Raw genomic sequence first — 72,089 nt, 5'->3', positions numbered from 1 at the left:
AAAAGAACTTAGACATTATATGTCAATAAATTATCAAGTAAAACTGCTTTGATCCAACAAGTAAAATTAAAATTGAAAGAATATACCAATTATTTCCTGAGATTCCAAAAATGAAAATTCCCAGAAATATTATATTCTTAATTCCAGAGCTCACAAATTAAAGTCATAAAGAAACAATTCAAGATCACACAAAAATTAGCAGTTTCTATGTTAAAGAAGCAGAAGACTTGGAATATGATGTTCTGGAAAACAAAGGAGCTAGTATTACAATAATAGCTACAACAAAAGTATACCCAGCAAAGATGAGTATAATCCTTCAGGGCAAAATTAGATATTTATTGAAGGAGAGAACTTTCCAGCATTCCTGATTCTAAGACGAAAGCTAAATAGAAAATTTAACATTCAGAAATAAGATTCAAGAGGAGCATAAAAAGGTAAACATGAAACAGTATTCATAAGCCTCTCAATAAAGTTAAATGTTTACATTCCTATATGGATAGATGATACATATAATTTCCAAAATTTATCCTTATTTTTAATGTTCAATTGTTTCAACTCTTCATAGTCCCATTTGGGATTTTCTTGGCAGAGCAGCTAAATCAGTCATACTTGATTATCACCCAATGTTTCTACTACTATGTACAATGTTCTCCTAGTTCTGTTCATTTCATCTAGTCTAAGTTAAAGGAAGTTCTTCCAGGTTTTCTTGAAATCCATATGCTCATCATTTCTTAAATTACAGTAGTATTTTACTACGTTCATACATGACAACTTTTTTAGCCATTCCAACTAATGGATATTCTCTCAATTTCCAATTATTTACCACCACAAAGAGCTTCTATAAATATTTTTGTACATATAGGTCCTTTTCCCTTTTTTATGATCTCTTTGGGATATAGATCTACTAGTAGTATTATTGGATCAAATATGTACATTGTTATTGCCCTTTGGGCACAATTCCAAATTGCTCTCCAGAATGGTTGGATTAGTTCATAATTCCATTAATAATGCATTAATGTTCCAATTTTTCCATATTTTCTCCAACATTTATCGTTTTCTTTTTCTGTCATAGTTTATTAATTGTTCTTTAAATGTTTAGTACAATTCATTTGTAAATCTATCAGGACCTGGAGACTGTTTTCTTAGGGAGTTCAATGATGACTTCTTCAATTTCTCTTTCTAAAATAGAATTATCTAAATATTTTATTTCCTTTTATGTTAATGAGTCATTTACATTTTTGTAAATGTTCATCCATGTCATTTAGATTGTCAGTTAGGCACAATAGTTCCTAATTTTGGCTCTAATTTCCTCTTCATTGGTGGTGAATTGACCATTTTAATTTTTGATAATGCTAATTTAGTTTTCTTCTTTCTTTTTTAATCAAATCAACCAAAGATTTATCCATTTTATTTTTTAATAAAATAAGCTCTTAGCTTTATTTATTAGTTGAATAGTTTTCTTTCTTTCAGTTTTATTAATCTTTCCTTTGATTTTCAAGATTTCTAATTTGATATTTAAATGGGCATTTTTATTTTGTTCTTTTTCTAGCTTTTTAAATTGCACTACCCTTTCTCTATTTTATTCATGTGAGCATTTGTAAAATAAAATTTCCCCTAAGTACTTACTTGACATCCATCAATTTTGATATGTTATCGTTCTCTTTGAGGAAATTATTGATTAGTTCTATGATTTGTTATTTCATCCACTTATTCTTTAATATTAGATTATGTAGTTCCTAATTAATTTTAATATTTCTGTCCATGGCTCTTTATTACATGTAATTTTTATATCATCATGATCTGAAAAAGATTAATTCAATATTTCTTACTTTCTGCATTTGACTGTGAGGTTTTTATACCCTACTACATGGTCAATTTTTTGCAGGTGCTATATTCCATTGAGAAAAGGCATATTCCTTTATATCATCATTCAATTTGCTCCAGAGATCTAATATATCTAACTTTTCTAAAATTCATAACCCCCTTCTTGTATTTTGTAATTAGATTCATATAGTTCTTAGAGAGGGATGTTGAGGTCTCTCATTAGTATAGTTTTACTGTCTGTTTCTTCCTTTAACACACTTTAGAATTTATGTTATAACACTAAGCATATATATGCTTATGGATATATATATATATATATGTATATATATATATATATATATATACATATGTATATATATATATATATATATATATATATACATATATATATATATATATATATACTTAGTAAATTACTTCATTATTTACACTATATTTTAGTAAGATGTAATTTCCTGTGCTGAGTCTCATCTCTGGAACATGCACAAAAGCAATGGGGCAGAAATGCTGCTACCTAAGAGCACTTGCAGAGGGGTGGAGCATTTGTTTTGGGGTTCCAAATCAGAGAGCAGAGTTGAAGTGAAGTTAAAGGCTTCCTCCCCCATTCAAGGATTAGAGATTCCTTACATGAAGAGTTATCATTCTTTAAAAATGAATAGGCAGAAAAGAAAGAATCCAATCATAAAAAATTTACTGTGGGAATAGGGAAGACTAGGGCTCATCTTCAGAGGAGAACACTAAAGTAAAAAAAACCTTTTCTACTCCAAAGAATAACATTAAATATCTACCTGCTCCAAAAAAAATTATGTAACTCAAAAAAGACTTTTAAAATCAAATGACAGAAATTCTAAGAAAAACTTTCAAAAAATGAAAACCATCCAAGAAAAACAAAATTATAAAAAAGGTAACCAACTAGAAAAAGAGATACAGAGTCTTAAAGAAGAAAATTATTCTTTGAAAATTAGAAATGCACAAGGTGAAGCCAGTGAAGCTATGAGACAAAGAAATAACCAAATGAAATATAAATAATGAAAAAACAGAATAGAATGTAAAACATTGTATAAGAAAAACAACAAATCTAGAAAACAGATCAAGAAAAAAATGTATAACAATAACTGGACTACATGAAAGCTGTAACCAAAAAAAAAAAAAAAAAAAAAAAAAGAACCTTTACACACTGATACAAGAAATAATCCAAAAACTGTCCTGGAGTGATAGAACATGAGGAAAAAGTATAAATAGAAAAAAAATCTACCAGTCACTATCTCAAAATGATTCTATATGGAAAATACATAGAAATATCATTAGCAAATTTTAAAAACCCCAGATTAGAGAGAAAATTTTGCAAGAAAAATAAATTCTAATGTGCTGGAGCCACAATTAGAATTGTGTAGGATTTATCTGCAGCTACAATAAAAGACCACAAATCCTGGAATAATATATATTGGCAATCAAAAAAATTGGGCCTATGACCAAAATGTCATATCAAACAAAATTGTTCTTAATATTGAACCAAAAGAAATGATCCATTAACTAACTTTCAAATTTTCAGGAATTTGTCTCAACCAAATGCAAATTTAATAGAAAATTTAATATATAAGAGCCAACATCAAAGATTAATTTCAAGGGATTCAACATATGCAAATTGTTTGTGTTTTTAAATGTAAATGTATGCCATATGTTTAAGATTGCCATCAGTAATTGGGTAGCTCAGAAGAAACATTGGGGAAAAGTTCAATATGATCTGGCCCTAAATAGCAAAACTTTCTAAGAAAAGGAAAAAATAATAATTATGTTATATGAATGAGGTACAGAGGAAGGACCAATATAGAGGCATTGGAAGGAGGAAGAGTGATAGTAGTTCTAAAAACCTATTTACATTGGGATCTTCTAGAGTCATTAGCTTCCACTTGCCCAATCCAAATCTTTCTTCAGTTAACTTTTTTTTTTTGTACCTCCTTTCCCATTTGACCAATTCTATTTTGAAATAAGTTGTTTTTTTTCAGTAGCTTTCCTTTTTACCAAATTGACTAATTCTATTTTTAAGGAGTTATTTTTTTCATCAAGCTTTTGAACTTTCTTTTCCAAGTTGTTGATTCTTTTTTTCATAGTTCTCTTGAATAACACTTATTTCTTTCTTCAATTTTTCTTCTACCTCTCCTACTTAATATTTAAAAACCTTTTTAGAGCACTTTTTGGCTTTGAGACTCATTTATATTCCCCTTTGAGACCACTCATGTAGAATTTTTGATACTGTTGTTCTCTTCTGAGTTTGTGTTTTGAATAGGGAACTATCTCCATACTAGTTTACTATGGCCAAAGGTCTTTTCTTGTTTTGTTTGTTTTTTGCTCATTTTTAAAAATTGAGCTCTGCTCCTATGGTAAAGGGGACAATGTCCTAAGCTTCTTGCATTTCAAGTCAGGGGCCTAGTCACTGGCTTTCTGTGCCAAACTTTCTGGGGCTAGTGCAAGCCTACTGCACTAGGGTGGCCCAGCTTAGTCACTCCTGTTCTCTCCCAAGTTCTAAAACTGCCAGTTTGCCTGCTGAGCCAGAATTGGAGGCTTCACAGCTAGCCTGCAGTGCCACTGGCCTGTTGAGTGGGACTGTGGGGCCTCAATTACTGATCTGTGCTATGGCTAAGGGCCTGCCACCATTGACTTGCCTATATTTCTTCTGTGCTGGGCTAAGTTACCCTTTTACCCAAATTAAATAGACCTTTCCTAAAGTCTTTCTAAGTTTTCTTGGACTGGAAAATTGTTTCATTCTGTCATTTTATGGATTCTGTCATTCCAAAATTCTTTTACAGACTTTTAGATACTTGAAGGAAACTGGGAAGAGCTTAGGCAACTTGCTGGTTTCTGCCGTCTTAGCTGTCCGCACTCTGTAAAATTAAAATTCCTCTATTTTTATTTTTAAATAGCATTATTCATTTTAATAGTACTATTATGTAATAATTGAGTATTAAATAGATATATTCTTTTCAAAATCCAAGAAAAGCTCATACTGCCATCTAGCTATTGTGCCATATTACTGCTCATATAAGTAAGTATATCCTTATTATTATCCAAAAGGAAAAGGCTGGAATAAAGATTTTTACAAAGAAAATCCTGTGTCTTGTCAGCTATAAGACCAGGGCCACAATCAACTAAGAATAGAGACATCAGGTGAATATCAATATAAATTCAATTGAATATAAAGTGCATTTAGCTAATAAGCATAATTAAAGTTTTGGAAGATATGACTTTTGTATCCAATTTCATTCCAATGGCAGATGAATTTTGGAAAGGTTATCTAATAATCTGTTCTCAGAATAAGTGAGGGAAATGTTTAATTTTAGCTAGAGGTTAGGGAAAATAAAGAAACATTTTTCCCATTTATGTTTACACAGTCCCTGAAATCTACCCATGGACCTCAAGAAGTCCATGAATCCAAGTTTAAAAACCCTTGACTAGCAGGAATAGGAGACATATTTCTTGGTATGCAACAATTCCCAGCCTGATGGGACCAAAGACATATAACCACAGGCGGGGAAAGTCTACTTAATAGGATCTGAAGAAAAAAAGAAAATATATATTCCTGAGCAGAGCCTGAAGGATGCTAAGTATTCAGGGACGGTGAGATAAGAAAGCTTTCCCTAACCCCTCTCAATTCTAGTGTCTTGCCTGTTTTATTTCCTATTTATCTTGTACATAGTTTGCCTTGTATATTTATCTTTTTGTTGTCTCCACTGTTATATTATAAGGTCCTTGAAAACAGGCTATCTTCTGCCTCTTTTTGTATTTCTCCTCAGTCCTTAGCATAGTGGCTGGAACATGATAAGCATTAATAAATGTTTATTTAATTGAATTGAAGAGTGTATATTCCAAGCATGGGAAACAGACTATGTGCTAAGAGAGATAGAACACTGAATTTGGGGAAGAGGAAGTCTGCTTAGATATAACATAGAGTGCATCAAAAAGAGTAATTAATGTAAAATAAGCTTATAAAAGGAGCAGTTAGGCGATGCAGTAGATAAAGCACTTGGCTTAGAATCAGGAAGAACTCATCTTCATGACTTCAAATCTGGCCACAAACTGTGTACAAGTCATTTCATCCTGTTTGCTTCAGTTCCTCATCTATAAAATGAGATGGAAAAAGAAATGGCAAATGACTCCAGTATCTTTGCCAAAACAAAACAAAACAAAACAAAAACAAAGAGTAGGACATGACTGAAATGTCAACAAAAAGTCTATAAAGATATAAAAAATGCACACCTAACAACATATTAAGAATATGTGAGTTGTAACATAAGAAAAATATAAATCATTTAAAAAGGAAGGTTATAATTGGCAGTGTGATTCAGTCTAATTAAATTTATTTCAACAAAGACATGGAGTTTATTTTAAAGAAATGCCTTACTAAAAATAACAGAACAATCTTTCTTTGATTTTAACGGGCTTCCTCCCAAAGTGGAGAAAGCAGAGGAATACAGTGCAGGGTATTCCAAAAGGGTAGAAACCATAGAGGTCTGCCTGAAGGAAACAAAATCATGGGAGAACTTGGGGAAGAGATAAGCTTTTCTACCTTTTCCATACAATCTCTCAAGACTAGAAACAAAGAAAGGGGGGGGGGGAAGTAATAATGTAAGAACTACTAAATAGATGATAAGCTGGAAAGGTATAAGAAAACTAGAATTTTAAGTAGTTTTTTTTTTTAATTATATCATTTGTTCATTTTTCCCCTTTTCTCTTCCTGAGTTGTGATAGAGATAGAATATTGGGAAAGATTTTTAGAGATCTTTGCTTAACTGTTCTTGGGACAAAGCCCAAGTGTGAACAAGTGCCCTTCTAGCTCTGAAATTCTTTTATTATAATTTAATGTAGAAATTTTTTTGACTTAATATAGATTTTATCAAGTTCTGCATAGAATTTCTCAATCTCTTCATCTGCTGAAACTTATTTTGAGATGTAAGTTTTCAAAAATAAATAAATAAGTGTTGTACAGTATGAAGAGTAGTGGGCTTAAGAGTCTAGAAGCCCTGGGTTAAAATCATGCTTCAGACATTTACTCTATCACACTGGTAAATCACTTAACCTCATTGTACCAGACTGTCTTCATCTATAAAATTTGGAAATCTACTTAGTAGCCCTATGTTCCCTCTGATTCCATGATGATTTTTTTATATAAATGATCTTTTTACAAATTTTTATCAAAGGGGCAAATAGATAGAGCACTGTTCCTAGAGTCAGGAAGACCTCAGTTCAAATGTGGCCTCAGATACTTAACACTGTGATCCTGGGCAAATAACTTAAAACCACAATTGCCTCACCAAAACACACACACACACACACACACACACACACACACACACACACACACACACACACAATCAGAAGCCCTACAGTACAAGATGACCAAATATTCCATGAAATTGCATTCCACTATAAAATTTCTTTATTTGCCTCTGAGATCAAATAATCTCAAGTTTGGGGGAAAGAGAGATACTGCTCACTAAAAACAATAGAGATTTTAATAGTAACAATTAGGAAGAACTCTGAACCTTGATGTGGATCATGGATACCAGCCCCGCTCCCTTGTGTGCTATGCTTCCCACTTCAACTATGAAGGACCCACATTGAGACCATCCCTGCTGGCATCTGTCCTCCTTCTCTTTTGAGTAGAAATAAAATTGTTTAAAGCTTTTTCTTTGTGGTGCTATTGCCCTTCATTTGAACTCCTCAGCACTGCATACATAATTCATTAAATTGTACAAATCCACAGGAGATAGATGAGAAAGATAGAGACAGAGAGAGAGGTACACATACACAATGGCATATAAACTTCATTACATTCAGGGATATTAATTATTATGTTATTATATTATCATATTAATTATGTATATAAATAAGAAATGTGTATTATATATACATATATAAAGAGAGACAACAGAATATAGAAACTAATATTTGTAGAGCAAGGCATGTACACATGTAAGATTTGGAAAATATGTGTGACCTGAAAGATATATGAGGAAGAACAAATAGGCTATCTGTCACTCCAAAAATATAACAATTCATTGATCACTTCCTAAGCAAGCATGGACACCAAGAAATCTATGCAGGGCCTAGTGCAAGACTTAGTTCTTCTCCCCAACTCCCTGTTCTAATAATCTTCTAATTTTAAACTATGTCACACAGACCACTATAGATGGCCTTGCCAAGGAAAGCCTTCTGGTTTTCCTTCTAATGAAACTGCCTTTAGTTTTATGGCTTTATTTATAGTAAATGTCAACATATATATGATTCAGTTACTTTATGACTAGGTTCCCTTAATGACCACTGGACAAGGATCTCACTTTTTTTTTTCCTGAGGCAATTGGGGTTAAGTGACTTGCCCAGGGTCACACAGCCAGGAAGTGTTAAGTGTCTGAGGTCAAATTAGAACTCAGGTCCTCCTGAATTCAGGGCTGGTGCTCTATCCACTGTGCCACCTAGCTGCCCCAAGGCTCTCAAATTTCAAAGAACCAATATTTAGAGATAGTCTAAAACCAACAACTTGACACCTTTCTCACTTTTCCCACTCCTCCATTGTTACAATAAAAGTGAATGGGAATGATTGGATGAAGTATTTCTCAGTATTGAGAGACATGATCCTTATTTTCAGAACTGGGACCTTGGTAGGTCTTTTGATCTCTGGAGGGATGAACTTTGAACCTGGAGATATAGGAAATGGCAGGAAGTGATATGAGCTGTGGGAGGCAGCCAGCATTGGTGATCATTGGTCAAGGATGGTTACATCCTTTTAGTCTATCCAACAAGAAGGCTCAAGTCTTTTGCTTTTAAACCCTGGACAAGCTGGAAGCTTCCAGGTTCCAGGAGCACATGGTGAAGTTGAGATACCTCATAGGTGTGTGTCTGGGCCTCTCCCTTCAGGGATTAAATAAATGCTTTCTCTCTGTACCTGATGATGTCTCTGATTAGTTAATTGGATTGGGAATGGGGTCTTGCACCCGACCCATCCCACACAATTTTGGGGGGCTCATCCAGGATCTGGCTTCCCAGGGAGATGACTGGTGGGCCTAGACCTGTCCCACACACTTTATGGGGGCTCACCCAGAATCTGTCTTCCCAAGGAGATGGCTGGTGAGCCCCTGATTCAAGGTAGGCACCAGGTTGCATTCTCCAACTGATCTTGAGATCAGACTCTCAGCCTCCTTTTCTGTAAAGAATGGGCCTAGGAAAGACACTCAGATACAAATAGAAGGCATACAAGTCTTCAAAGAAGAAGCCTGGGTGAGATAAAGCCAGGTAACTTATGCATGAGTAATCCTAGAGACACTGTTGTTAATGTGCCCTTGAACTATTCTTGTGGGCCCTGGGATCATCAAACCTTGGTTGATCCAGATTAAAGTATGAGGGACAGATTAAGGAGTTCTGTTAACGGCACAGGATAGGGGTGTTCTATGGTTGGCTATGAAGATAGGCAACTCCTTCTGACCCTGGTCTGAGGGAGTAAGATTGAATGCTCTGAGAGAGGGCAATCCAAGTCAAATCTTTGGAACAAAAGGGGAAAAGAAAGTGGACTTTGGTATTTCTGTTGTATGTGGGAAAAGTGGAAAAGAGATAGTCTCTTCCATGTGATTTTTGTCTGTGTGTGTCTTTGTGCAGAATGTCTTTGTCATGTTTGTTCTATGAGCTAGAATTTGTTAGAAAAAAAAGGGAGTTTCCTGTAGGCTGCAACTCTGGCCAAAGTTGGAGCTTTAGGAAAGTCCATTGGAAATAATGGTTAGGGAATTTGGCAAGTGGTCATTTCAAAATTCCAAAGAAATTCAATTAAATGGGGAGGATTGTGAAGAAAGAGTGAAGATAGTAGTTTCTTTCTTTTCCTTCCCTCGTTTCCTTATTTTAGCAGGGGTCACATGGGGCCAGAGCTAGAGAAAGAAATGATGCTGTTTAGTGAAGTTCATTATTTGAAATATGATAGCAAAAGTGATTTTATATTATTGGGAATTTAAAGCTGTATTTGATTGGGGTTTAAGTTAAAATATAGGTTATTAAAACAAAATACAAGTAGCTTACCTTGGGAGGTCATGTTTGTATCTCCCTACTTAGATGCTTTCTAGAAGTATTGGGTAATTTGTAAACTATGAGTTATGCCTTAAAAATTTGTCAGCTCTGTTGGGTATATGTATAAATTTTATGAAATTTGGTTCAAAATTATTTTTGAATCTTAAAGTTTAAAGGTTTTTTTTTAAAAGTGATTTAAAGACAAGGGATGAGATATTGATTTGCAAAAGCAATTAATAGTTTAAATGGAACATCAAGTCAGAAGGCTTATTGGTTTGGAGTATTTAAAATATGTTAGAGAAGGTTTGAGCAAGTAGGCATTGGGAGGAGAAAGAAAGAGATAGGACAGGAAAAGATGGTGTAAGAGAAAGAGGAAGAGAGAGGAAAATGGTTTTTCCAAAAATAGGGAGGAAGATACAAACCTCTAGTGAATTTGCCATTTGCCATGGGAAAAGAGATACCCTTTAAGGTTGGGACCTGTCTTTAACTGACAGATTGAATCCAGTGGGAAATGGCACCTTAAAAAAAGGTTAGCTGTGAGAAGTTGGGGTCAGGAAACATGGTGGAATGGGGTAAGGCAACCATGTGGAAAGGGACAGTCTAATTCACTTCCCCCTATTAAGTATGATAGCTTTTTTTTTTCTTACAGACTGCAGCTCCTTGCTATTCCAAACATTAATTGCTTCTACTGTTTAAATGAATAGTCTACATTTATATGGTGTTAATAACTGAATGTTTTATTTTTATTTTTCAAGTCTTGCTGCTCTAAGAAGTTTGTTGGAACTGTAAGTTTTCTGAAAGCAATTTATTTCTAGTAAAATAGCCTATCTGTCTTCAGCAAGTTTTTTAATGTTTATTTAAGTGCATAATAATCTCATTGTTTAAGGAATATGCTAAAAAAAAAAAAAAAAAACCAGAGCAGTTTTAATCTGATCTGATAATTTGATAGGTTTATTTCCAAAAGTTTAATTTTTTTTTTTAGAATGAAGAGAATATTAATGTTAAATCTGAAACTTTCTTTTATGTGGAAACAGGATGGACAATATGCAAGTTAGAATTTTTCTCTGTATTGGGTATTTTAAAAGCAAAATGATCTGTGTAATGTTGAACCTAGAACCATCAACTTAGATATGAAGGATAAGCTGTATAAGCTGTGAACTTGATGGGGGTTGAGGTCCCTATAAGATTCCTTTCTAATTGCCCAACCCCAATGGCTGACCTTGATTCACAAATCCTGGTCAAAAGCACCCTTTTGAATATCCGGGTCCAGCCCCACTATCTGTTCAGCTTCCCCCAGAGCTCACCTGATCTGAGCTAACTGAAAAGCCCGCCAAGAACTTGGGGGTACCGCCCATCATCTTTTAGGTATAAAAGAGCCAAGTGGAGCTCTCTCTTTACAGGAGCCCTCCCCGCCAATACACGGTATTTTTCCGACCATGTAAGGGTTCCTGCCTCAGGGTGCACTTACCTGCTCTCTAAAGCCTAGACCGAGAATTTAAACTGCTCAAGCCTTTTTCTATCTCAGCTCCTAGTGCACTCTATTTCACTCAATTGGGATTCTTTGTCCTCTGCCAATAATTAAAAATTTCTTTTCTGAAGTGTAGCTTTGGCCACACTGTCATTTCAGAAAGTAGATCTTTGTAATTTTGGCTGGGGAACAAAATTCCAAATCCAGGCAAATTAATTGTTAAGAGAGTAAGAATAGTTTCTTTTATCTCTTCCTCATCCCGACTGCAGCAGGAGGAGAATTAAAAAATTGAAACTATTTTTTTAAAAACACTCCTTAACTATTTTTAATTTGGCACCTCTCTAGAATCTTTTTCTGTTCTGGTGTGCAACAGTGCCAGGGATATAGAATAAGAATAGATTCTCCCTCAAGCTGCCTTTAGAGAATGGCTAAATTAACACCTGAATTCTATGTAGAATTCCAATCTCTCTCTATTCACCCAACCCCCAACTTTCTTTTCAGGAGTCGCATATCTCCATTTAGGGTCTGACTTTTCTAAAATCTCCAAACACCCCACACCCTACTCACTAAAGGGATGGGTGGGGTAGGACTTGAACCTCTATTCTCTGCATTAAATGCTAGCTGCCTTCCCCTCTCCTGCCTCTTCTAACAGAATAGGGAGGGGCAGGACTTGAATCACTATTCTCTGCATTAAATGCTAGCTGCCTTCCCCTTTCCTGCCTCTTCTAACAGAGTAGGGAGGGGTCATGTGAGATTTCTCTACACCCAACTTCCACAGAGAAGATTCTGAGTGAGATAAGCCTGCTTTCAAATTAATTGATTTTTTTTTAAAGACTCATAAAAACTGGGGGACTTGCTAAAACTGTTTGACTATTGCTCTGTATGAGAAAACTTTAATTATTGCTAAAACTGTTTGCCTATTGCTGTTTCAGGAAATTTATTAGTCTGTTATGCATGATCTGATAATTTCTGTAAACAGGGGAGGAAACTGAGATTTCAGCTGGTCAGGAAATTGGAAAAAACTGATATATTATTTCATTAAGTTCACGCTAAATTAGAAACTATTTTACTCTTTGCTTAAAATTTACTAGACTATGATTTGCTGAGTTATGTTTTAACTATGAAATCCCTTATTCAGTCTTTGGGATTATTCTTTAGAAACAACCAAAAATCAGACACCTGTCCTGGGACTGGCAGCCTCTTCAATCTGTTTCTCCCCTCCTGTTATCCTAGTTCCTTAATTATTATTTCAGCATTTTCATAGGACTCTAATGTTTTGGGATGGCCTGTCTTGGTCTAATTGAGAGAGGACAGATGGAGCTACTCCAGGTCCCATTTTTCTTCTTGGGGTGCCTTCTTAGAACAGCAGGACTGTCTCTCTGAATAAGGAGTGCTGTTCGAGGCTAATAATTCTGGGGTTATCGGAGAGAAACTGGTACTTGCCACAAGTCCTTGCATTTTCTAGTTTTAGGCTGGTTTATTATTGTCCTGACTCAGTTTCCCTAATTATCCTGACTCAATCCTGCCTCAGTTTCCCTGCCTCTTAGTTCTGCAAAACTTCCCCCTGCCTCTTTATCAGAATACTTGATAAGATCTTATGTTTCAGAATAGCAGAGCGCCTCTCCCTTCCCAAGCTATCAGAATCTCTTATCAAGATGCTGTCTCCACTGATTATGTCATCTCTCTAGAGACCTACTCCAATATTGCTTTTGCCTCTATTTCAGTTTTCCTGATTTACTGTTCATGAGGTAACAAACCCCCACACTCTATCAGTGAGGTGGGATAGCTCAATTTCCTGGGACTTGATTGACGCTGTCTGGAGCTCTACATTCAAGCCAAGCATTGCTCATTGAGATGTTATGGCACAGCTCTGGTGAAATTAAAAGTTTTTGTCGTATTTCTCTCTCTTAGGGATGCCTAAAGGGGATGAAAGCTATAGTGTTGGGGTCCGGTTACTGCCTTTCAATAAACTCCACTGAACAGATTAACTAATCTATCTCCACTCACCTTGACAGGGCTTTCCTGCTGTTAGGACACGCCCAGCAAAGCTAGCCCCTTTGAAGCAAAAAGGTTGGGAAAGAGCAATAATTATGTCATCCATATTTTGGTAAGATTTATTTCTAAAAGTTCAACTGCTAACTTCCTGAATTCTCTTATGTGGAATTAAACATTCTGTATATGATTGTATTTGCATTGGGTATTTTAAAAGCAAACTGATTTGTATGAATAATGTTCACTTATGAAACATCTACTTGGATATGAACTCATTGGGACAAATTCTTTACTGTTATCAATATAAGGTTATGATAAATATTTGTTTAGAATTTATGTTCTTGCATTTTTTCCTCATGTGACTGATTTTAAGATCAGAACAATTGTCAATAGAAATTGTTAATGAAATTCAATTATGTCATATTTTGCTGTTTCCAGCCTGATTATATGTAACCATTGTGTCCTAAATGCTTGGGCAAATAAGTATTTAGCCTGGTCATCTGTCTGCTACTGGACAACTAATAGAGATCTGTAAGACCAAAAACTAATAGATAACACCTGTTCGTTTCCCTTTATCTCATTAACCTGAGACTCTCAGTTCTCTTCTCAGGGCAACTCCTGCCTCCAGACACTCAGAAAGAAGCAGAGATGCCCTTTTAATTCAAATCTCTTCTAGACTTAAGCCTTAGAAGACCCCAGTCTCTGCCCTAAATTCGAGCAGGAAGAACTGCCTTCTCACCACCACAGCAAACACCACAAGTTGACCTGGCTCCCCCAGCGTCCTGCTCCCTGGTAGGAATTTGAGGTCTGGCCCTGTTTCCCTTTTATCTCAGGACAGCCCGAACATCTCAGGGGCTGGTAAACTGGGTAGGCTATGCTGATACTTTTCACCCCTCCTCCGTAAAGAGTGGGGAAACTAAGAAAGAAAAGATTCAGGGTCTTTGTTTATTGAATAACCAACTCTCTTCAAGAAAAACAGCACAGTTTTTCCAACATTTCAAGACCTTAAACTGCATTCTTATCTTGATCTGCAGCCCTGACAACTTGGGGATATACCCATCCATAGACCCTGCCTTACAAAAGAGCAGTGGTTCATTAAATCTACTAGATACCAAGGCCTCTTGACTCCCCTGACTTCTGAAACCACACCCTTTAATCCCAACCCCAGGAGAAATTAGCTTTCCTGCAAATTAAGGGTGAAAGAACTAGGCTACAAATAATCTTTTCTCAGCATTTTCTCCTATTTCTCTTTGATAATTAGATGGGCCATCAGACAAGCAGCCCACAGAAGGGACCTGATGCATTTCTTGCTAAAGGCCCTATTCTCCTGAATGTCACCATTTCCACCCTGGATGACACCCCACTTTTAATCTGCTCCTGAGATCTGTTTTCTCTAGGCTTCATACTTTGGATTCTCAGCTGGTCTTTCAGCATGCAAAACATTGACTGAGAACAACTGACTGGGGACAACTGACCAGGACACCCCATGGATGCCCTGCTGCCATCCCCCACACCTCACGCCTCACCTCCTGGCATGAAACCTCAAATCTCTACGACCCTTGTCAGCTCGAAGCGGTTAAGAGGAGATTGACACCCCTTTTTCCACATGCATCTGGAGGTGATGGTTTGAGGGGGAAACAAGACGAGGGGACCCCGCTACTCTGAAGATCTTTGGAGAAAATCTTCAGCCTTGCCTTAAATGAAGGACACTGCCACAAATTTTCTTTTTTTCTTAAATGAATTTAAGTCTCAACTGTTTAAGAGGGGAAATGATTGGGGTTGAGGTCCCTTTAAGATTCCTTTCTAATAGCCCAACCTCCATGGCTGACCTTGATTCACAAATCCTGGTCAAAAGCACCCTTTTAATATCTGCTCAGCTTCCCCCAGACCTCACCTGATCTGAGCTAACTGAAAAGCCCGCCAAGAACTTGGGGGTACCATCCATCATCTTTTAGGTATAAAAGAGCCAAGTGGAGCTCTCTCTTTGCAGGAGCCCTCCCCGCCAACACAGGGTATCCTTCCGACCATGTAAGAGTTTCTGCCCACCCAGCAGCCACCTTAGGCCCTGGCATCTTTCTAACTGAACTTTACTTTCAAATTTCTACAATAAACCTTTTATTTATGAATCTAGGTTTTCGGGCCTGTAAATTCATTTACAGGGGACACTGTGCCTCATGGGATTATCTTACTATCTATGCACCGACAAATGGGGTTCCCCCTTTCCTTTCCCTCATTAAACTTTCTAGGATGAATCTCTTATTGTGATCCTTGAGAACTAGATTCATCTGAAGCTTTGATTAATGATAATTGCTGTAGGAGATAAAGTCTTTTAGGACTGCAGCTAACATTTATTTGAAGTTTTGAATTCAGAATTGAATTTGGAGAATTTGAACTGAATTGGAAAATTTGAATTTTGAATATGACTGTCTAGATAGACACCAGCTTGAGCTGGTGCTCCACCATCTGAAAGGAATATGCCACAAGCTACTCAGAGGAGACTATTACATGTTGGAAGGTAACAGAGATTATATGGCTCAATACTGAGAAATACTTCATCCAATCAGTCCCATTCAGTCCTCCTTTTTCATCAGTTTGAAGATTTCTCACCCCAATATATACATCCCACCTCAAGCAGTCCAGACCCAGACCCATTTGGGATGAAGGAATGAAGATCTTTATCTTCTAGAGCTGCTTCAGGCTGACTAGGGGCATAGAGCCCATCTCCCACCCAGCCTTCTTCTGGGTGGGTTTCCTGGTTACTGTCCTTAGTAACCTCTTTATTAACTCTCCTCTCCCCTTTTCAGTCCAGATCCCACTGGGTAGTCAGCTAGAGGAATAGAGACAGAAAGAAAGGAAGAAGAAAAGAAGAGAGATGGAAAAGGAGGGATGGAGAAAGGAAAGGAGGAAAAGGAGAGTAAAAGAGGAAGGGAGGGAGGAAAGTAGAGAGAAGGAAAAAGAGGGAGGGACTGAGAGGACAGTGGGAGACAAAAACAAAGGCAGAGTTAAAGTGGAAAATCAACATTATTTACAACTCCTTAAACCTTTTTCAAAACAGAATTCTGTATTAATAGCCTAGTGAAAGCATTAAAGAATTATACTATATTTGAAAAATAAAATTACATAGCAAGATTTAGAGTAAACAGACACATATACAATAAAAAAATAAATAATATAAGTAGAATTAAACACCATTCTGATACATAACTGTGCCTAACCAGTAGTTAAGCTGATTTATTTTATCTAGGATTGAGTAAAACAATTCCTTCATGTAGCTTTAGATATTTATCTAAGTAACATTCCCATCCAAAGACAGCTGTGAGAGTTCTGGCTAACATCTACGAGAGGGTGTAGGGAAAGAAAGAAAAAATCTGAAACAAAAGACTATGGAAGGGTTAATGTCAAATTAATCGTGTATATGTTTTGAAAATAAAAAAAAACTTTTTAAAAATTAAAAATAAAAAATAAAAAAAACGAAAATTCTGGCTAAGCTGAATAATATGAATCAGTAAAAACTGGTTTGAGGTTTATGGCCCCAATGCCTCCAGGACACACTTATGCAACATTATATAAAGCCAGTGCCCAGGCCCTTGCCCTTTATTCCTTATTTCTTATTAGGTCATTCAGAAAAATTCCCTCATTTCACTGGACCACATTATTGGCTTTGTTCCCACAAATGTTGGGGCAATTGTTTATTAGGGCCATTTTGGCTTTTTGTCCAAAACTCTAAATTTGGGACCTGAAGTGCTTTGGAATTACCAGAAAGAGAATACACAGCAAAATTATCCCCACTGTGTGCTGCCCTCTCATTAAGGTCAATGCATCCACATACTGAGGCTGTTTCCCACTGATACCTGTTCTCATTCTTCCCTTGTGAGTTGTAATAATGTCCTGTTAACTGTGTTGTTCCCTCTCCAGTTGCACTGTAAGTAATTAACCATAGTACCCTCGAGCAATTTAAACTCAACTTTCCAGCAGTCTCAGCTACTTGTAGAATGACACATAAACAAAAAAGTATAAAGTGAATTTTGCTAACTATTCTCTTCAACTTAAGTAGGAGGTGGTTGTTGTTCAATCATGTGTAATTCTTCATGATCCCATTTGTGTTTTTTGGTTTTTTAGGTAGAGTGAGTATGTATGCATATATGTACATATGTGTACATATGTACATATGTATCTTTTGGCAAAGATACAAAAGTAGTTTGTCCTTTCCTTCTCTAACCCATTTTATAAATAAGGAAACTGAGACTGAAGTGACTTGTCCAGGATCACATCGCAAATAAGTGTCTGAGGCCAGATTTGAACTCTGGAAGATGCCTTCCTGACGTCAGGCCCAGCACTTATCCGTGATATTACCTACTGTCTAAGTGGCAGAACTACAAATTCTGATACTACAAATATGATCTAGAAACAATCACATAACTTCATTTTTTAAATAATTATAACGTTTTATTGACAGTACATATGCATGGGTAATTTTTTACAACATTATCCTTTGCACTCACTTCTCTTTTGATTTTTCCCTTCCCTCCCTGCACTCCCTCCCCTAGATAGCAGGCAGTCTTATACATTTTAAATATGTTATAATATATCCTAGATAAAATATATGTGTGCAGAACCGAACAGTTCTCTTGTTGCACAGGAAGAATTGGATTCAGAAGGTTATTTTTACCTTAAGAAAAACAAAAATGCACTCATTTCCCAGTGTTCCTTCTCTGGGTATAGCTGATTCTGTCCATCATTGATCAATTGGAACTCAATTAAATCTTCTCTATGTCGAAGATACCCACTTCCATCAGAATACATCCTCATACAGTATCATTGTTGAAGTGTATAATGATCTCCTGGTTCTGCTCATTTCACTCAGCATCAGTTCATATAAGTCTCTCCAAGCCTCTCTGTATTCATCCTGCTGGTCATTTCTTACAGAACAATAATATTCCATAACATTCATATATCACAATTTACCCAACCATTTCCAATTGAAGGGCATCCATTCATTTTCCAGTTTCTAGCCACAAACTCAGGCTGCCACAAACATTTTGGCACATACAGGTCCCTTTCCTTTCTTTAGTATTTCCTTGGGATATAAGCCCAGGAGTAGCACTGCTGGATCAAAGAGTATGCACAGTTTGATAATTTTTAAGGCATAATTCTAGATTACTCTCCAGAATGGTTGGATTCGTTCACAACTTCACCAATAATGCATCAATGTCCCAATTTTCCCCCTCCCCTCAACATTTATCATTATTTGTTCCTGTCATCTTAGCCAATATGACAGGTGTGTAGTGGTATCTCAGAAATGTCTTAATTTACATTTCTCTGATCAATAGTAATTTGGAACACTCTTTCATATGAGTGGAAATAGTTTCAATTTTATCATCTGAAAATTGTCTGTTCATATCCTTTGACCATTTATCAATTGGAGAATGGCTTGATTTCTTATAAATTAGAGTCAATTCTCTATAAATTTTGGAAATGAGGCCTTTATCAGAACCTTTAACTGTAAAAATGTTTTCCCAGTTTGTTGCTTTCCTTCTAATCTTGGTTGCATTAGTTTTGTTTGTACAGAAGGATTTTTAATTTGATGTAATCAAAATTTTCTATTTTATGATCAGTAATAATCTCTAGTTCTTCTTTGGTCACAAATTTGTTCCATCTCCACAGGTCTGAGAGGTAATCCTATGTTCTTTTAATTTATTTATGATCTCGTTTTTTTATGCTTAATTATGGACCTATTTTGATCTTATCTTGGAATGTGGTGTTAAGTGTGGGTCCATGCCTAATTTCTGCCATACTAATTTCCAGTTTTCCCAGCAGTTCTTGTCAAATAATGAATTCTTAACCCAAAGTTGGGATCTTTGGGTTTGTCAAACACTAGATTGCTATAGTTATTGACTATTTTGTCTTGTGAACCTAACCTATTCCACTGATCAACTAATCTATTTCTTAGCTAATACCAAATGATTTTGGTGACTGCTGCTTTATAATATAGTTCTAGATCATATACAGCTAGGTCACCTTCATTTGATTTTTTTTTCATTAATTCCCTTGAAATTCTCAACCTTTTGTTCTTCCATATGAATTTTGTTGTCATTTTTTCTAGGCCATTGAAATAGTTTCTTGGGAGTTTGGTTGGTATAGCACTAAATAAATAGATTAGTTTGGGGAGTATTGTCATCTTTATTATATTCTCCCTCTCCCCCACATGGCAGGCATTCCCCTACATATTAAATATGTTATAGTATATCCTAGGTACAATATATATATATATATATATGTATATATATATATATATATATATATATATATACATATATATATATATATACACATATATGTGCAGAACCGAATTTTGTTGTTGTTGTTGTTGTTGTTGCTGCAAAGGAAGAATTGGATTTGGAAGGTAAAAATAACCTGGGGAGAAAAACAAAAAATGCTAACAGTTTATACTCATTTCCCAGTGTTTCTTCTCTGGGTGTAGCTGATTCTGTCCATCATTGATCAATTGGAACTCAATTAGATCTTCTCATGGCCGAAGATATCCACTTCCATTAGAATATATCCTCATATAGTATTGTTGTTGAAGTGTACAATGATCTTCTAGTTCTGCTCATTTCACTCAGCATCAGTTGATGTAAGTCTCTCGAAGCCTCTCTGTATTCATCCTGTTGGTCGTTTCTTACAGAACTATAATATTCCATAACATTCATATACCATAATTTACCTAACCATTCTCCAGTTGATGAGCATCCATTCATTTTCCAGTTTCTAACCACTACAAAAAGGACTGCCACAAACATTTTGGCACATACAGGTCCCTTTCCCTTCTTTAGTATTTCCTTGGGATATAAGCCCAGTAGTAGCACTGCTGGAGCAAAGGGTATGCACAGTTTGATAACTTTTGGGGCATAATTCCAGATTGCTCTCCAGAATGGTTGGATTCTTTTACAACTCCAGCAACAATGCATCAGTGTCCCAGTTTTCCCACATCCCCTCCAACATTCATCATTATTTTTTCCTGTCATCTTAGCCAATCTGACAGGTATGTAGTGGTATCTCAAAGTTGTCTTAATTTGCATTTCTCTGATCAATAGTGATTTGGAACACTCTTTCATATGAGTGGAAATAGTTTCAATTTCATCATCTGAAAATTGTCTGTTTATATCCTTTGACTATTTATCAGTTGGAGAATGGCTTGATTTCTTATAAATTAGAGTCAATTCTCTGTATATTTTGGAGATGAGGCCTTTATCAGAAACTTAAACTGTAAAAATGTTTTCTGCAAGCTATATTTTTGAAGGTATTCTTCCATTTCATTTAAGTTTTCGAATTTATTGGCATAAAGTTGGGCAAAGTACCGCCTAAGTATTGCTATATTTTCCTCTTCATTAGTGGTAAGTTCTCCCTTTTCATTTTTAAGACTAACAATTTGATTTTCTTCTTTCCTTTTTTCAATCAGATTTACTAAGGGTTTGTCTATTTTGTTGTTTTTTTTTTTTCATAAAACCAACTCTTAGTTTTATTAATTCAATAGTTTTTTTTTACTTTCAATTTTATTAATCTCTCCTTTTATTTTTAAAATTTCAAATTTAGTGTTTGACTAAGGGTTTTTAATTTGTTCGTTTTCTAGTATTTTTAGTTGCAAGCCCGATTCATTGATCTTTTCTTTCTCTATTTTATGCAAGTAGTCCTCTAGAAATAAGAAATTTCCCCTTATTACCACTTTGGTTGCGTCCCACACATTTTTGGTATCATGTCTTATTATTATCATAATCTTGGGTGAAGTTATTAATTATGTCAATGATTTGCTGTTTCATCCAATCATTCTTTAGTATGAGATTATTTAGTTTCCAAGTATTTTTTGGTATTTTCCCCTGGCTTTTTATTGAATGTAATTTTCATTGCATCATGGTCTGAAAAGGATGCATTTACGATTTCTGCCTTACTACATTTGATTTGAGGTTTTTATGTCCTAATATATGGTCAGTTTTTGCATAGGTTCCATGAACTGCTGAGAAGAAAGTGCACCCCTTTCTGTCTCCAGTTAGTTTTCTCCATAGATGTATTATATCTAACTTTTCTAGTATTCTATTTACCTCTTTAACTTCTTTGTTATTTCTTTTGTGATTTGATTTATCTAATTCTGAAAGTGCAAGGTTGATATCCCCCACTATTATAGCTTTGCTATGTATTTCTTCTTGCAACTCGCTTAACTTCTCTTTTAAGAATTTAGATGCTACACCACTTGGTGCATATATGTTTAATATTGATATTGTTTCATTATCTATGATACCCTCTAACAAGATATAGTGCCCTTTCTTATCTCTTTTAATTGGATCAATTTTTGCTTTTGCTTGATATGAGATGAGGATGGCTACCTCTGCTCTTTATTTCACCTGAAGCATAGTAGATTGTTCTTCAACCTTTTACCTTTATTCTTTATGTATCGCCCTGCTTCAGGTGTGTTTCCTGTAAACAACATATTGTAGGATTCTGGCTTTTAATCCAATGTGCTAACCACTTCCTCTTTATAGAGGAGTTTACCCCATTCACATTTATGGTTAAAATTACTAATTCTGTATTACTTGCCATTTTGTTAACCCCTGCTTGTGCTTTTCTCCTTTCCTTCCCCCTTGCCCTCCTCCCCAGTATTAAACTTGTGAGCAACACTTGCTTCTCACAGCCCTCCCTTTTTAGTGCCCCTCCCTCCAGCTTAGAGTTCCTCCCCCTATCTTACCCTTTTTCCTCACAATTTCTGTATTCCCTTCTGCTTAGCTTACTCCTTCTCTTTTCACTTTTCCCCTCCCACTTTTCAATGAGATGGAAGAAGTTTCACCATAAATCAAATATGTCTAATATCTTTCTCTTTAAGCCAATTCTGATGAGAGTATGATGCACACTATGTTCATCATCCTCCATTATTTCCCTCAGATATAATAGGTTTCCTTTGCCTCTTTGTGGAATGTAGTACCCCCCCAATTTTTTCTGGTACAATTTCCTTTCCACCTCTAGTTTCTAGAACAAATTATACATGTGTTCTTTATTTATCTTTATAGCAAAAATATAGTTCCCAAGATTTATTTTTACCTTTTTAGGGATCTCTTAAGTTCTATATTTAGAGATCCAACTTTTTATTTAGTTCCTATTTTTTCATCAGAAATACATGAAATTCACTTATTTCATTGAATGTCCATCTTCTTCCTTGGAAAAAAAATGCTCATTTTGGCTGGATAAGTTATTTTTGGCTGCATACCAAGTTCTTTAGCTTTTTGGAATATCAGATTTCAGGCCCTGTGATCTTTTAATGTCGATGTGGCTAGGTCCTAGGTAATCCTTATTGTGGCTCCTCTATATTTGAATTGATTTTTTTCTAGCAGCTTATAATATTTTTTTCTTTGGTTTGATAGTTCTGGAATTTATCTACTATATTTCTTGGAGTTTTGGTTTTAGGGTCCCTTTCAGTAAGTGATCAATGAATTCTTTCAATGTCTATTTTGGCTTCTGTTTCTATAACTTCTGGGCAGTTCTCTTTGATAAGTTCCTGGAAAATAATGTCCAGGCTCTTTTTTTCATCATATTTTTCAGTGAGTCCAATAATTCTCAGATTATCTCTTCTAGATCTATTTTCCAGGTCTGTTATTTTCCCAAGAAGATATTTGACATTTTTCCCATTGTTTCATTTTTTTGGTTTTGCTTGACTGATTCTTGATGTCGCCTCGAGTCATTCATTTACATTTGTTCAATTCTGATTTTCAATGAATTATTTTCTTCACTCACTTTTTTTATAACTTTTTTCTAATTGTCCAATTGAGTTTTTAAGTGAGTTGTTTTCTTCTGTGGAATTTTTTTTCCATTTCACCAATTTATTATTAAAAGAGATATTTTCTTTTTCCAATTCACTAATTCTGTTTTTCAAGGATTTGATTTCTTTATCCACTCTATCTTTAAATGAGTGGGATGACTTATGCAGATTCTCTTGCCAAGCTTCCTTTTCCTTTTCCCATTTTTCTTCTAGCTCTCTTGTGAGAGCCTTTTTAATTTCTTCTATGAGAGTCTTGTGTGTTGAGGATCAGATCATATCCCCTTTTGGGGATTCATCTGGCGAGAGTCTGCTTTTAGTCTCCTCAGGGTTTAAAATCTGCTCCCTATCCATATGGAAGCTATCAATAGTTAGAGTCCGTTTTAATTTTTTGCTCATTTTATCAGAGAACAATCAAAGAAGACAAACTAGCTAAAAAAAAATGTTCTGCTTTTTTTTTTTTTTGGGGGGGGGAGGAGGTTGGATGATGTTACTGGGTTTCCTCTACAGACTGTGGGGGGAAGCAGCGAGACACTAGCAGGACAGCAATGGATGTTCTGCATCTGTGCTCTGAGACTCTGAGAGCATGCTGAGACACTCCAGGTGAGTGTGGCCAGATCCCAAAAGACCCTAGCTTTTCAGGTTTATAGTCTTTACCTCCTGTGTTTACAGCTTCTCTGCTGGTCTACTGGCTTGCTGCCAGGTAAGACTATCCACACTATGGTAAAGTTCTTTCTGCAGAAACAGCTGAGATCACACCCCACCCCCCTCCAGTCTGCTCAGTGTGAGCTGCCTGCCATACTCTCACTGCTTATCCTCAGCCTGCTCCCAATCTGACCGTCCCCGCTCTTGAGCAAAAACAGACTTTTTCTGGCAAATTTCAAGGATGTCTTCTGTTGGTAATTATTGTGTTTTTGTTTTTTTGGTTTTTTTCCAGTCAAGCACTAGTTCCCAGGCTTGTCATGAAATAAATTCTGAGAACAAAGACAGAGATTAAGTAGATGTGTGTGTCCTCTCTGCATCTTGGCTGGAAGTCCATAACTTCCTTTTTTAAAAATAAATTATTAATACCTTTTGGTTTTGCATCACTTAAATTCTTCCTAGTATTATCTCTCCTCCTAGAAAACATTCCATGTAATATTTTTTTTCTTTCAGGTAACAAATATAATATAAGGGGCAAATTCAAAATAAAACTAAAAATTTCCTCAATATATATCTATATAGACTAGAAAATTATATTGCCACATTAACCATGTCTGAAAATATGTTTTCTTTCTGCATCTTAAATTCATCACATCCATCAGAATTTAAATAGCTTGTTTCACCTTTATTATTTTGGACTTGTGGTTTATCACTGAATTGCTCAGATTTCTAATGTCTTTCAAAGTTGTTTTTCTTTTTATTTTGTTATTTAATTTTATTTATTCTTCTTGTTATATTTTAAGTTCCAAATTGTATCCCTCTCTCCTTTCCCAACCCACACTAGAGAAGGCCATAGATATATATAAAATTATACTATGCATATTTGTACTTATCAGTTCTTTTCTCTGGAGGTAGATAGCATCTTCCTTCAAAGGTCCTTTGTAATTGATTTGAGTATTTATAATACTCAAAAATAACTTAATCATTCAGTTATTTTTTAATAATATTGCTGTTATTTAATTTTGCTGTCTATTCTCTTTAACTTAAGTGGGAATATTTATATCTAACTAGTAGGAACTTGAGTAGAACGATATTGTTATTATTGAATGTTATCTTGGTTCTGCTCCTTTCCCTCATAATTTTTTCAGGCAAGTCTTTCCATGTTTCCTAAAATCAACTCATCGTTTCTTATATCACAGTAACATTTCATCACAATCATATATCACAACTTGTTTAGCTATTCCCCTATTGATGGGCATCCTTCAATTTCCAGTTCTTTGCTACCACAAAGAGAGCTGCTATAAATATTTTAGAATATTCTTGACTTTGTTTTTCTAATTGATTTTGTTATTATGTTTTCTCACCCAATAATTTTTTTTTATATTTTAATTGAGATGGCATTGAAAAAAGTAGATTATAGAGATTGTCATTTTTATGATATTGGCTATACCAACCCCTGAACAATTAATGCTTCTCTGATTATTTAAATCTGACTGTTTATATAAAGTGTTTTATAATAATGTTCATGTAATTCCTGGGTTTGTCTTGGCAGTTATACTACCAGGTATTTTAAGATGTCGCTGGTTATTTTAAATGAGGTATCTCTTACTATCTCTTTTTGCAGGGGTTTATGTGTGATTAAGGTATTTTCTTCTATGTTATTATCATTGTATAAATTGTTCTCCTAATTCTTTTCACTTGGTTCTGTTTCAGTTTATAGAATTTCTCTTGAAATTGTAAACTTCATCATTACTTATGGCACAATAATATTCCATTGCATTTCTACATCACAATTTGTTTAACCATTCCTCAGTAGGTGTATGTGCCCTTAATTTCAATTTTTGGTTCCTATTAAAGAGCTTCTATGAATATCATTTTTATCATTTTTTACTATTTTCCTTTTTCATTAATTTCCAGATCCAGAGTTCGGTCAAGAGGAATGTATAATTTCATTACTTTCTGGAAACAGTTCCAAATTGCTTTCCAGAATAGCTGAACTAATTCATACCTCCACCAACAGTGTACTTGTGTGTTGGTTTTCTCATAGCTCCCCCAACATTGTCGTTTTTTCTTTTATGTCTTCTTTGTCAGGCTAGTAGGTGTGAGAAAAAATTTATTGCTTTGACTTGCATGATTCTAATTATTAGTGATTTAAATATTTTTATATGATTATTGAGAGGTTGGATTTCTTCTTTGGAAAACCTCTTGTCATATCCTTTTACCACTGATATATTGGGAGTAACTTGAGTCGTATAAATTTGAATTAATTCCTAGAAAATAAGACCTATGACAGAGAAACTTGTTGCAAAGATTTTTCTTTGTTAGCTTTTTTCCTCCTAATTTTTCTATTAGATTTTTTTGTACAGTAATGTTTTCCCTTAAGTTAATCAAAACTGACCAATTTATCTTAATCTGTCACTCATTTAATCACTTATTACTCTTCATGAACTTTAATTTCTTTTCTTATTGTTTTTAAGACATGACCTTTTATATATAGACCATATATCCATTTAATAGTCTTTTCATGTTGTAGATTGTTAAGTTTATTTCTAAACATCAGATTTTTGCAAAACGGCTATCTAGTTTTCCAGCAGTTTTTGTCAGTAAGTACCTGAGTGTTGGGCTTTATTACATCAGTATCTACTGTGTTTGTTTGCTTCTGTGTATCCCACTGTTCTCTAACTCATCTCTCTCTCTCTCTCTCTCTCTCTCTCTCTCTCTCTCTCTCTCTCTCTCTCTCTCTCTCTCTCTCTTTCTCTCTCTCTCTCTCTCTCTCTCTCACACACACACACACACACACACACACACACACACACACACACACACATACACACACTCAAATGTTTTTAATGATTACATCTAAATAAAATTTGAAAAGATTTGCAGAAGGAATGATATTCACCAAAGGAGTTACAATAGAATTGCTATCTAATTTAAATTCTAGTTCTTTGACTCCCCAACTATATTTCACAGACTATCAATGTTCTAGTTAAATAATACAAACCTATTTTATCTTAATCATGTTTCATTTTATTGTGCTTCACAGATATTGCAGTTTAGAGCTTATTTTTTAAAACAAATCAAAAGTTTATGACAATCTTAGGTCAAACAAATCTACTAGCACAACTTTTTCCAATAGCATATGTCACACCATGTCTCTGTGACATATTTTGGTAATTCTCACAAAATTTCAAATTTTTCCATTATCCATTATAATAATCTGTGATTAGAGATCTTTGTATGTAACTACTGTAATTGTTTTGGGGAACCACAAACTGCACCCATATAAGTTGGTGTACTTAATTCATAAATGTGTGTATTTTGACTGTTCCACCAACCCTAAAATCTTTACCTTTCCTCAGGTCCCCCTATTCCCTGAAACAAAAAACAAAAACAAACCAAAAGAAAAATTATATATATATATATATATATATATATAGAGAGAGAGAGAGAGAGAGAGAGAGAGAGAGAGAGAGAGAGAGATATATATATATAGAGATAAGAGAGAGAGAGAGAGAAAACATTATGTAGACTAAATTTAAAAAGCAGTGATAGAGTTCGAGAGGATTAGCTCCAATTTTGAAAGAAGTTCTATTTGGGTAAAATGATATCATTCATCATCACATACTATAAAGAAATCTTTCATGAAAGAATCTATAAATGTGGCAAACTTCATTATTGTCTTATTTTAAGAAATTGCCATAGTACCCCAATCTGCAGCACCACTTTTATCAATCAACATTGAGACAAAAAGACTATACTCACTGGAGACTTTGAAGATAATTAGCATTTTTAGCAATAAAGTATTTCTTAATTAGAAAACATACATCAGTTCTTTAAACATAATACTATTGCACACTTAATAAATTACAGAATAGCATAAATATAATTTTATATGCACTAAAAAAATTTAAAAATTATGACTTACTTTGTTGCAATATTCACTTTCTTGAGGTGATCTATTACAAAAGCTACAATATCTCCAAGGTATGTATGCCTGTACTTAGGTGGAAATACTATTTTTATTCCTACCAAGTATTCATCTAGCATTCACTTAGAGATCTCTAATTCAAAGAAACTCATGACTCTTGAATTCCTCTTGAATAGTTCTAATTGTCAGCAAGTTTTCCTTGAATTGAGTTAAAATCTGTCTCTCACAATTTCTTCCACTTAGCCAACCTTCCAGTTTTAAAACAGCAATCATGTCCCTCCCTAACATGCAAAAATCTTCTCTGCACTAAAATACATGTCTTTTCTCTGGAACTCTCTTCTGATATTTCTCTTTGGGGATTCAAGCTCTTCACAAGTAAGAACCCTGTTTTCTTCATGCATATTTTTGTATGTCTATTGTAGTTACAGAAACATAAAACATGTAAAGAACATAAGAATTAAGTTCCAGTTAACATTTCCTTCCACTGCATTTGAGGAGTTCACAGAGAATGAAGTTCACAAGTCATATTTGAAGTCAAGGGTATTGAAGATACGAATATCTTAGAGAGCTCATACATTTAAAATATCAGCTTGAAGAAAAAAGCCATTAAAAAGGCAAAATATTCCAGACTATTATGACACCTGGATCAAACAGCTGAGTTTCTCTGGCTCCAATGGGAGAAAGATAGTGGGAGGAGAATGTCACAGAATGTCTTCATATGACCTGTAGGGAAAGCAGAAGTAAGGAGTCCTCTGAGTTAAGGTAAACATTTTCTTTTTGGCTTTAACTAAAAATTGTATTGGGAGAAAAGATGAAGGAGGAAAGAGATTGGGAAAAAGAAGAAGAAACAAAAGTAGAAGTAATGAGATAAGTGGAAATAAATGGACTCACCTATGTCGATTACTCCACCGAATGATTCCAAATACTAACAAAAGCACCACTACAATTCCAGTTATGATTCCCAGAACCAAGGGCCAGGAAGAGCTTTTGGCTAGACATAGAAAATATTAACATATAAGGATCCTAAAACAGCATCTTTCATCTCCCATCCTCCTGCATCTGGGATTCCCCATCCCCTTCCATCCTAAGTATGTGACCCCCATCCCTTTCCTTCTTGGGCCCAAAGTTCCTTCCTTCAGATTCCTCCAAATTCCAAGTTTCCATATTTTCCTCCCTCCAGAGTGCAGGATTCTCCATCTTCTTCCCTTTCCAGGATTGTGACCATCCCTTTTATTCCCTTTTTCTACATTCCAGCACAACTTTCTTCCCATTCCTTATTTCTTACCCCAGTATTGGATAAGGTCTTGGCCACCAAGACTACTGTGTTCCACCCTACAAGCAAGATTGCGTGTGTTTCCAGCTTTCACAGTGAGAATAACTTGAATCCACCATGTTCCATCTGAATTTGGCAGGAGATCACTTGTCTGAGCTCCTGGTTGTTCCTGTCCATTCTTTATCCATGTTACTCTCACTGACTTTGGGTAGAATCCTGAGACGTGACAAAGTAGCTTCAACTGCCCTGGAGTAGAGGTGGGACTACTTGACAACCAGACTTCGGGCCTAACTATAGGGTAATAAAAAATGAGATTCATTTATAATGAAATAAAATCACAAGATGGTAGCATTTAGAGCTAGAACTAATCTTGGGTATTATCTGATTTAGTCTCACAATTTTCATTAGACTCAGAAACTGAGGGCCAGAGAGACCTTTGGGATTTGTCAAGATCACAATAGGAATTAAGAAACAGAGAGACAAAATGTGAATTAGAATCCTTAAATTTCAAGGTCTTTCCACCATGCCAAGGTACAAAATTCCACAATAGTATTCCCCTCCAAACATCTTTCTTCAATGACCCAGATCACTCATCCTTTACTATCTTTATCTACTTTATCTTATCTTCTATTGCTTAAAAGATTGTGGATATTTGAGAAAACTGGACAGCAAGACAGCAGAAATCAGGTTTATATCACATCTTATGCCACATAACTCAATAAACTAAAAATGCATCTGATTTGAATATTTTGTAAGATGATTTTAACATATTTTGATTTTTATATTTCCTATAATTCTCCTTGTATCCCTCCCTCTACATTGTCCCAAAAGCCATTCCTTGTATTCAAAAGAGGATTAAGAGGAAAAAAAATCAGCAAAATTAATCAAGACTTTTTTAATGGATTTCATAACATTCGTTTTGATTTTTTTTTATTGTTGGGGTTTTTTTTTTCACTTTCACAGTATTATCATTATTTATGTTGGCTTCCTGACTGCTTATTTTACTCTGCATAAGTTCATATAAAATTGTCAATGCTTCTCTATAGATGAATCATGTTTGTTGTTTCTTAATGTGCAGAAATTCCTATTATATATTTGTATAACTGTTTGTTTGGATGTACCCTGAATGATGGATAGCTACTTTGTTTCCAATTTTTTGCTGCTCCCAAAAATATTGTTATAAAATATTTTGATGTATATGGAAACATTCTTTGTATCACTGACCTCCTTAAGATAGCAGTGTCATTTATTTTACTTACATAATTCCAAATCGCTTTTCAGAATGCTACATAAACAATGTATTAGTATCTTTCTACAAACCTTCCATAATTTACTTTTTTCATCATCTGTTTTTTTTTTGTCATTTGTTTACTAGGTGTAAGGTAAAACCTCTTCATTTGCATTTATTATTAATAATGTGGGGAAATATTCAATATATTCATTAATAGTTTGAAATTCTTTTGAAAACTATTAATATCCTTTCATCACTTTTGTCTCAGGGAATTGCATTTGCTCTTACACATTTCTGCGTATTTTGACTATCAAATCCTTATTAGAAATATAGAACATACAAGCAAAAATTTTTCTCAGTCAATTTGTTCCTTTTTTATCCTACATGTATTAATTTTATTTGTGCAAAATCTTTTCAATTTTGAATTTTAAGTAATCAAATGAAAAATTAAGATCATATGCATTTCACATTTCTATGAGTATTGATTTACCCTGTAAATCTAAGAATTCACCAAAGAAACTAATTGAAATGATTAATACCTTCAACAAAGTTGGAAGCTACAAAATAAATTTACATAGGATTTCTATGTTATAAAAAGATAAAGGACGTCATAATATGTTGAGAAGTTTCATTCAAAATAACTACAGGTTACATAAAACATTTAGAAATCAGTCTATGAAAGCACATTTAATACATGTATTGATTCAGTTACAAAATGCAAAGAAATTCTTGTAATAGCTGACAGAATATTCAATGCAGGGAGGAGGAGATTGGTTCTTAGGACTGACCTTGTCGTTCAATGTCTTTCTGTCCCATGTCTAGAAGACCACGAACGAACTTGGGAAGAGTGTGATTGAGTAAACTCTGTAACGTGTCCCTGGTGCCCTGGTCCTGGTTAAGAATGCTGGAGATATTCCAGGATACACTTTCAGCTCCTGGAGCAGGCTTCCATGAATCTCCTTGGAAGTTCATGAAGTCTTTTCCCTGAAATGCCATCTGAAAAAAGCTTACAGGGGATCCTTCAGAGTAGCTTGTTCTCACTTGGAGCACCACGGGATCTAAGGGTGAAAAAGTGAAGGTAGGGAAAAAAAAGAGGAAAAAACTTAGTAGGGAGATCTGGAAGAGTTTAGATGTAGAGTAAGAAGGGGATGCTGGTGATGAGTGTGGGAAATAATTATAAGTCCTCATCTTCGCTCACAGGAAATTAATGAGGAGGAGATCCTAAAAATCATATTCAAGTCCCTCCAATGAGGAAATAAGGATATATGGAAATGATTACTTGTTCCATATAATAGAGTATTCATGAGCTCACAGATCTAAAAGTAGAAAAAAACTTGTCAACTCCCCTTATTTTACAGATGAGAAAAATAAGTCCCAGAAAGGTTAAATCATTTGTCCACAATCATACATGTAATAACCACCTAGAGTAGGATTTAAACCTAATTTCCAATTGCTATATCCTATCCTTCTTAAGAGGACCTTCAGAAAGCAGATCTGACTTAAAAAGCAGTAAGTCCCTTCTTCTCTGCAAGTAAGACTGGAAAGGTGGATAAAAGAGAGTATGGAGAATGGTGGTCTCAGCCACCAAGGGAGTAAAGATTAGGTGAAAGAAGACTGTCTCCAAGGTCAGAAGGGTAGATGAAAATGAACAATGGAGGAACCTGGGAGTTTTTAGGCTTAAGGCAGAGAATCAGAGGTCTTAGTTGGAGTGGGAATAAGGATTCAGAGATGAGATAAAGGTCAGGGGAGAACTCAATTAGAATAAACTGAGTTGTAGGGCTCACAATGCCTATCCTAATTCTTTTCTCCCTGCCCAACAAATATCTGAGATAAAAATCATCGACTATGGAATTCTAGACCCCCAAGACTCACAATCCAATCTGAAGACCTTAATAAAGTCTTGCACATCCCGTGTAAAACTGATCAGAAAGACCTCTATGATACGCTGCAGCTCTTTCCATTGCTCTGCACTGAAGTGACCCCGGGACCAGGGCCACAGGAAGTGAATGGTGCTAGTCTGGAGGTCCCATCTGTGGGTCTCCAGATCCCCCAGCCAGCCTGAGCCCAGGTTCTGAACCCAGCTGTCATTGAGGAAAGAGGAGATAAGCCGGCATTGGAAGGTGAGTGGCTCCCGGGAAGCTGCGGAGAAAGAAGGTGAGAGAAAGGTAGTAAATGGAGAAGAAAGGAAAGAAACAGAAGGAGAGGGGGGAGGGGAGGGGAACATCACAGTGACTATCTGTCCCCCTCCCTACTTGCCCTCCAAAGGGGAAACTAAGTGTTAGAGAAAGTGATCAGCCCTGAAGTTTCCCACATAGCTCTGCCTCGGATCATGAGGAACCCCTCTCTGTCCTACGTGGCCCCCTCATTGCCCTCGATGATATATTTCTTACCCGTTTCTCCTCCCCATCCCTCAGAGAGCCCTGAGAACAGCAGCAGGAAGGCTAGAGACAGCATGAGACCCGGCAAACGTTCACGGCGGCTCTTCTCTGCTGGCAGCCTCTGTTTTAGCCACATCCTCCTCGCTATCTGGGCCGGAAACCCCGCTCTTAATTCTGCAACCTCTGAACAGTTTAGCTGACACCAGTCCTGGAATTGTTTTCTTTGTCCCAGAGGAAGTTGGGGGTGGAGGAGAGAGCGGAGAGAAGAGAAGGAAGTTTCTTTTACTTTTTTTTTTTTTTTTAAGTAATTTAATATTGGGGGAGGGGAGGAGAGATATCAATAAAACATCTATAAGAAAATAAAATGAAAATAAGTCAGCTCGCTCTCACTCCCAACTACATGTCCCATTTCCCTGGTATGAGAAATTCCCCGTCTCCAGATAGCGCTCTGTCCTCTATTTACTTTCCTTCAACATTTATCTCCTCTAAAATTCTCATTTTTCTACCGAAAATGATTTCTCTGGAGTAACTCACTTAATCATTTATTAGAAACATGGTGATGAAGTGAAAAGAATCCCAGGCTTGTAGCATTGTCAGAGGAGACATGATGATATGTGAATGGGACTGATTGAAGTATTTCTCAATATTGTCACATGATCCCTGTTTCCAGAACTGGGACCTTGAGGGGGTCATTGATCTCTGGAGGAATGAACTTTGAACTTGGAGATACAGGAAGTTGCAGGAAGTGACATAACCTGTGGGAAGCAGCCAGCGTTGGTGACCATTGGTCAAGGATGGTTACTGTCCTTTTAGGTCTAATCAATGAGAAGGCTCCAGTCTTTTGTTTTTAAATCCTGGACAAGCTGGAAGCTGCCCAGGTTCCAGGAGCACATGGTGGGAGCTGGGATGGCTCCCAGGTGTCCGGGCCTCTCCCTGCAGGGATTAAATAAATGCTTTCTCTTTGTATCTGATGATATCTCTGATTAGTTAATTGGGAAGGGGGTCTTACACCGGACCTCTCCCACACATATGTATGTAAGAGAGATTTTGTTGTGTGTGCTTCATTCTCAAAGGATGGCAACAAATTGTATGACAAAGTGAGGAAAATTAGGAGCTGAGAATGTCACAGGAGTTGAATCTGAGTGGGGGGATGGTGGTATCCTCAGTAGTACAATGCAGGTTCCATAGGTAAGAATTACCTGGACACCAGAATGGCTTTCTCAAAGGAAAAGGCTTTATTGTTGTATAAAGCAGCACGGGATCAAGCAGCATCAGGGGACTGGTTTGTCTAGGAGGATACTCCAGGATGAATATGTTATAGGGAAAGGTAGAGGTTGGAGAAAATATGTTTACTCCTTGCTCACTGGTTAGACCTTCTCCAAGGAGATGTTTATTTCTTAACCATTAGTCAAATTTTGAGAAGATCTAGGAATAAAATCACATAGTGGGACCCAAGCTCTTTGTACCTGCCTGTGTAGTTCACCATGACATGTCTACCACAACCCAAACTCCCTGCATCTGCCCTGGTGGGCAACAACAAGTTGTTTTTCTTTCCCTGCTCAAACTCACTCCAGTAGTAATGTGGAATACGAGAAAAATTGAACTTGGAGATAAGGAATTGTTTTGAACAGGTTCAGATTAAGCTGAATTTCCTCTACCATTTCCAATAGGCAACTGGAAATGCAAGAGGGGAGGTCAAAAGAAAGATTTGTTCTCAGGTGTTTTTGACTTATAGTGATCTCATCTGAGGTTTTCTTGGTAAAAGTACTGGAGTGGTCTGCCATTTCCCTCTGGCATTATGGAAATTTACCCAATGTGTGTATATGCACATGTGCTATGGGGAGTATTATTCCACCCTGCAAGAAAGGTATAGATATAAGGGAATCTGTGAGTGTATACTGATAAAGGATTCTTCCTAAAAAAGCATGCTCTGTGGTTTTGTACTAAATTTGAGCTTTAGACTATAAAAACTTTATCTTTTGGAAATATAAGCATTTGTCAGATTCTCCCAAAGCTGTTGCCTTTGTGGAGGGAGGGGGAGGTGCTAGGGAGAGACTGCCTAGCAAGATCAGGACCTCCCTACACACCTCTCTTCTGTCGAATAGGAAAACAAAGTTAACTGGAATGTACTAAGAATCATCTCAAACAAAATTGGGCCATAAGTAGAAAGGGAAATAAACAAAAAAGGAAAAGCTACAAGGGACAGAGAAAAAACAAATGACTTTAGTGGTGAATGGTGAGTTCCAGACATTTAAAATTATTTTAGTTTTTAGTTATCTCAGAGGCAAATTAGGAATATGAGAAAAGGGAAAAAGTAAAGAAATTTGGAAAAGGTAATATGAACCCAGAGCATAGACTGTCTCTTAAAACAAGGTCTTTAAGTAAGGGAAGTTGTACATTAGAGATACTTGGTTTTGGATCAGATCTATAATTTCATTGATGACCTCAAAACTTCATTAATTGAGCACAAGCATCAGAAAACAGTCTGAGCATATATGTTCAAAATATGCATATTTTAAAAATATTTATTTATTTAAAACTAAATACAAAATAAGAAAAAACAAAATAGAAAAGAAAAACAGAAAAAAGAAAAAACTGGCATCCATCAGGGAGGATTGAAAATACATAACAATAAATGTCCATTTCAAGAAAGCATTTATAATAGAAGACATTATTCACTACTGTCCATCTTATTCCTTTGTTCTCTGCTGTGTATTTTTTACTTTATTCTTTTTTCCTCATTCATTCCCCCCAAGTATGCACATTATTCATATACAAATTATATTTCTGCACTATCCTATTTTATGTTCATAAGAAGCATGCCTAAAATATACCTTTAAAAGCCCATCCTAAAAAACACAATTTCTAAATAATTTTTATTTTATTTGTTCATGGTAAAAAAAAATCTGATTTCAGTAAAAATATGTCAGAACAATATGATTGGATATGCTTTACCATTTTTAATTGAGAGCAATGTGACTGAATATGCTTCATTATTTTTAGAAATCTTTAAATTTTATTTCAGAAACCAAAGATGAAGCATGCTATGCACATCATGTTATAAAAGTGATCCATTTAAAATGCAAAATGAGCCATACATTTTTGGACATAGCCAGTGTTGGAATTTATTTCATTAGTGTATGTGATGAGAATTCTATTTTAATTTTTTTAATTGTTCAATGGAGGAACAGGAAAAAGAGAAAAAAAAATGTTTGTCATAATAGGAGAAAAGAAAATTTTAGTTTAACACTTTGTAATACAGAGATTTGAAAATCTCCTAAATTCAGTTTATTTAGTTGATGGCTAGCAGTTGACAGACATGTATCACAAAGATATGTAGATCAAAGAAGTGTATCGTTTCACACTTACTAAATCATGAAATTCATTTTTCAGTCCCAAGCAGCAATTATGCAGAAGAATTCCTGAACATTGAGTATAGATTTACATCTTATCTGATAATAATCAATTCTTTCAAACAAACCAAGGGTTGTATTTTTAAAAGGTGTCCTAAAAGGTTTAGTGCAGTTTTTAGCTTTAATAACTTCAACAACATAAGTGTCATGTTTGTAAATGCTAAATACACTGTACATAATTTTGCAAAAATCATTTGAAGGATTATTTATATTTAAAACATGTATATATTTCTTATTAAAATTCAATATAACTATCACATGGCACATATGTAATGTATAATGCATGTCACATAATTGTGTCAAACATCATTGTAGATTTTTTAACATTGTAAAACTTTCATTAGCTACTGCTCAGTTACTAAAAAGATTATATTTGTAATCCTAATCTTAAAATAATCCAAAAAAATGATGTTTTTATGCATATGAGACAGTTTTAATTTGACTGTAGAAGAAAAAGCCTAATGAAGATAAATCAGATGTTTAAAGTAAACAGGCAAGAGGATTTCCTCAAGCCAGACCCTTGTCTAAAAAAGCACCATCCATAAATGATTGCATACATTATGACAAGATGCTCCATCTTTTGAGAATTAAAATTAAAATTTAATTATAAAAATTAACAAAACTAAATAACTGTAAAAATAAATTTAGATAATTAAACTTGCATCACCTAGCAGCCCCACTTCTGAAGTTACGAAAGCTTAAAACTACACAAAAACTTTTTGGGACATATTGGGACATAGCTATATTTATATATAACTATAGCAACAGTGATAGAGATAAAAAGTTATATAAATAAATTATATACAGAAAAGATCATTTCAATATAGATGATAATGACAGAGAAATATACACAAAGACAAACAAGTAAAATGTAGACTTAGAAGAAAAATATAGACAGTAAAGAAGTAGATGCAAATGTACACAAAGACATGGCTATAGACTAGTCCAATGCCTAGTACATTGTAGGCACTGTGAAAATGAATACCTTGATTTGCTTGAGCCCCCCAATTATCTAGGTAATCAATAAGGGCTCTATGAGGACTTTATTAGCTAAGACACAGAATAACATGACATACCAACAATCCTTTGGGGTGACCTAAAGTATACCTAGCTAAAATGCAGAAAATCAGCAGCTCTAAGGCCAATTAAACACATACCAGCTGTGAAACAAACTCTGAGCTATTTAATGGTGTATGGATCTACAAGAATCATCCTTATCTTCAAACCACTCCTGTTTTTTTGTTTTTTTGCTTTTTTCCAGACTCTTGGACACATCCTCTTTTATAATTTTTTGGAGATATCGCCTAATGTTATCTGTGCTCAACCTTATCACTAAGAATGCCTTCTGATTTGTGTATCAAAGGGCCACAGTTCTGATACCAAGAATTCCTCATTCCCCTTGTTTCCTAGATGTCCCCTTCCCTTGAGAATGGGGCTTCCTGCCTAGGATCTGCCCAAATTTCTCCTTTTTCTCCTTCCTTTGTTAGAAAAGTATAAATGCATCACTCTTTCCAAAGAAAGATTTGAACATTTGAACAAATGAGAACACTGGCACTGTTCCACCTTTTTCTCAGGAAATAAATGCATTTATAATCTGCATAAACTATGATCAGACTTTGATTCATTCCAAGTACTGCTTTTTGGACTTGGGGTTTCTTCCATTTAGTAGTTTACAGGGATTTTTCTTTAACAACACTATATAAATACTTATATCCTTTCCCACCCTCCTCTTCTTACAATTTATTCTCCTCCCTTTCTCTATTTCCTGAATTTCCCTTTAACAATGTGTATCTGCACCTGCTCTGAAGTTGTCTGGAGGTATACAAAGATTGAGTGACTTGCCCAGACACATAGCATGTGTCAGAGGCAGGACTTCATTCAGGGTTTTCCTGATTCAGAAGTTCAGTGCCTACCCAGCATGTTATGCTACCCCTCATGAATACTTGAAAGCTTTAAAAAGGAGAGAGAGTGAAAGAGAGAAAAAGAGAGAGACAGAGAGATGGGGGGGAAGGAAAGAGGGGAGGGAGAAAAGAGGGGGGAAAGGGAGAGGAGAGAGGGAGGGGAGAAAGAGGGAGAGGGGGGGAAAGCAGGAGAGAGGGAGGGAGAAAGAGAGGGAGAGAGGAAGGGAGGGAGAGAGAAAGGGAGGAAGACAGGGGGGGATAGAGACAGAGAGGAAAGAAGAAAACTGGAGGGCAGGGGAGACAGGAAGGAAGGAGAAACATTAGGGCAAGGGGAAGAGAAGGGACAAGAGGAAAGGGAAGAGGAAAAATGTAAAAATTGCTTTGGACTTGTAAAGAGTAACATTAACTTGAACTATTTATATCTTCTAGAAATACAACCAAATAATCAGGAAACAGTCCTAGAAGGAAATAATGACTTTCCTGAGATCATGGACATAGAAGGTAGAAAAGCCAGGAACTTTGGTTACCCTAAGACTGAACTTCTCACTCTAGCTCCTCCTCCAGAACATGTTTGACATCCATCCACCATGTAGAATCTCTTGAAACATTTTATCACTTCTCCCTTCCTCTCTATCCAAACATCCCTCCCCCAAAACCTTCTATCCCTTGCTCTGGAAAGAGTAAGAAAATCAACACTATTAGTTTCTGGGAAAGTTATTTTAACTAGATTACTCAGGATTTCTATGATTCCCAGGTGACCACTTCTACTTCAAGAATGTAAGATCCTTGAAATCAAAGACTGTCTCAATTTTATCTTTATATTTCCAGTACTTAGCACAATGCCTGGCATATAGGTGCTTAATAATTTTTTTCATTTATTCATGCATTGAAAAGTAGGGGTAATTAGCATGAGTAACAATAACTGTTCAAATCATTAAAATGTATGTCAGACCAACTTCCTGTGTGATCCAGAGGAGGTTATTTAGTATCTCATAACACTTATAAAATGTAGGGGATAGACAGATGATAACAAGTCTTTTCCATATACCTGTGATTCTATAATTCTATAATCCTAATTGTTTTAACCTTTCCAATCTGGAGACTAGCAAACAATGTTGAGACACAATTATGGTCCAAGTTAAGAGAGTATCTAGCTGCTATAATGAATTCAAATTGTAAGCCAAGAAAAATCCTATAACATTAAAAAAATTTAAACACATGACCTCAGAACCTCTGCTCACAAATACAGAGGAGTGATGGAAAATAATTTCAGGAGATGAAGAGAACAAATGTTGCAATGTTCAAAAAAGAGGGAAAATATTGGATTAGAGAAATAACTGCTTAGCTTTACTTGGATATTTAACATAATTCTATAACAGATTACCAAAGAGATGTTTTATTAGCATTTAGGAAAAAATGAGATAATGACTTAGATTCGATTTTATTTAATCATAGAAAGAGTGGAGTTAGTTATTTTACTTAACCAAATCATCCCACTCCATTTAAAGTAAATAATAATATGCCCTAGTACTTTATTATAAGTATTCTCTAAGTTATCAAGCAAATTGAGAAGGGAGATTGAAGAAGTTGAAGCAAATGTGATTCCAGTAAAACCTCTGACAAAGAGGCTGGGAAAGAGAGGCTTTGTATTTAACCGTGGTTTAGTCTCTTTCAGTCTTTTTCTCCATTTTGACCAGAGGCTAAAGCTTCTTACAAACTTTGAAGGGCCAAAAGATATTGGACTCCCCATCTTCCCATCTTCCCATCAGTGCCTGGTAACATCCTTTGTTCAACTCATTTGACAATAGGGTCTGCATTGGCTAATAATAATATCAATGATTGATTACATTTATATAACACTTATTACATGCATGGTACTGTGCTAAGTACTTTACATTTATTTCATTTGATCCTCACAACAATCCTGGAAAGCAGTTGCTATTATTATTATTTTACATATGAGGAAACTGAGTAAACAGAGATTATGATTTACCCAGATTCACAGTCAGTAAATTTACCTCCAAATTTAGCATTCTATCTACTGTATCACAAATCTACTTCTGATAGAGATATAGATTCAAAGCTACACAAAGACCCTAGGGGGAAAAAAAAAACTACAATTGATAAATTCCTTGGTACCTAGGTGGACATTGACAGAGAGAGCCTGAATTACTGTATACAATCTGGAAGTCAAGGTACTCTCTGGGACAAGCACTAACAGAATTATCTCTGGCATTAAGTGGGCTTTTTGTTTGATTGACAAAGTTAATTGACATTAACTGTAGGTTATGAAGATTGACAAAATCTTCATAATCTACAGTTATTGTATCCAATCAGAAAATATGTCCTTGTGTTCCCTCTCTTCCCCATAGGACTCTCTGTGTGGAGATAATATGGCTTAAGGAAGATTCAAGTACTAGCCCGCCTCTCAGTCCACTATCCAGCTTTAGCAAGTTCCATCAAGTTGCTGCCTGGCAAAGTCCCTGTTACTCACTAGTGACTAGGGGAAACAGACAGCCTAGCCTGTCTTTGGTAAATCCACCTTCTATATTTCCATTGGGAAAAAAAATTTTTTTTGATCAAGCTTTTTGTAATCTATTAATGGGTTTGGGGAAATAGCTTGAACTGCACTTCCACAAACCTCTGCATTCTATAAGGAAATGATGGAACACACCTCCCAGGATTGTTCTGGAGGATCACATAACTATAAAGGTGGTTGGCATAAGACAAATGCTATATAAATGCTATCTTGTGGGTTGTAATTGCTTCATACTTGAAAACTTCATATGGATTTGTCTACATATAATGCCTATCTTGAGATAAATACATTTCTGTGTAAGATAATTTAGAATACCATTCAACTAAATTAAGGTCACCTGATGGGTAATTAATGAAATCCCCAAAACTTGGGCCCCAGAGGAAAATTAAAAAAAAAAAAAAAAAAAAAAAAAAAAAAAAAAAAAAAAAAAAAAAAAAAAAGTTTCTTTCTCTTTCTCCCTTACTGTCTTAGTTTTTCCAAAACAAAAAGTGAAAATAAATTCAATAGCAATAATGGAAATAGGAAAAAGGAAAACAAAACAAATAAACAAAAAAAAATACCAACAGTGTTTTGTTGCCAGTTAGGGAATTAGATGTTTCACCTTTGCTTCTAAGTTTAGAGGAAGTTACAGCTAAGACAACTTGGCTAAAATCTAAAATTGGTGATCACTGTTCATTCAAAGAAGCTTACTTAGGGTATGAGAATGTGTGTCCGAGTCAATCTACTCTCACACCCCTCATAGGGTAGAGATGGTGTCAAAGAGCAGAGCCCATAGCAGCCCTACAATCAGAAGCAGCAGGTTCAAACCTTTCTCTGGAGTCCCTCATTAATTATTTAATTTATAAACTTGCCAGGTTTTTTTAAACCATCTTGTAAACAAGGTGATCAGCCTTGAGATAGTCTAGTTTATGGAGTTCCTAAACAATCAACTCAGCTTGCTAAGGATTTTCAAGTCTGTTTATTATATAGAAGTTATTTCTAATTATTGCTCTTTAAACCAGATTAAGTTTAAACAGCTAATGTAATTGATTATATCCTTGAGAGCTAACTCATCTGAAGCCTCTGATTGGTAAGAATTGCTATTTAAGATAAAAACTCTTGGGACTATAACTGATTGCTCTGTCAGAAAACCATGCCTCAATTAAAAACTCAGATCATTAAGTTAGTAACACACCATTCAAGAGAAATGCCACAAGCTATTCAGAGGGATGTGATCCTGAACTTTTATAAGTGGAGGTTTATATCTGGGCAAAAGCTGAAAAAGAAACTTTACATTTCCCTTAAGGTGGAATACTTCTGGCTCAGTTATTACTGTATAATTGATTGTCAACTATGACTTTTACCTGAAGTCAAAGACAACTAAGCATACTTTATGCCATAATCATGTCCTTGATTTTTCTGCTTCTTTTCTAGCAAATTTTTATAATAAGAGCAAGTCGTCAGGAGAAAACATGAGCATGATGCAGTATGTAAGATCTTCCACGTTTTCAATCTGAAAATACATTGTCATTATGTCTTGAACTAAAAACCTAGTCATCTGCCTGTTATTAGATATATCTGTATAATTTGGATTAAAATCAACCTTTTACTTATGTTTCCATGCCAAGTGGAAACATCCTGAGCTTGTCATCCTCTCCATCCAATTTCCTTTTAAACATTTTTGTATATGTACCCTTGGCTACCTGAACACTCCCTTACTGTTCTACTGTCACCTATCCTACCTGCTTCTGATTAGGTTTGTTTCCTCTAGAGAAACTTCAAATGAAGGTCAACACTGGACATTGCATAGATCAGTTTCAGAGATCTTGATCCTGAGACTCAATACCATTGGAGTCTGCATCAGCCAGCTTCTGGGCTCTTAAAATCATCACCCCTTTGACTAGAATCTCTAAAACAGGGACAACTCTATGCCTTAGTCTTAGGAGAAAAAAAAGTTTCAGAAAAAAACATCTCCATTTCACTCCTTGAAAGTTTTTGGGTCTCATTTTGTGGGGGTTGGGGGGGGAAATGATGAGGTCTTTGATTGCTAGATGGGCATGGACAGAAAAAGGCTGAATTACTGTTTATAATGGAGGCAAATGGAGAGGAGGACAGATAGGATTATCCCTGGCCTTAAGTGAGCTTTTTGTTCTTAAGTAGGCCTTTTGCTCTTTGAAAAATACTTTGTATTAACAAAATCATCATAACCCTAATCAGAAAACCTAGCTGTTATATCAACAAGGGTATATTTCCCCTATGAAAGACTTACTTGTGATATAAACCCTTGCTAATGCCTATTAGGACTCTAATCCTTTTTAGGGTTAGTTCCATCAGTCAATGGTATAATGTCTCCACTGGCCATATCTTAATGGCATCTTGGCATCTTCCCCCTTGTTAATTGTGAGTTCTGCTAGGGAACTTGTGTTTCCCTTTGTTAATTGCTAAAATTACCACCACCACCCCCCTTTTTTTTTTTTTTTTTTTTTTTTAACTAAAAACCCTTATGAATTTAGCCACTTTTAGCAGCATATTAACAATATTCCATCTTCCCAAAACTCCATCAAAACCCTAAAGGGAACTACTGGGGCATTAAATGACTTCTAGAAACAGAGCTGTGAGTTACCCATATCTTTACCACATATGCTTTCTCACTTAAGCTTAAGCTCACTTTTTCCTGAATTCTGTATGTACTTAACATATACACTTTGGCTGGGGTTATGGGACAGAGTGTTTTATATTAACTATTTGATACCTATTTACTTATTTAGTAAATACCTTTTTCTATATATGTTAATTAATAAGAGTCTTAATAATATTGGGGGAAAGAACCAGTATATTTTTGTATGGTCTACAAATCAAGTTGAGAATCAATTCTACATTTTTACATCAATTTTATTTTTATATCTATTTGCACTTAAAAATATAAAAAGCTTATAGCTTATAGGCCATATAGTCAGTGACATTTGACCCATAAGCTATAGATATTTGTCAGTCTCTAAAACAAATAGAATTGGTCAATGGAAAAAGAAGTGAACATCTTAATTGAATAAAATAATTCCTTAAAAATTAGAATTATAAACTGGAAGCTAAAACAAAGAAAAATGGGGGGAGGGGAATGAAGAAAATGTGAAACATCTAATTGCAAAAACAACTAACTCAAAGAAAATAGATTAGGGAAAGATAATTTAAGAATTATTGGACTCAGAGCCATAATTTTTTAAAAAGGGCTTAGACATCATATTCCAAGAATTATCAAGGAAAACTGCCCTATTATCTTAGAACCAGAGGGTAAAATAGAAATTGAAAGAATCTACCTATTACCTCCTGAAAAAGATCCCAAAATCAAAACTCCCAGTACTATTATAGCCAGATAACAGAGCTTCCAGGTCAAGGAGAAAACATTGAAAGCAACCAGAAAAACTAAATATCATGCAGCCACAGTCAGGATTACACAAGATCTAGAAGCTTCTAATTTAAAGGAGCAGAGGACTTGGAATATGATATTCAGTAAAGCAAAGGAACTAGGATTACAACCAAAAATAATTTACCCAGTAAAACAGAATATAATCCTTTAGAAAAGGAAATGGGTATTTAATAAATTAGAGAACTTTTAATCATTTCGGGTGAAAAGAATAAAGCCAAACATAAAATTTGCCTTTCAAATACAAGACTGGAATGAAACTTAAAAAGGTAAACATAAAAGAAATCCTAAGGAATATAATAAGATTATATTAAATATAGATGTATTCCTATAAGGGAAGATGGTCCATGAAATTCCTAAGAACTTTATCATTATTATGGAAATTAAAATGAATATAGACAGCATGAATATGAGTTGATTATGCTGGAATGATCTCCAAAAAAATGGAATGAGAAAGAAGGATGCAATTGGAGAAGGGGAAAGGGAAAGGAAGAATGGGGGAATTATCTCATAAAAAGAGATATACAAGGAAGAGTTCTTACAGTGGAGGAGAAAATGGGGATAGGGTAGCAGGTATCAATCATACCTCATTTTCATTAGAATCAGTTCAAAAGGGAAAATACACACACACACACACACACACACACACACACACACACTCAATAAAAGGGAGACTGAATCAAGAGAGGTAGTGCTCAAAAGCAAAACAGACTTAAGGGAATAGTAAAAAGGAAAAGCAAGATGAATAAATAGAAAAAAATAGGGTGCTAGGAAATACACAGTTATCATAGCTTTGAATATGAATGAGACAAACTCACTCATAAAACAGAAGCAGATAGCAGAATGGATTCGAAGCCAGAATTCAATGATCTGTTGTTTACAACAAACACACTTTAAACAGAGAAGCATATGCAAAATTAAAATACGAGTTGGAACAGAATCTATTATGCTGCAGCTGAAGTTAAAAAAAGCAAGAGCATAAGTCAATCTCAGAGCAAAAACAAAAACAGTCCTAATTTTAAAAGATAATCAGAGAAACTACATTTTATTAAATATATCACAGACAATGAATTCCTGTAAAACTATATTGCAAGTTTCTCTGATAAAACGTTCATTTCTCAAATATATAGGGAACTGAGCCAAATTTATTTTAAAAAAAGAGTCATTCTCCAATTGATAAATGATCAAAAAATATGAATGGGAAGATTTTCAATGAAGGAATCAAAGTTATGCAGTCATGTGGGGAAAAAAAATGTCCTAAGTCACTATTGATTAGAGAAAATCAAATTAAAACAACTCTAAAGCACTACCTAATATCTATCAAATTAGCAAATGTAACAGAATAAGAAAATGATATATGCTGTCATAGATGTGGAAAAGCAAGGATATCAATGCAATATTGGAGGATATAAATTGGCCAACCATTTTAGAGAACAATTTGTAACTATACCTACAAGCTTATACTATTGTACATACCTTTTGATCCACCAATTCCACTGTTAGGTCTGTATCTTAAAGAGATCAAAAGAAGAAAAGACCTATAATTACAAAAATATAGCAGCTCTTTTTTGTAGTGGCAAAGAATTAGAAATTCAGAAGATGCCCATCTGGAGAATGGCTGGACAAATTGTGCTATATGATTGTGATGGAATACTATTATTCTATAAGAAATGATGAGCAAGATGGTTTCAGAAAAACCTGGAATGGAATAAATAGCATTAAATAGGTAGATTAGTTTAAATAGAATCATCATTTTTATTTTATTGGCTCTGCCCATCCATGAATTACTAATATTTCCCCAATTATTTATATATAACTATTTATAGAAGGAGTGTTTTATAATTATATTTATGTAGTTCTTAGATTTGTCAAGCAAACTTCCAGGTATTTTATGCCATCTACAATCATTTTGAATGAGGTATGTATTACTAACTCTTCCTTTGTTTTATTTTCAACACACACACACACACACACACACACACACACACACACACACATCTATGGAGAGAGAAAGAGATGCTGATAATCTATGTGGGTTTATTTTACATTCCTCTACTTTGCTAAAATATTGTCTAACTTTTTAGTTGAATCTCTAGGATTTTCCAAGTATATTACCTTATTATCTGCAAAGAGATATAGTTTCATTTTGTCACTGCCCATTTTTATTCTTTCAATTTCTTTTTTTCTCTCTTTTTTTTCCATTGTTAGCATTCAATACAATGATAGTGGTAATATGAGTATCCTTGTTTCCCTCCTAATCTTATTGGTAAGACTTCTAGCTTATCCCCACCAAATAATACTTGGTGGTTTTAGGTAATTTTTTTTATCATTTTAAGGAACACAATAAATTTATGCCTATTATTTCTAATGTTTTTTAATAGGAATGAGTATTGAATTTTCTCAAAAATCTTTTCTGTATCAGTAGAATGATGTGGGGTTTTTATTTTTATTATTGATATAATCAATTAAATTAATACTTTTCCTTACATCAAACCATTCCTGTATTCCTGATATTTATCTCACTTAGTAACAAATCTTTGTTTAATCTTTATGATATATTGTAGTCTCCCATCTAGCATTTAATTTAGAATTTTTGAATCCATATTCATTAAAGAAATTGGTCTATAATTTTATTTCTCTTTATTTCTCAAATTTTATTTGCTCTTTCCAAATTAGATATAGCATCACATTTGCTTCATAAAAGGAGTTTGGTAGGATGCCTTCTTTGCCTATAATTCCAAATAATTTATTTAATATTATAATTAGTTGAACTTTAAATGTTTGGTAAAATTTAATCATAAATCCATCTTTTCCTGATTTTTTTTCTTAGGAATTTTATTTGTGGTGGTTCAATTTCTTTTTTCTAAAATATATTTATTTATTCTTTAACTCCCCACTGCTCACCTCATCAGGGGTTAACTGGTTTCTTACCTTCCCCAAGTCTTCTGATGTCTTCGGCTCTAATTATCTCAATTAGAGAGCTACCTCTTTAGAGGTTCCCCACAGAACACCCGAGTCACTCAAGTATTCAGCAGTAGGTCTTTATTCTATACTTTACATAGCATTCCCTGACGTTCCCTCCAGAGTTTTCTCTCTTCTGAAATTCCCTCTTCCTTCTTCTCCATTCCCCTTTTTATAGTCCCCAGCTGAGAGTGTAAGAGCCAGGTGCACTAGAGTGAGGAGGCTTTCCCTCATTGATGAGGTTTATTCAATACCATCCTTGCCTTGTTTGTCAGGCTCAGGCAGAATAAGTCTCCGAGTGTCTTTTATACTCTGCCCTTGAGATCTGCCCTTTACTCTCACATTTATTCTATTTTCTCTTCTGTTAATATAGGTGGTTTCTCTACAATCTATTCTGTAGGTCAGTTTTCTTTCTAGTAGAATGTTTCACATTCTCTTCTGTCTTTTCATTTTTTTTTAATTTTGTTTTATTATTTTTTTAATTTTATGAAGTCATTATCTTCCTCTTGCTCAATTTTAATTATTAAGAAATGTTTTTTCATAAGTTTTTTCAATCTCTTTTTCCAGATTATTGACTCTCTTTTCATAATTTTCTTGATTTTTTTTATTACTCTTGTTTTTCTTCCAATTTTTTTAAAAACTCTTTTTAAAAGATCTCTTTTTGGTTTGTGATCATTTTACATTTTTCTTTGAAGTAGAAGTAACTTTTTAACTTCACTATCTTTTTCTGAGTTTGAACCCAGATTTTCCCTACTGCCTATACAAGTTATCTATGGTTGGATTTCTTATCTTTTGCTGAACTTCTTTGAGCACCTTATTTCTTGGCTTTTAGCCTTGTGTTAGAATTGGTCTCTAAACCCAAGATGTGGAGGATAATTAATGTCTTTAAAAATTTTTTTATATGTGGGGTTGATCTCTGCTACTCTTCTAAATCTCTGTCATGGCTAAAAAAAATAAGTAAGCAAAAAAGAAAGCTCAAAAGAAGATAGTGAAGTTAAAACAATTATTTCTACTTCAAAGAAAACTGTAAAATGGTCACAGACCCAAAAGAGTTTTCAGAAGAAATATCACCTCAAATGTTCTTACTCCTTGTAGTTCCTCCTACAGCTAAAAGTTTCTTCTCTGAAACCAAAACTTTTTTTTTGTTTTTTTAAGCTTTTAATTAAAAAAAAAAACACATATATAGTTTTCAATATTTATCCTTGCAAAACCTTGTTTTCCAATTTTTTTCTCCCACTCCCTCCCCTAGATGGCAATTCTTCTATACATATTTCCATAATTATCATGCTACACACAAAAAAAAAATCAGATCAAAAAGGGAGAAAAAGAGAGAAATAAGACAAAAGGAAAAAAAAACAACAACAGAAAAGTGAAAGTACTATGTTGTGATCTACATTTAGTCCCCTCAGTCCTCTTTCTGGATGCACATGGCTCTTTCCTCACAAAAGACTATTGAAATTGGCCTGAATCATCTCCTTGTTGAAAAGATCCATGTCAGAATTGATCATTGCAGAATCTTGTTGTTGTGTACCATGGTCTCTTGGCTCTTCTCACTTCACTTAGCATCATTTCATATAAGTCTCTCCAGGCTTTTCTGAAATGATCTTGCTGATCATTTCTTATGGAACAGTAATATTCCATATCATTCACATAACATAATTTATTCAGCCACTTCCCAACTTATGGGCATTCACTCAGTTTCTGGAACCAAAACCCTGTGAATGCCTATAGCTAGCAGGGTCCCTGCCATTTGCTTCCACACTCACTGATATATGCCTACTTTTCTCTCCTTGACCATAGCCACAGCCCAAGATCACATCCTGTCAGCTTACCAGGTCCCCTTGATGATATCTAGATAAGGGGTATCTAAATGAAATTAGGTTTAATTGAGGTCTAGTGGCAGATTTGGGGTACAGGGAGTCAAATGGGGCTCCCCTGCAACCCCTTTGGATTCGGCGCAAGGATATAGAGTTAAATGAGTTCTAGTAGCAGCACAGAGTCCCCTGTAAAGGAATTTACAGACCCGAAAACCTAGATTGATAAAAGAGGTTTATTATAGGGTTTGGAAGTAAGGTTAAAATCTGGTTAGTAAAAAGGTGTTAGATAAAGAGATAAATACATCATAAGTGGTGGACAGTCTCTGATGCAAAGCATGGCACTCACATGTTTCAACCCTCTGCAAAGAGATGATTTGAGCTTGGCTCTTTTATTTGGTAAAAGGGGCCTATGGGTAGAGTCCTAGGTTGGTTCCTTGCTGGGTTTCAGCAAGGGCTAGAATTTGCTAGGTGGGGGTTGGGAAACTTGAGCAGATCATTAGAACGGGGGCTGGGACAGCCCAAGTTAACTCAGATATCTCCTTTTGTAATTCAAAAGGGTGCTTTTGACCAGGACTTGGAAATCAAAGGTCAGCTATGGGAGTTGGGGATCAGAAAGGAATCTTAAAGGGGCTACTGCCCACATCACCCTCATCCAGCCCCAACAAAAGACCTTTCCACCTTCCTCTGATCACTCATTTGACCCCTACATAGTCTGTGAAATGACAATTCCTGAATTTGAGGCTTCTCCTTGACACAGCTTCTCCAGAGTTTGTATTTTGATTCACTGGCATCTGCCTGAAGGTAGCTGTATTTCAGTCAGGTTAGTCTACCACCCCAGGGAGGTCAAGTGTTTCCTATGGTCCTCCCAAGTTGTCTTAGGCTAGACAATTGCTTTACGCTTATTTTTTATTATTTCTGCCCCTCAATATTCACTTTGAAATGTCAGCTTTATTTTCTTGGGATAGCCAAGTAATTTCCTGCCTTTTTCTCCCATCTTTCCTCTATGCTTGATTTCTCATTGAGTAGGGGAGGGACTGGAAAGAGGGAGAGAATTTGGAACACAATTTTTTTAAAAAGAATTTTGAAAATAAGAAGGAAATCAGCAAATACTATAGTATAAACATGAGAAAAGAAGAGAACAGATCTATTTTCTTCCCCATGTCAAATCATAAGAAATATCTGCCTAAGGGGAGTCAACACACAACAGAGTTACAATCACAGCTGTTCAAGTTTGATCCTTGCCAATTTCATTCTTCTTTTTCTGTCCTACATTATTGCCTTCACTAATTCTTACTCTCAAGAAGGAGTATAGGCTAACAATAGTAGCCTACATTTAAGTGCTTTCCCATAAAACCCTGTGAAGTAAATCAAGCAGGGGGTATTACACTGATACATGGAAGTTCAGAGAGTGTCTTGTCCATAGTATCAGAACCAGGATTTGAACAGAAGCCTTTTGATTTCAAGCTCTTTCCACTTCACACTTCTTCCTCCCTTTCCCTTCATCCCTATCTCCTAATCATCTTTAAAAGGTGATTGTAACACAATGGGAAAAAAAAAAACCACTCGGTTAGAATTCAGAAGATGCACATTTAAATCCCAGCTGTACCATTCAGCTTTTAAAAGCTTCATTTTCCTCATCTGTAAAATGGGGGAAAACTACCTACTTCACAGAGTTGCTCTGAGGATCAAATGAACTTTAAAAATTTTCACCCCACCCTACCTCCCAAAACTCTTTTCCCCTCTTTCTTCTGTATCCTTTCTCCCTCTCCTCTCTGAGTCATCTCCCTCTCATCTCCTCTTTCTACCAGATTCTCAGACTGAAACTGGGAATTCCCATGTGGGGGATTCATGAGTCTCTTTTGTTCTGGTTCTGACCCTTACCCTTTTCCCTCACCCCTCCTCCATCACCACCCCTTTGAGGAGTTCCTCTATAATTTACAAGTTTTCTCAGGAGGAAATAAGTGAAGGGTCAGAATAATTAGGGTTTAAAAAAAAAAAGAACTGAAAGATAGTACTTTTGATGTGGTTTTAATGCTCTCAATTCCTGGTGGTCAAGAGGTTAGTGGCAATAAGAGAGTTCTTAAGATATCCCCTTTAGGATTTAGAGTGAAAGAAGTCACTCATTCTCGAATTATTAGTTGCAAAATGAATGTTTATTGTTGGATAGAAATCAGTTAGCTAAGGGGCTGACTTCTATAGTGGCAGAGTATTATTAAAGAAATAGAGTTTTGGTGGTGAGAATGCTTTCTCAGTGGGCAGAAAGGTCATGGCAGCTGTGCAAGCTACCAAGGGCCATCTGCAAAAACCTTACTTGAAGGAAGCTGTTAGATTAGGTATCTTGGTGGGGCCTGGGGCAACCTGAACTGATCAGATCAGGATTCCTCAATTGAATAAGAATTTAGTATTTCTATGGGAGTTGATTTGCCCTGAATAGTATTGCTTCTCTTATCCTGAAAGGTTTGGGCTCTGTCTTGGCTCCTTGGAGTCTGGGAGATGCTGATCTCTGAGATCAGAAAAGGGAACACAATCTTAGAGTGATAATCTTAAAGGGAACAGTTCCCCTCTCGCTTTACTTTTGCTAACTCCATTCCTTATACCCACTACCTCCCAATTAAAGCTAAGGTTTGGCAAACAGATTCAGTTTCTTAATCTTTTTACTAGAAGTGAGAAAGTTCTTCCCTGTCATGGTCTTCCAGTCCTTATTAATGCCTCAAATTGAGAAGAATTGAGAAATTCTAAGGCTCCAGAACAGCAGAATTGACTCTTTGGGGTCAACAGTCAGTCAATCAATTGACAAACATTTCTTAGGTGTTTACCATGTGCCAGGCACTTTGCTGAGTTTTGGGGATACAAGTACAAGGAGTGAAATAATCTCCATTAAAAATGAGCTTACATTCCCATGGAGAAGACAAGTATGTATATATATATATACATATATATGTTTTTATTTATATATAGCATAAAATTAATTGATACAAACATATGCAAAATACTTAAATATAAAGTAGTTTGGGAGGAAGGCACTTTTCTGGTATTGATATAATCATAGTTAAAAATAGATTACAAAGCAAAAAACAAGAAACTTCTAGAATTAATGGAGAATTCAGACTCAGAATCTCATCCAGAGACTGATTGAAGGTCTATAATAACCCAGTGGTTCACCTCTAACATGGACAACAAAGAGTGCTGAGCAAGACAAATCATAATCACCTTCAAAGGCTAAAATCATCTCTCAAATATCCTACTTTACCTTAGGAATAAATTATAGAACTATAATTCATATGATTACAGAATCACAGGATGTGCAACTGGAAGGGATGGGCATCTAGTCATTTTCTAAAAGAAGAAATTTAGACCCACAGAGGGCAACTAGGTGGCGCAATGGATAAAGTGTTGAGCCTGACTTGGAAGTTTAAATCTTTGTGAGTTTAAATTTGGCCTCAAACTGTTAGTAGTCATGTGACGCTGCACGTCACTTATCCTTGTGGTACCTCCATTTCCTCATCTATAAAATGAGCTGGAAAACAAAATGGCAAATCATTCCAGCATCTTTGCCATGAAAACCTTAATTTGGGTCATGAAGAATCTGAAATGACTGATACACACCCCCACCCGCCCCCCCAAAAGAGGGGAGATGCCATGTTAAAGTCATACAGGAAGTAACTGAGGAACCTATATTCTTACTCAGGTTCTCTGAAGCTTTATTCCAATTTACTTACTATTATGTGGATGATGAGTTTGTTTTGTTTCTCTATTTGAGTTTCTAGATTACCCCAAAGAGTATTTGTTAAAAAAAAAAAAAAAAAAAAAAAAAAAATCTAATCCTGGGTTTTATGACTCACCAAACTACTTTAGTTTCCTGGGTATTTTAGATTCTTGAAACTAGCTCAGGACATTTTCCTAGAATTTGTTCCCTTCTTTCCTTCAATCCCCAATCACCATACAGTTTAGGCCATATATGTGTTTTTAATGTTTATTTGTTTGTTTATTTTTTAATAGTGCTTTATGAGTGTTTTTTTACATACACTCACTTTTTAATCATCTTGAAACAATTATGATGATTACATATACTTTGAGTTCTATTATCTTTTAGTGTCTAATCTATTCCATCATTGTAATAATTAAATATAATATTCTCCTGGTTCTACTTTCTTCACTCTGCATTAATTACTACAGATCTTCCTTATAATTCTTCAAATTCTTTATATTAGTCATTTTTTAGAACAATTCTAATCTAGTAGAGAATATGATTAGCAAAATGGCTGCAGAAACCTTCCTAGAAAGAGCAGATGTTCTCAGCTGAAATAGTTGTTTTCCTTTTATCTCTTCAATCTCAAAACCTCAGAAGATGAAATGGTGTCAGACAAACTGAATCCATAAGATAAGAAAGCAGACTTACCATGCAAAGTTTAAAAATTAAACATTAGAAAACATAATAATTATAATAACATTTATATAGCATCTATTATATGTCAGGCACTGTACTCAGCACTTTATAAATATTGAATCATAAATATTCCAAGCTTCCATTCAACATCCTTATCCTGTACTTCCCTCTGTTTTCTGGGCCCAGTACATTAATGCAACTTTGAAAATTTGCACCTTATGGTATAAACTGTTATATAAATATAAAGATGTATATAGAACCCTCATTTATATGCCATCAGCCTATTGATTTAAAAGGGAAGAGAATTGTAGAGGCCTTCTATTTGGTACCTTCATGGAAGTGAGTGTCACCCCCAAAGATGGATTCTGATAAGCTAAAGGAAGAATAGGAAGAATAATTGAAGGTGAGAGGACAGAAGATACAGGTATCACATAGCTATCTAGAACAAAAAATTATTTCTATGTTTGAGAGAAGAGGGATAATGAATTCAACTGAAGCCAATCCTTTCCCATTTAGTGTTTACTTTGGGGAAGCACTTTAGGTCAAATTCCTATTACTCTATACTCCCAACTCAAGAAAGTTAAAATTGTCTAGTCTCAGAAGGACAGGTGAGAGAGTGAAAAGGGAAATCAAAAACGAAAAAAAACAAAGAGAGAGAAAGAGAGAGAGAGAGAGAGAGAGAGAGAGAGAGAGAGAGAGAGAGAGAGAGAGAGAGAGAGAGAAAGCATTTTAAAAAAAAGTCAAGAGAGGAAGCTTGAGCAAACTCTTAACTCATAAGTATATTCACCAATACAGAAACTTGTAAAGATAGAAAAAACGAATAAATTACAAACTAAGAGAAATCTAAACATTATTCTATGGGGATAAATGAACAAACTTTCCCCATCAAGATTTTCAGATTCCTCAACAAGCAGGGGGGGAAATCACAACAAAATTCCAGAGTGATTCAAATGAATTCAGCTTCTTATACCTTTCAGTTGCTTATATCAAAATGTCTTGGCACGCAGTGATCTAAAAGTTCCCTTACTTTCCCATATGAAATTGACAGTTCTTATTTAAACATATCTCAATTTTCAAATAGTTTTCCATCTCACTTTTCCTCTCCCTCTCCCTCTCCAATGAAATTGGATCTACAATAAGAATTCTCAACACAAAACTTTTTTAAAATCATAAATTTGTTCATCGTTTTTCAGTCATGCCTGACTCTCCATAACCCTTTTTGAGATTTTCTTGGCAAATGATAGTTTGCAGTTTCCTTCTTTAGCTCATTTTACAGAGGAGAAAATTGAAGCAAACAGGTTAAGTGACTAGCATGGTATTCACTGTCATCTAGCTGCCCCCAAAAACATAAATAGCAGGATGTAAAACTTGAAAAACATGATAGATATATTTCCAAAGAGAGACAGAGATATAGGAAAACAGAGCGAAAGGAAAAAAGAAAGGAATTAGAGAGAGGAGACAATAAAAGATTTGAAACAAGGCAAGTGAAAGAAAATTTGGCAGAAGAGAAGCAGCAGGCAACAGCTTTAAAAGCACTTAAGGATTCTATTCTAAAGTTACTCTCCTTTAAGGAACTGAACTTTTCATGTGGAGGAGGTTAGTATAGAAAAAACCAGAAAATATACTTTTGTGCAAAGAGAAAGAGCTAAATTAACTAATGAAGGATGTCATGCATCGCCATAGTCATAGATGAACATTTTGATATTTAAAAGGAGTAAGAAAAGAACTTTCTTTAAAATTTTCAACTGTTAAAATATGTCTATAAAGTTTTTAGGTGGGATTTGAACAAGTCGGTGCAGAGACTGAGCTTTGATATAAATATAAAGATTTAAATAACTTCATAAAAGATGTGAAATGACATAAATTTTATTGAACAAGCTTGATGTTTTAATGTGGGAAGTGAAAAAAAATTATTAATTAAAAGCTAGAAAATATTAAGAAGTAGTTTCAAGAATACAGAGTGAGATGGTGGAGCAAATGTTTTGAGAACTTGGAGCTATAAGACATATATGGTTTCAATTATTCCCATCTTGAGACAGAGAGAGACAGAAAGAGAATACAAACCATTTGGAAACTGAGATATGTTTAAATTAGAACTGCTAATTTCATATGGGAAAGTAGGGGGCATTTTTAAAACACTAATTGCCAAGAGACTTTGATTTAAGCCATTGAAAGGTATATAGGAAGTTAAAGCTGAAGCCAGACAGAATAATAAAGAATCTGCAAATGAAGATTTAAGCTAGATCTTCATTCTAATGACACTGTCTCTCCTTGCTGCTTCTCTAATACTCCATGTCCCCAATCCTGGCATTTTTATTGACGATGGCTTTTGCCTGGAATGCTATTCCTCCTTATCTCTTTCTCTTGAATACCTTGGCTTCCTTAAAGTTCTATCTAAAACTTTACTTTCTACAGGAAGACTTTCCTGATTCATCTTAATGCTAAAATCTTTCCTCTGCTGATTAGCTCCAATTTATCCTTCCTGATTGTACATAATGGTCTATATGTGATCACCCCCAGTACACTATGAGTTCCTAGAGAACAAGGATTGTCTTTACCTTTCTGTGTATCCCCAATACTTAGCACAGAACCTGGCACATAGTGGACACTTAATAAATGTTTATTAACGTATCAACAGCCAGAAGAAGGAGAAGGGATGACAAAAAAAAAAAATCTCTCTTAGAGCTTTGTGTGAAGATAGGACAGATGGAGCAGTCAGAGGACAGATTCTTTAGCTATCAATTTCTGATTGTTCTTCAGCACTCCTTAAAGCAGGAGTACTTAAACCATTTTTGTGTCATGGATATCTTTGACAGACTAGTAAAGTCTCTCTTCTTCAGAATTATATTATTATTATTTAATTATGAATTAAAGGAAACCAATTATATTGAACAATACTTGTTATAAAAAGGAAGGAAGGGAGGAAGAAAGTAAGAGAGGAAGGGAGAGAGGGAGGAAGTTAGTTCACAGATCCCAAGTGAAGATTTTACACACTAGAGATTAGGAAGCCTCTCAGGAATATCTGTTGCTTTTTTCTGACCTCCTCTGGCTTGAATTGGGAAAAAAATTGAAAAGAGCCAGGGAAGTTACATGGCTAATTCTTGTTATATTGGGGCAAGGGGAAATCTGAGATTTTAATTAGGTGATATAGAATTCTCGTGAATGAGGAGCTTTCTTGGAGATCTGGGAAAGACTAATTTACAAAAATCAAAGTCATCTATTACATCAATCTAAGACATCAATGGTCATCTTGATTTTTATCTTAAAATTTCAGATTTCAATGGGTCTGGAAGAGAGAGTGAGGTTGATAACTTTGTGCAACTCTGCCTCACTTAAATCCAATTCATACACAATTCAAGACACTTCTCTCATGATATCATTGGTCATTTTTGAGAACAAGACAAATGACAATAACAACAGGATAGTTTCCCCCTAACCAGAAGGTAAACTGTTTTGCTGTGATATCTATTTGCTGTTGTATGACTTAACTATGCAATATAATGGCAAATTATTAACTGGCTTTGCCCAGAGAGGGTTATTCTAATAAACTTCTCAGGTCTCTAATTTAAAGGGAACTGCTAGATGAATAAAAGGTAGCACTTTTATAACTTTCAGAATGATTCAAGCTAAAGGAGCCTAAAAATACTTCATCTCTTTGGCTACAGAATTGCCCAGGTGGAGAATGGTGAACACCAGGAGACAAGCAGTTAGCAGAGGATCAACCTTGTAAGGTATAGATTTCCTAAATGGACCAATGACACCAAAATTTAGAGTGCAGACTTGTAAATTATTTCAGGCAGGTAGATTTTTCTTCCTTATGTGCTTTCCCTTATGTGCTGCTAGATTTATAAATGTGAGTATTGGTAAGAGACTAGGACCCAGATTTATACATGGGTTGAGATATATTTTCACATTTGAGCATTTGCCTTATTATATGACTATTGGCACTGTTTTTATTTCTTTTGCCTTTTTGCTAAGTTGTGACTGATTGACATAAATGGAAATACAGCAGTAGAACTTAAAAGCTAAAGTAGTAAGCTCCCAACAACAGGGACCTAGGATCCCAGGATCTTGACAGAAATTAAAATGTAAATATAATGTAAATGTACTTGTAAAAAAATGAAATGTAAAAAAATTTACGTGGGGATAAACCTTCTTTGGGAAATTAAATTTGTAAGTCCAAGAATAGGTTGGCCAACCTGATCACAGGGTCAGGGTAGAGGGGTGAGGTGCTCCTCACTCCTATGGACATTACACTATTCAAAGAAAAATGGCCAACCTAGCAAACAGGATGCCCAGAAAATCTAAGTATTAATATTCTTCCAGGAGAACATGAAAGTTTTTTTTAAACCTCTAAAAATACTGAAGTATATAATAATATTAATAATAAAATCTGCCTGGAACTTTTGAATACAGACAGCAAAGCATTTCTCCAGATTGCTACTATAAAAACACCTCACACTTAAAATTACAAGGAATATACTGGTTACATTTTACAATTTCAATAACAAGCTACAAATTGTCTGAGCAGTCATGAGAAAGATATTTAAAAAAACTAAAGAGCACCAATTTTAATAATTCAAGATTATTCCATAGTCATGAAAAATAAGGTTAAGTATGAGTAGCTATATGCTTAGGAATAGTATTGTTTTAAACTCTGGCGATTCAAGGAATCATGAGCCTCTTTCAAATGAACCAATCTAAAGTAAATAATCTCCATACACTTTCTACCTAGACAGATAGAGTCAGGAAGAACTGAATTTAAATCCAGCCTGAGACACTAACTGTATGACTCTTAACCAATGTTTGCCTCACTTTCCCTGACTGTAAAATGAGGATAATAATAGCACCCACCTCCTTGTGTTATTGGAAGGATCAAAAGAGATAATATTTGTAAAGCACTTAGCACAGTGACTGGCACATAGTGGGTACTATATAGACGCTATTACTAGTAAGAGGTTTTGGCCATTATCTTCATAAGACTTTCCTATTAAGGTTCCCAGGATTATATATCTACCTGGCTGACTCAATACTAAACACCTTTACTTGAATTCAAACTCATATTATCCCAACAGGCCCTATGTATTTTACACAACAATAATACTACTTAAAACTTAAAGTGTTGTTTCTCAAGTTAAAACTATTACTATCTAGTTTACAGTTGCTGCATAATACATGACTGATATTTAAAACATCCATCTTCTGTAACCATTAAATGCATACAAAATGTTTTCTAAAAACTTTCAATTCATTTCTTCTCTTCCCAGTTTAACACATTCTGATATAAGCAGTAATCAGAGCAAATTAATAAAATAATCACATGCTGGGCTTTTATACAGTAAGTGAATGTGAGTTTGTTCACTCAAAAGCAGAAAGGTGTTGAATACAGTTAGTCTAGATGTCTTAATGTACTACCTGTAAACCCCCCGGGAAAGAAAACCTTTTTTCTGTGGTTCCAAGGTTGAAGAGCAGTTCTAACAGTCTCAGGCTCCAGTGAGATACTTTTTTTCAATAGGCTTCAGTGCCACCTCTTTCCTTGATGGACTGAAATAGAGAGATTCTAGGCCTGGTAATAAGATCTTTTATGTATAACATCAAAGTCTTACAGAAACTGATGAACTCATTATATACAAAGATGTAAAGGTGGTCCGCTGTTTCATTATTTTGCCCTATTTTCCAATTTTTCACTGGGATCAGATGAAACATTAAGAAACTGATTGTGATGTGATTTTAAAGAAAAGTTCAGATCGGCTCCTATAAATGACGCTCTCGGACTCAATTAAAGTGAAAGTAAGATTTAATTATGCAATGCATGGGAATAGATTGCTTACAATAACAATACAGCAAATAATATATAAAAGACAAAGAATAATGAGAATTATGATCACCAATTCGGAAGAGCACCAACACTAGATCAACCAGCTAGGGAGTCTCAATTTCAATAGTCTCTAGGTTCAGAATGGGAAAAGATGGTCCCAGACAGATTGTAGGAATGTGAGAGAAGGCAGGGCTCCAACTGCCAAATCATCATCCCATATACTACCATCTTCATAGGTGATACTCCGAATAGAGAATGTATTACCCATGTTTTATAGGGATCGAGACAAAGCTTTGAGCCAAGTAAAGACATCATATAAGATAGTAACATACCAACAAGGGCTCCAGATGGTTATAGTCAAGTGTTGTTTTGACAAGGGGGCCAGTCCTTATCAACGGCAACTATTCCAAGGAGTGGCCAGTTCCTGGAATCACGTATTTGGAGCTAAAACACAGGTGGTACATTCCCATCTTATAGGTTAAAAATGGTATGTTATGGGTTAAGGAATGGTCAGGTTCTCATAGGAGAAGTCACGTCATATGGAGAAAGTCAATCAAATGGAGATTGGGTTCACATGGGGAAAGTCACGTCCTTACAATGATTTGAAATGAAGTTACTAATAATATAGAAATTTCTTATTCACTGATGTATGTTAATTCCAATTTGTCTAGTTATTTCCCATAGATTCTACAATAATTGATAGTTAATACATTTTATAAGTAATTTTTATACTGTATAATCAAACTTTTCAAACAGTCTCTTAATAAATTAGGATTAGCAAAAAATTAGCAAATATCTCTCTGGCTTCATTCTCCCAAAGCAAGATAAATTATATCTCTGCATCCAGGCTTTAGGACACCACTGAAAGGTTGAAGGAGTCTCTTCTCTAATGCAATCAGCTCAAACCCCCATTTCAGGTTTAGTTTCCTTACTGGCAGAAACCAGTGACTAGCTCCCCAATTCCATTTAATCAATTAAACCCACAGTTTGCAAAAAGGTGTATTTTCTTCAAGAGTATAAGAACACAAGTACAAACATTTCCCCCCACATCTCAGGGACACATTTTCCTCTATACCACCTTGGTCTCTGAGGATAGTGGATTCACACTTAACAAAGTTTCTACATAGTGGTGATTTCCAAATGTGGCATTATTGTTGAATAAGCTTCCTCCTCCTATTGGGATGTGTGCTGAAAGTTCATCTTGCTCCTGGAGGCATTAATGCTGGGCTGATTCCAAAATTCAGAATAGCCGAGACTTCTAGATCCCTAGACCTCATGTGCCTCACTTTTCTAATCTTTTGAAACTCACGGGGGCAGCTAGGTGGCGCAGTGGATGGAGCACCAGCCTTGAATTCAGGAGGACCCGAGTTCAAATCTGGTCTCAGACACTTAACACTTCCTAGCTGTGTGACCCTGGGCAAGTCACTTAACCCCAGCCTCCAAAAAAAAAAATGTAATTATTATAAATAAAATAAATATAAAATAAAAATAAAATAAAATAAAATAAAGTAATGAAGGAACAATGTCAACACAAATGAAAAAAGCCCATACCCATGACACCACATGTCACCATTGTGCGGAAACTGTCTGAGGCCTCCTCCCTTATGGTATTTTCTTTCTTCTCTGAACCAGGAAGAAGTCAACCACCAAGAAGAGGTTAAACCAAGAAAACATAGGTTGCATAGTACATTTTGTATCACTGCCCATCCCCCTACCCTCAACTCTGGTTAAGCACCTGCAGCCAATTAAAAAAAAAAAAAAAAAAAAAAAAAAAAAAGGCACCTATTTGCCATACTTAGCAGAACTGGTTATAAAATGCCTTTATGTGCTCCAAATCTTTCCAAGACTTTTCCATTATGGTTCACCTGAAAACTGGCTCCACAGTCTCCTATGAACCATGGAACTCTCATCCATCTTGTAGTTAAATCCATGGTATATAAATTTATATATACCTCTCCATTAAAATGAGAGTTCCTTGAAAATAGAGACTGTTCCTCTTTCTTATTTGTATCCCCAATATTTGGTACAATGCTCTGCACATAACACTTTAAAAAATGATTAATTTATTCATTCAAAGCGAATTTTATCAGCAGCACTCTGTACATGCTCATAAGGACTTAGGTCATTAGCTAGGTCTCTTTAGCATTTCCATTTGACTAGAGTGTGTGTTAGGAGTATGGAAATAGTGTGGGGAGAACTTGGTTCCTCTATAAACCATCTTGATCACTCTAGCTTCAAGCCCTCTGTTTATACACATACATTTCTATGGATCCTTCTCACCAAACTGATGAGGTTTTATGACCAGTCCAAGGCTGAAAATTTAGGGGGCCTGTTGTATTATCATAATCATTTTTCACAGTGAGACTCTACAACTTCTGACTTGGATCTAAAGGTAGAGTTAAGTCATTGTGAATGGTGGCTAAGAGACCAAAGTCCAAATTGTAAATCATCCCCTTCCCCTAACATCAAAACATTGGAAATTCCTCACCATGAAAGGATGGGAGAAAGAGGTCTGGGTGCATTTGTTAGGCAAATCTGACAAAATCTCTTCCTTTTAACAAATTTTTGGAGGGATATCCTGAAAAAAAATCTCCACCAATATATTTCTTCATATAAAAATAGTTTTTTACAAAAAGAACCACTCCCCTCATAATTTAGAAATCCACATTAAAAGATTATGTGTGAGTCATAAATTTAATCTTTCTTTAGTTTCCAACACCATAGTTTTCTGCATTTGGGGGAAAAGGGTAGCTCATATTTCCATCTGTCTCATATCCTTTAGCTCTGAGACTTTTTGCCGAAAAGCTCTCATTTTTTCCATCCTTTTTCATTTGGTTAACCAGGAATTAGCTAAAAGGGAATTCTGTCCAGATGACCAGGATCAGCATATACTCAACTCAACACAATGTGAAAAAACAAATGAAACGAACAACAACAAAAAAAACTTTTCTCACTTTGTTTTTTAAATTTTTATTTATTTTATTTTTAATTTATGAACTAAAACAAGAACTTTCATAACAAGAGTAGAACAAAAATGATTGCACATGAAGCTGCAAATCCATTATGTACAAATGTTATTCCTTTTAAATACATAATAAAGTGCAAAATATAATCTTGTAACTTTGTTTTCTTTTCGTCTCCCCCACCCTCCTTCCTAGAGATGTCTACCATTAGACACAAATATGTATCCATGTATATGTATGTGTGTGTGTGTGTGAGTATAAAATTATTCTATTAGTTCCTTCTCAGGATGCAAACAGTGTATTCCTTCAGAGGTCTTTTAGGGTTATTATTGTATTTATAATAGTCAAAATTACTTATCAGTTTAAAATTGTTCTTAAAGCAATATTGATGTTACTTCTGCTCATTTTACTCTTCATTAATAAGTCTACCCATGTTTTCCTAAAATCAGCAAGTTTATCATTTCTTATAGCACAATATTATTCCATATACCACAACTTATTCAGACATTCCCCCAATTGATGTGAATTTCTAGTTTCCAGTTCTTTGCCACCACAGAGAACAACTATAAATATTTCAGAGCTACAGATTCTTTTCCTTTTTCTCTTATCATCTTTGGAGATAGATCTAGAGTAATAACGGAGTTCTCTAAGTTGTTGCCTATCCATTTCCCTTCCTTTCCTATGACTACTGAACCACTCTGTTGGATCCCCAAATTGCCCATATCTCTTGACCTACATTAGTCTAACCCTGAAAGTGGGAGAAGGGTTGATTCTTTGCTTTCTCTTCTTGACCCAGGAATACATTTCTGACATCCCATACCCAGTATTTAAAGGAAAGTCCTAGTGGAAGGAATCAAAAGCATTTGGACACAGCAAGAGGCACATAATCTTCATTGACATCCTGTTTGCTACTGAAGCTATTCCAAAGATGATATTGATGAATCTACCAAAGATGATCTTGTATTACAATATTTTATTTTTATTTTTTGCTGAGGCAATTGGGGTTAAGTGACTTGCCCAGGGTCACACAGCTAGGAAGTGTTAAGTGTCTGAGACCAGATTTGAACTCAGGTCTTTCTGACTTCAGGGCTGGTGCTCTATCCAATGCACCACCTAGCTGCCCCCATCCCAATATTTTAATTAAATATCAAAAATAAATTATTTTGTCCATCTTGAAAGAGTCTTTAGAATATTAAATTTGGAACAATAAAACAGGAAACCTATTGGTGTCGAGTTGATTCTTATTTGGACTCCACTGAAACAGTTGGGAACAAAATGAATGATCATGCTAACAACAGTTCAGAGAATCTCTCCTCAGTGACCATACAGCCTCACATTTACCTTAAAAGAATTGTCTTAGGACCTTTAAAAAGATTCAATGCTTTGTAGTCTTGACTCTGCTGGCTTCCAGTTTCTGAAAGACTTGTGCTCTAGGGATAGCAACTAAGTGATTTATTTGGGGAATGGGCTAAGGAGGAAAGAGATCTAAGAGGATAGAATATGATTCAAGATAATCATTAGAGGTGGGGGGTTGTTTTTGTTTTTTAGAATTACTCCATGTCCCCGGAAAGTTATTGTAAATTGTTAGAGGTTGCAAGATGCTAGGTTTATCAGCATGGATACATATAAGGTGAAACTGGCACACCTCGGGCTTTGAGCATCACCTGGTGGTTTTTATAGATATAGCACTCCAGCTTCACATCACATATATTTGCAACGTGGTCAACCAACAAGCATTTATTAAGTGTTTACTATATACAAGGCACTGTATTTGGATTTGGAGGCATGAAGAAAGACAAAAATAATCCTTTCCCTAGGGCTTGAGTCCTATAAATAATGATATACATGATATACAGAGTATATGAAAGGCAATTATGAGAAAGCAGTATTTCTGCTCCTGCAGAAAGCAGGATTTAAATTGAGTATTGAAACCAGAAAAATTAGGTAGCAGAAGTGAGTGAGGAGACAGAGCAATCCGTAGACAGTAGAAAAGTATTGAGACAGGAGATATTCTTGTGTAAGAACTGCAAATAAGCCAATGTTGCTGGTTCACAGAGTGTTTTAAGTTAAAGACTGGAAATATAAGAAAGGGCCAAGCTTAAGAGCTTTAACAACTGAACAAAAGAGTTTGTGTTTTATCATTTAGGTAATAAGGAGCTGCTGGAACTCACTGAGGGGGTGAAATGTGTCATGGTATCTTTTAGGTCTGTTTAATTATTATACCTTTTATCCCTCTGTTAGAGGCAAGGTAGGAGAGCTACTTAGCAATACACACACACACACACACACACACACACACACACACACACACACACACAACTGTGTCTCACTTAAATCCATTTTATATTCAAATCAACATTTAGTGATGTTCTTGGTCCTTTTCAAAAGATAACAAATAACAATAAATGTGTGCATAGTTCCACAGTTCTACTTATACATGTTTTTGCATCTGCATATGTATACATATCTGTGTGACTAAATATATAATTAGCTATCTATATCACTTCTAGATAAGATAGCTAGCTATCATTTAAAAAATATCACTTATAAATAGCTACATATACATGTTCTGTCTTACTAAGCAGTCTAATGACCATTATGGAAGCCCATGAGTTTAAGGCTTTTAAATGGATTCACATTAGGGCAGAAAATGTAGTTTCATTTTGCTTTGCTCCTCCCTGCCTTAGGTGCCCCTTTGCATGTGGAACTCCCACAAAATGTCTCTGCCCCACCTCCCTTACTCTTCTGACAATTCAAACCTATAAAGGCTTTAGTTAGTTGCCATTTATTTTATGCTTAGGAATTTCCACTGGCATTACATGATGGACCCATACAGAAAAGATATTTTTAGGTGTGTGGGTGACACTTATTAGCTTTTTTCTTTTCTTTTTCTTTTTTTCCCATAGAACACTTTGTCTTTATTTTAAACTCAGGCACCAGAGCACTCCACAGGATTTGGTATTTCCACCTTTGGTAATTTGGTTGGTACAGTTTTATTTCTCAACTCTTTTACAGAGATCAGCAGATAGAGGTAGCTAGTAAGACTAGAAATTTGGAACAAGGAAGACAGTTTAAGTTCCAACTTAGACACTTATTAACCATGTGACTATGACAAGTAAAGGATGCAAGAAAGAAAGCAACTTTGTGATATACACCATTCTAGACTTCAGTTTCAGTTTACTCTGTACAACAAAGTCCCACCCCCACAAAGTCTATGGTCTTTTGTCTGTGTCTTCTCAAAAGTTCCCATCCCAAGAATCCAAGTGTTCTGGTTCCTTCTAACCAGATTTTGGCAAAGGAAGTTTGTCAAAACTACATATTTGCCCAGTGATTCAATTCAGGCACTTTCAAGGCTAAGTTCTGAATTTGTCCTGCAATCTCAATGATCACTAAGAGACTCTTGCAGATACACAATGTCCACTTCCTAATTTCACTTTCAGGCTGTACTTCTCTCTTCACTTAATTTCCTTCCTATTTAATACATGATATGTAGTTATGTATATGTATGTATATAAATCTATATTTTATTTATGTGTTTATATATATATATATATATGTGTGTGTGTGTGTGTGTATACATATATATTTGTGTGTAAGTATATATGTAGTCAATAATCAAAAACCTTTGCTTTCAATGATAGATATTCAATAATAAACAACAACCAGAGTCCTTTGCTTTCTTTATTCTCACATAACATCTAATAGCAATGGCAACTGTTCTCCCCAGCTGACCAGATAGGTTGTATTCAGGGCAGAACTGATCAAAGTCTGATCCTCTTCCATATAAGCAGTTAAAATATTTGAAAGCATCTATAATATGCATCTTTTAAATTTTTCTCTTGTTCAGATAAGAGCTTCCCAGATCTTTCAATTTAGCTGGTTCTTTATGACTCCCCCTCTCTCTAGGTAACTCTCCTTTGGGACTCTAAGCTAAGACAAGAGCCCTATTTTCTACTTCTTGGATGTCTTCATTTATCAGTTATAGTACTGAGAACATAACAGGCATTTAGTTATGTTTACTGAAAAATGAAATGGCTTGATCTCCTACCTATCCACTAGATTTTGATAAAGTTTATCAAACCTCTGAGCAAAGTAGAAAGTTACTTCTTGAAGTCAGAGGAAGGAAAAGTCCATAATAACAGACATGTTATTAACATGAAAAAGAGAGAGAAGGATATTCCAGAAATCTTAAGACTTCTGGATTTCACAGAGCCAAGTTATCCCCTTCTAGAAACCAACTTTCTCTTCTTTCTTATGAATTATCTTGTTGTCTCTTTATTAAATGATTTAAAGTAAGAAAGAGTTGAGCATGAAGTGAGAAGGATTTAGGGGTACCAAAAAGAAGGGATCTGAGCCCTAAAGTTTTGATGGCCATAGACTTTAGAAGCGATTCAGATATGAGGAGGAGAAAGAAAGTAGAAGGTGATTTTCAAAACTGGCTTTGTCACTCTGTGCCTTTTCCTCTAGAAGATTTAAGGGAACCAAGAAGGTGGCGCTGAGTAGTTTGTGGTGTGTCGATCCTCTAGTACAGATTAAGTACGTGCATGTATCTTTACCTGGGACAAACTACAGTCAATCTCCTTAGAAGCTCAAGAAATCTACTCCCTGGACAGAAGCCCATTGGGGTTTCCTCAGGAGCAGCTTCCTGTTATCTACGTATCAGGAAGACAGTCTCCCATGTATAATAGGCTTACATGAATCAGCTAACCTCACTTATTGGTCATCCTCAGTGTCCTATTGACCCTCTGTATTTAATCTTATTATCCAGGACACTCAGGTAATCCAGAGGCACATCTGCATATTTCTCATTAATAAATAAAATTTCAACATATCTCTCACTTAAGTAACTTAATTCAGAGCCTCTATCACTTCATCAAATATTACTTAATATTCTAGAGAAATATCCTTTCCCATATCTCTATTTTTAATCTACTAGGATTAATGAATATTAAAGTTGCTGAATATACATTTTGTTAATAATAAAGTCAATAATAAAAATAAAGACATTTTTAGGACAATATTCTATGTGTGAGAAGGATCATGGCCAGTCACTTCAAACTTTCGCTGTAATGGCTACAGTCTTCTTTTAATTTCTGAGAACACAATTCCACCAGTCCCTTCTCAAGAATTCTCTAGATAAAAAGTTAAAACAATTCTATCAGTTAAAATAAAAGGCTTCTCCATTCTCCCTCTCTTGTTTTCTTCAGCTTCTCTTAAGCCATGACAGGAAAATGATCTCTATAGCATTTCTTAACCATCACTGAATAGTCTCTTCAGAATCATTCCTTATAAAAGTCTCTTTATAATGTTTCTTCATACAATAAAAGCTGATAGTGCTCTTAAGAAGTTTTCTCTCATATTTTTGTCTGCTTCATAACTTCTCTCAGAAATGGGCATTAAAAGTTTCTTGGTTTTCTCAAAAATTGCTAGCTCTAATTGCTCAATCCTAAACATTTGGCTCCTAAAACTATAGTATATCTCCCCTGTGGGAGAGATTTTAAAACATGTTATACCTGGATCACAAAGGGGTCTGGGGATGAAGAAATAAATGAAAAAGAAGGTGAATTTTAGGGGAAAGTTGGAAAAGTTGGATTAGTAGGATAGTGTGATAAATCATAACACCAATGTAGGTTCACAGGGTTTTAATGCTGAAAAGACTTTGATGATCAGTCAACTTCCTCATTTTATAGTTGAGGTCAATATTATTTCAGAATAGCAAAAAAACTTGTCCAAAACCATGGGAATAGTAGGTAAAAAAAGAAAATCAGACTTCTTTGATTGCAGTTACAATACTCCTTCCACTTTCCTCTATAGGTAAGACAGAAAATGTGAGATAAGACCATGTAAGGAGAATGAGTTGACCAGCCAATGGAAGAAGGAAGACCAGGTGAAAGGAAACTCAGATTTTCTCAGGATCCAAGGATAAAAGGTTTAGAGGACCATTGATCTGGGAGATTTTTTGGGGGGGAGGGGAGGTGGTTCTTTGTCAGAGAATAGTGGGACATGGTTAAAAGAGGAAAATAAGATTCGGGGGTGGGTAATGGTTCATTTTAGAGGAGGAAGGGGTCTCTGGGCCCAGGAAAGACTTCAGCTAAGAGACAGTGTAGTTTTTAGAGTGCACACTGCCCTCTTCTACCTTTCTCTACCTCCCTACATCACATTGCTCAGATGGAGAGCATCAGCTATCAGCTTCCCAAGTCCTTCAATGTTTATTATCCTTTCTCAATACCTTAAAGTCTTACACATCCCTCTGTGAAGTTGGTGAAAATAGGACTGCACCATTTTTCACAATTCTCACTCTTCAGCACTGAAATGATCTTGAGCTTAGGCTGCAGGAAGCAAATGGTGCTAGCCTATGGGTTCCACCTGTAGGTCTTCAGCTTCTCCTTGTCTAAATCCAGCTGTGGCTGAAAGAAGTCAAGAGGCTCAATCGGAGGAATGGGAGGGGCTTTGGGAAGCTATGGGGGAGAAGTTAGTAGAAAGGGTTAGAGGTTTTCTGCTCTAGCATCTATTTCCTGCCCCCCAAAGTATCTTCTCCATCTTTGCTCCAGTTTCATGCTACTTCTTTGTGCTGGTATAGCACATACCCAAAAGAGATTGTAAGTTTAGCACCCTGCTGGGGTCAGCTCTGCAAGCCATAGAGAACATTGGGGAACCGAATGTTCTCACAAACTATTTATCAATCCCATCCTTGAGAACTTCTGCCTCCCAATGAGAGTGATTCCCTTTACATGAATTCAATTCAATAAAAATTTTAAGGAGTGAGGGAAAAAAGTACTGAGCCTGGCATCAGATTTTGGTTGAAACCAGACTCTGCCATTTAGCATGTATGTGAATTTCCCTGAAGCCCAATATCCTCAGCTGTGAAAAGGGAATAATAATATTTTCATTTACTATTTTGAGATCTTAAAGCTAAAAGAGGCTTAAAAATCACATAGTCCATGACATTCATTTTAAAGATGAGGAAACTGAGGCTTGGAATGGTAAAGTGACATGTCCAATGCCATATACCTAGTGAATAGCAAGGCTGAGATTAGAAATAGAAAAAAAAAAAATCAGCATTGAAAGGGACTTCAGTGAGCCTGTAGTCGGCCACACCAAAGCGTGAAGAGTCTGCAATATTTCTGACAGTCAACTATCCTTCTTCTTAAAGACCTCTAGTGGAGGAGGATTTTCTACCCTAAGAGACTGCTTATTTTATTTCTGAAACATCTTTGGATGTTAGGAAGTTTCCCCTGCTGAGAATAGTGTGGGTGGCACGTGACTTGGGTGTCTCTAGTAATACTTTGGGTGCAGTAATATTTTAAAGCAATTCACAATGCCTCATGTTGTACCTTCTCTAGGCCTGAAGGTATGATACCTGCAAGATATCACAAATAATTGATTAACCAGGAGAGGAATGTAATATGCAACTGGTCCACCAGGTGGCATTATAGTCTAACTACCGGCCAAGTGCTTTGGAGACTCCAGTGAGCCTACAGGAATATGGGGGGGCTTTTTCCTGTGTATGGACCTTTCCTAAAGGCCAGAGTATCCCTACAGGGCAGTAGGCCTACAAATTCTTAAACTACTCCCCCTTCTTCCACCCCAAGCTTCTCAAACTTTCTCACTATGTCTGCTTGCCTTGAGATAACACAAAACGAAGCTCTGAACTATGGAAGATTTATAAGGAAAACTTCTGGCTCCACTCTCACTGTTCATATGGGCTCTTCCATCCCTAGTGATGTTCAAACACTCACACACACTATTTACTACAATACTTAACATATTGTGATCCCATGGTTTACTGAACATAGCAAAATAAAGACATTTATTCTTCAGCCCAACCTCCTGCCACTGCTTCCTCTTGGCTTTCCCAATGAGAATGAGAGAAAAAAAAAGCAGTTTTTAAACATTCCCTTCTCCTTTCTCATTCCTCTTCCTCCCAGTCATAAGAAAGATCAAAATAAAATGGTCTCAGGTCTGAGACTCACCTGGGGTCAGTCCTATAAGCCAGGAAGAAATAGTGAGGAATAAGAGGAACAGGGGTTTTCAAAAGCCAGCCTGATCCCCGCCATATCCAGAGACTTCCAATCTTTCTCAGTCTCCACCGTGAAACTCCTGGCTCCACTGTTATTTCCAGTTTCAGTTTTACTACCATAGCTTCCTATATAATCATCCATATGAAGATTCCCAGAAGCATCTCTCTGGGATCAGATTATAAACCCCAATATCTGGAGAATATCAGTATTCTCACTCTGATATGGAACCCTGATTCTATTTCTAGAAAGAGGAAATCTTGAAAAAGGAAAGGTAAATAATGTTTCATTTTAAACATGCTAAGATTGAGGTGCTTATAAATTGTACAAGGGAGCTATCTTAGAGGAAGATAGTGGTGATGGAGAGGAATTCAGAAGGAAGACTAATGTTGGAAATATAACTTCATAAGTTAGATTAGTCAATTTATTTTAAAAAATTATCAGTGCTCATTATGTGTCGGACAATGTGCTAAATACTAAAAATATGAAGGCAAAAGCATTTCCTGCCCAAAAGGAGCTCACATTTTAATGTGATAATTAATGTAATAATTAAACAATATTTAAAAAGAAGGTATATGCAGAGTAGATAGAAAGTAAGGTTGTAGCAGCTGTGAAAATGATAAATAAACTGGAGTAAAAAAGGGCAAAGGTCACCAGGTTTAACTGTTCCCCTTTCTACTCTTACTGATAAGCTATCTACATGGACCAGGGGATGGTAGGGATTGAGAGGAATCCCTTCACCCAATTTTTGGCAATTTTGCTAAGTGAAACTTCTGAGATAATTTTTAAGGGACTCCAGCAAATGCCTAAGTAGTATGAAAGACTGACAAATGCCTAATGGTTTCTTTATCCAGGTAACTGGGTGCTACTGGCTAGATCCTAAACTTACGAACAAGTTCAAATAACTCCTGGGGCTCTGAGCTAAAAAAGTTAATAGACTGTTTCTCTATGGGGGATAAAGCTACACAGTGGCTGATGACCAGCAAACACCAGGAGATGGTGGTAGAAAATAGCAGAGAGCAGTTCAATACAGATGCCATTTCAGAGAAATAATATTGCAAAGAGCAGAGCAGCAGTTACTCCCAATTCAACAGAAAAAGCAGCTTGTAACAGGGTATCTTCCCCAGAGAATATTGCCAGTTCCAAAGCAGAAGCTTTGGAAGCGAAATGATATTATTTCAGGGCATAGAATGGTTATCATAGGTCAAGCTACAGTTTTAAATAGATACTGCTTCACAATATGCTTCGTACGTGGAGTAGTTTTGAGGAGATCCACCTATGTGGAGGATTCTGGCTGCTAAAGATAAATTATAATAAATATAAATAAATATATATTAATATATTATAATATAATATGTTATGTTGTTATAATATATTGATAATTGATATATTATTTATAATATGTAAAGAATAAATGAATGATTGATAGTTTGAGGGATATAAATGAAAACTTTTTAAAAAGGGGGAATTTGTTCTTTAGATAAAAAACATTCCTCCCCAAACCCATCCCTCTCCCCACATACACATACCCTGCCCTAGATTTGCCTTTCCAGGGTTCAGCAGTCACTCCAAACAGCTTCCTTTCTGCATCTGAAAAGGCCTTTACTTCTTCCAAATGGTTTTTGATATATAGCATTTCTACTATGGGAAAAACTGGGTTAACTATAATAATCTAAATAAGAAATTAAATCCTTTTCCTCTCCCCTATATTCAGTTATCCAAAAGCTGAATGCAATTCCCTGTCAAATGAGTTCTCCCAACCACTTGCTGGATATTGTAGAGGGGACTCATCCAAATTGCACTAAATCTTGAGACTCTTTGATTTTGAGTCAATGCTGAAAAGCAAATGTAAAAGGAGACAATGTGTAAAGAGCCCTGAACTTTATAAGAACTCCAGCTTGTGAAGATTCAGAATCACAAAGAATCTGGAGGACTTTTCTTGAAGGTAGAGAACAGATGAGTTAGAATACTCAAGAATCACTTACTCTAAAATAAGGAAATGGAAGAGGGGAAAGAATAATAGTTTATTAAGTACCTACTATGTACAAGGTACTGTGTTAAGCATTTAATATCACCTGATATCAACCCTTCCAGATAGATGCTATCATTGTATCCAGTTAGGAAACTGGGGCAGACAGAAGATAAGTGGCTAGCCCAGAGTCACACAGCTAGTATAAGTCAGTGGCTGAAATTGAACTCTGATCTTCCTGACTCCAGAATTGGTTTTCTATTCACTATACCATCTAGGTGATTTGAATTAGTTATATAAAGGAAACATCCTATAGAAA

General features: G+C 35.5%; 1 protein-coding gene across 1 annotated transcript; it reads right to left on the bottom strand.

Annotated features, from left to right (window-relative positions):
- Positions 1 to 27,543: 27,543 nt before the first annotated feature.
- LOC141539443 (antigen-presenting glycoprotein CD1d-like) lies at positions 27,544 to 32,823 on the bottom strand. The gene is made up of 6 exons (XM_074262249.1): positions 32,597 to 32,823; positions 32,079 to 32,345; positions 30,995 to 31,264; positions 28,988 to 29,266; positions 28,594 to 28,693; positions 27,544 to 28,425 (listed from the first exon to the last, which is right to left on the bottom strand). Exons 1-6 carry the CDS (start codon positions 32,718 to 32,720, stop codon positions 28,404 to 28,406), a joined length of 1,062 nt encoding a protein of 353 aa, XP_074118350.1. The 5' UTR covers positions 32,721 to 32,823; the 3' UTR covers positions 27,544 to 28,403.
- Between the last annotated feature and the right edge of the window lie 39,266 nt (positions 32,824 to 72,089).

Source organism: Sminthopsis crassicaudata, chromosome 4 (assembly GCF_048593235.1).
Source record: "Sminthopsis crassicaudata isolate SCR6 chromosome 4, ASM4859323v1, whole genome shotgun sequence".
NCBI classification, from domain to species: Eukaryota; Metazoa; Chordata; class Mammalia; order Dasyuromorphia; family Dasyuridae; genus Sminthopsis; species Sminthopsis crassicaudata.
The sequence above is the reverse complement of the archived record's forward strand: the minus strand, read 5'-3'. Positions and strand labels throughout refer to the sequence as shown.

What these genes read in the sequence shown, in the direction of transcription:
- LOC141539443 (XM_074262249.1), bottom strand. Translation starts at nt 32,720, where the DNA reads ATGTGGCTAAAACAGAGGCTGCCAGCAGAGAAGAGCCGCCGTGAACGT. An exon ending in TAAGGTCTTCAGATTGGATT is followed by an intron (nt 31,265 to 32,078) that starts GTGAGTCTTGGG and finishes TTTCACCCTTAG; the next exon opens with ATCCCGTGGTGCTCCAAGTG. An exon ending in CGGTGGAGTAATCGACATAG is followed by an intron (nt 28,426 to 28,593) that starts GTGAGTCCATTT and finishes CTTTCCCTACAG; the next exon opens with GTCATATGAAGACATTCTGT.